General features: G+C 41.2%; 2 protein-coding genes across 3 annotated transcripts; both read left to right on the forward strand.

Annotated features, from left to right (window-relative positions):
* The first annotated feature begins 9,472 nt into the window (after positions 1 to 9,472).
* On the forward strand, positions 9,473 to 39,391 carry LOC132972037 (carnitine O-acetyltransferase-like). 2 transcript variants are annotated; one of them, XM_061034914.1, is made up of 8 exons: positions 9,473 to 9,621; positions 9,882 to 10,154; positions 11,157 to 11,275; positions 11,619 to 11,672; positions 34,592 to 34,754; positions 34,869 to 35,043; positions 35,152 to 35,330; positions 39,286 to 39,391. In XM_061034914.1, exons 1-8 carry the CDS (start codon positions 9,595 to 9,597, stop codon positions 39,388 to 39,390), a joined length of 1,095 nt encoding a protein of 364 aa, XP_060890897.1. In that variant the 5' UTR covers positions 9,473 to 9,594; the 3' UTR covers position 39,391. The 2 variants fall into 2 exon arrangements, with proteins under 2 accessions (XP_060890897.1, XP_060890898.1); XM_061034915.1 differs by lacking the exon at positions 39,286 to 39,391 and adding an exon at positions 35,413 to 35,550 and having other exon boundaries at positions 35,152 to 35,375.
* An 81-nt stretch (positions 39,392 to 39,472) lies between these two features.
* Positions 39,473 to 46,456, forward strand: LOC132972045 (carnitine O-acetyltransferase-like). The gene is made up of 6 exons (XM_061034928.1): positions 39,473 to 39,612; positions 39,880 to 40,002; positions 43,455 to 43,590; positions 44,976 to 45,038; positions 45,179 to 45,316; positions 46,163 to 46,456. Exons 1-6 carry the CDS (start codon positions 39,605 to 39,607, stop codon positions 46,382 to 46,384), a joined length of 690 nt encoding a protein of 229 aa, XP_060890911.1. The 5' UTR covers positions 39,473 to 39,604; the 3' UTR covers positions 46,385 to 46,456.
* The last annotated feature ends 25,633 nt before the right edge of the window (positions 46,457 to 72,089 follow it).

Genomic DNA, 72,089 nt, shown 5'->3' on the forward strand with positions numbered 1-72,089 from the left:
GAATTTATTTTATATATTTTTTTTATTATCATTTAATTATTTCATCATTTAATACATTGGTCATAAAGTCATAACCTTTTTCTGCTTTCAACATTTCCTGTTAAACTTACACACACTCCTGTGAGGTCAAGATAAGTGAGCTATACATTGAAGCAAAACCACATAGGAGCTCGTAGGCGTATAGCGTTTCTGTGTATCTGCTCGGTTCACGGTCTTCGAGCTGAGAACACACATGAACTTGGTATTACCTATGTCATGAACTTGGCATGACCTGTGGATGCATCACGTTTCTGCAAATGTGCATTGTTGAGGTGTTACAGGATCTTGAAAAAAGAGACACTTTTTGGCTATAAAAACCCTGCAGAAAATCTGATTGAGGTTCTTTTTTGCTTTGCTAAACGAATCCACGTCACTCTGACTTTTGAAATTCCATTTTGGGACTTAAAACCTCAAGTGTCTACAGTCACGGGTTTAGACTTTGGTCTTTGTGTTTTGCTTTTCTTTTCCATTTTTTTATATTTTTCTTTTACTGTTTTGTATTTGCATTTGGAATATCATTTGACATTTTTTAAATACATTTTCGGAAACTTTTTGAAATCATTTTCTGACTGAAATAATTTACACCACAAAGACTGGAAGTTCCCTTTAAGGACCTTGTGTACCTCGGAAGGTAAGTTTTGAGCAGTCACACCATGGCACACTTGTCTTACTGATTTATATTACACACTTCATACACACCTAACATCCTAGCGGGGGGAGTTCACAGTTATTCCCCCTCCGGGGGGGAATCTAGAGTCCTATACCAGGGGTTATCCTTGAATCTAATTATTCTAGAAATGAATGTTAGGCAGATAATCCTGGGGCTGTGATTATAACTTGTTCATCCGTCCTCCAAAGGGTGTTAGAGGAGTAATTTTACATAGCTCCTTCCACTAGGAAAGAGTAGACTAGCAGGTTGGTAGGGAGTGAGCTCTCATTTAGTTCAATAACTAGTTAACTAATGTGTGGTGAGCTTCCGTTAGCTATAGTAAAGTTAGTCACCTCTTTTTGCATGTCCAGGACATGCTACAGGAGACACAGCCAGATCCTAGCGGACCACTTCTGGACAAGCTTTATCAAAGAGTACTTACCCAGCCTTCAAACCCGTCAGAAGTGGCAAAAGGATTCTACCAACCTAACGGTGTCAGAGGTTGTCATGGTTATAGATCCACAGTTGCCTAGAAGTTTCTGGCCCATTGGAAGGGTAACACGTCTCTTTCCTAGTGAGGATGGACGTGTCCGCACAGTGGAAGTTAACATCAAAGGGAAGCTGTACGTCAGACCTGTAGCAAGATTAATACCCCTCCCTTCAATGGACGACCCTCATCCCTTGTAGGCAAGTAATGGTTAATTTTGGTTATGGAAATTTTCAAATGTGTTCCTACATTTGAGGGGCAGCTGTTGCAGATCCCACTTCCCCTTTAAGCCTAGTCTGAACCAATCAGGCCACACCTGAGCAATTAAGAGGCCTGCAGCAGGCCATGCTCAATCCTTTTGTTTGCTTCACACTGCTGAGCTGCATGACAGGCTGCTGACAACTCTATTGTGACTCTGATAGATGCATTATTTGATTAAATCATCTGACTACTATGCTTGTCACAAGTGGAATCAAGTTTGTTGAGAAATAAAGCATGAAGAAACTCTCCTCTGGTCCCTGCACTTTAATTGGTGTACCACTGCAGAAGCTCGATTTTTGAACTGGTTTTCATATACACTTTCTACAGATATATTGGTATAAATTTATACATTATGCTACTGGTGTGCGATATAACTATCTTACATCATGAATGATTTGAACGTGTTGCAATCTGCCAAAGCAGAGAGATCATCAAACAAGGCTATAGTGTTTTCAATCTATCATGCTGCAGTTTATTCAACCACACAGATGTGTCTCCCCCTCCGCTTTTGCTCTACAGCAGAGTGGGATTCATCGGTGAAAATGAAATGGAAACTTAAAATTTTGTCTGTAAAAACAACTCCATCTCAGATATTTAGAACTGTTTGAGATTTTTCCAAACCGCATAGTTTGCACAGTTAAATTTAATTCTCGGTAAGCGACACAACAAACCATTTAATGTTAAGTCTGCTGAGAGTCAGACAGAGCAGGTATATTTTTCCCATATCGCCTTACATTACTTTATACCATTCCAATAGCTGATCTTATAGCCGTTTAGTTTATTTATATATGTATTACTGTATGTATTCACAATTGTATTGTGGCCCAAGTGTAATGTGTATTTCTCTATCAGTAATTTCATTCTTTGCTGAATGTGTCTATATTTGTAATTGTACATTTAAAATGATCTTTTTCCTTACTGGTATTTTCTGGATCCTCAGAGCCATCATTATGTTAGTAGTTCAGTGATCAACTCTTTGGAACATTGTCAAAGGTACATAGGACCATTCTCCAGTCTAAAATGGCTTGGTTTGACATGTATATGCAAGTATCTACCCCCACTCAGATATTTTGTGTGTAGTTATTTTATGCTACAAAAATAAAGGTATTTAAACATGACCTGCTACTTTTATAATTATTTTGTTTTAGTGTGTTCCAGTTCCTGGCACAAAAGCTGCTTTCTCAAGGACTTTCCTTCAGTGGTATGTTTTAATGCAATTATTTGATTATAAAATGGATTTTGACTTGTATGTTTTTGGTTAATATATGATTTATTTTTTCTTCTTTTGCTCTGGAGGTCGTTAAATCCCAGGACCATGTTTCTGACTCTGCACAGAGTACTGATGGATATAGCTCTGGAGAAGAATATGCACCAGTGTCAAGTTCAGATGAATCCAACCCTGAAGATGTACCAAGTAATGACAGTGACGGACTTTCCAGCATCATCAATCAATCAATCAATTTTTATTTGTATAGCATTTATTTGTATAGCGTCATCATAAGTTCTAGACCACCACATCACAAGGATCTCTCAGTGTCTTCTAAGGGGAGGGCAAAGCCAGTGCCAAAACCCAGAAACTATGCTGAACAGGAGGACAGCCTTGACATTGATGATGACTCCAAACCTGACAGTGAACTTTCTTTAAATCATCATCAAAAGCAATACCCAGAGGCTTGCAACAGCATCTTTTTCTGATGAGACTGTGTCAGCCTCGAAAGACTCCTCTTGCACGCAAAAAAACTATTGTTATATCTGTAAGAAACCTCAATCTAAAATCTCTCGTCACTTTAAAAAACACGAGAAAGAAGATCCTGATTGTGCAAGCATTCTTACTTCCAAAGCGCTCCAGAGAGAGAAAATGGTTATTTGAGAAGTTGCGAAACAAGGGTAACTATGAACACAATCAAGAGGTTATGGCAAATATGAGTGGATCACTGAAATTAAAAAGGAGACCAGGACGATCAAACATCTCATTGAATTCCAAAAGTATGTGCATTGTGCACATTGCAAAGGCATGTTTGTCCGTAAAGAACTCTGGCGCCACTCACGAAGATGCCCTTCATAGACGGTCTCAGTAACGGAGGCAACTGGCCGGACCGAAGTGTTAGCTCTGGCTGATATTGCTGACCCAAGTTATTTCACCTGGAGTGTGGAAGATCCTTGGAAATATGAGGGAAGATGAGGTAGCATCCGTTGCTCGAAATGATTTCCTTTCGTTGCAGCTGTGTCAATCATTCAACAACAAGCATGGAAGTGATTCAACAAAATCTGAATATATCAGACGAAAGGTCCGGGAAATGGGCCAACTGTTGCTAACCTTGAGAAAGAAATATTCTATGATTAGTTTTGATGATGTGTTGAAACCGAACAATTTTTACAAAGTAGTCGAAGCTGTCAGAGATGTAGCAAATTATGATGAACACTCTGTGTCTCCTCACCTGTCTGTCTTTCACCTCCTCCACTGTGTCTCCTCACCTGTCTGCTCCTTACCTCCTCTACTCTGTGTCTCCTCACCCGTCTGCTCCTTACCTCCTTCACTCTGTGTCTCCTCACCTGTCTGCTCCTTACTGCCACCACTCTGTGTCTCCTCACCCGTCTGCTCCTTACCTCCTCCACTCTGTGTCTCCTCACCTGTCTGCTCCTTACCTCCTCCACTCTGTGTCTGCTCCTTACCCCCTCTACTCTGTGTCTCCTCACCTGTCTGCTCCTTACCTCCTCCACTCTGTGTCTCCTCACCTCCTCCACTCTGTGTCTGCTCCTTACCCCTTCCACTCTGTGTCTCCTCACCCGTCTGCTCCTTACCTCCTCCACTCTGTGTCTCCTCACCTGTCTGCTCCTCACCCCTTCCACTCTGTGTCTCCTCACCTGTCTGTCTCTCACCTTTGTATGGACATGCTCTGATCAGATGCCCCTCCCTTTTCCAGTGAACACATTTCATGTTTTCAGAAGTGACATAAATCACATAATCAAAGTCTTGTACTCTCAAGTTGAAAACAAGATTAAGCTCCACATTTCTTTTATTTAAGATCATATAGACCTGACGTCTGTGAGAGACCACGTGACTGAGCTGCAGGGCTTTACAGCCCGACTCGGGCAGCGTCTTAATGGGAGAGACATTTTTTTTTTCCCCTTGTCTTGAAGGCACGAAAGTGTCATTTATGACCACGCTGTTTTCCACCACGGCGTTCGCCTTATCAACGTCTAAAAACAGAACCACCACTCCATTCATCCGGGCCACAGATTTAACACTCTGCGGTCACACCACCTCAGCAACAGCCAAAGCACATTCATTCACTGAATAATGGGTTCAGATTATTTCTGTGTTTGTCTTAGTTTAATTTCATCCTTGGTTTAGAATCTCAATGAGTTCATTTAAAATAAGATGTTGAAATATCCAAGGTCTTTACTCCTCACTCTTTGGCTTGAAGAGTAAAACCTCTGATTTTGTAAATAGTAATGATATGACCATCCTATCAGAAACATGGTGTAGAGCTGATGTACCCACCCACTGCCCCCCAAACTACAGAGAGGTTATCACTCCTTCCCAAAAACGATCGACTGTTAGTCAAGGCAAAGACTCAGGAGGAGTCATTATATGGTACAAGTCACAGTTACACAATTCAATACATATTCTCAAAATAGAAAAAAAAATGACATTTGGCTGAAAATCAAAAAAGATCTTATCCCGACACAGAAAGATATACATGTATGTGCAGTCTACATCCCCCCCTCCGAGTCTCCTTACTTCTCTGATGACATATTTCCCTGCCTTGAGTCAGAGATATGTCACTACCAGGGCCAGGGAAATATCATCATCTGTGGGGATTTGAATGCTCGGACAGGTACACTTTCTGAAATCATTAATAGTCAAAGAGACAGTTTTATAATCCAGCAAGCTCCTACTGACCACCTCCACCTGCCTCCTAGAAACAACTTTGACTGGGCTACCAACAGGAACGGGAAGGAGCTGTTACAGCTGTGCAGGAGCCGCGGTCTGTACATTGTCAATGGGCGGATAAGAGGCGACTCTTTGGGAAGGTTCACTTATTGTTCATCTCTTGGCACCAGCACTGTAGATCATATGATCACAGACATGGACCCCCTCTCTTTCAGTGCATTCACAGTCAAGCCCCAGACCCCTCTATCAGACCACAACCAAATCACCCTGTTCCTCAAACAGAACAATATGACACAGACCAAACCCAGCCAACTGTTCAGCATCCCCAGGACGTGTAGCTGGAGCCCCGACAGCACTGAGCAATACCAAGAGGTAAGCAGTAGTGAAGCGATTCAACCATCAGTACAAGACTTTATAGATTACCCCTACCCCCCCACTACTGAAGGCATATGTAAGACTGTCCAAAATATGAGTTTTATCTTTGAAAGAACAGCAAAAAAGCTGAACTGAAAGTATGTACAACCAAAAAGAACCAAGGGTTTGACAAAGAGTGTCAAAATAAGTCAGACAATTATCAAATCTTAAACACTGACTGTCTGTCAGTCTGAAGAGCTGGTCATACAATGTTACAATTCACTTAGCAGACGCTTTTATCCAAAGCGACGTACATCAGAGTCAACAGTAATCCATTCATACACCGCCACCGAAGCAGCAGGAGCAATGCAGGGTCAAGTGTCTTCCCAAGGTTATATAATGGTAGGGGAAACACTGAATTCCAATTGGCTATTCTCAAATTATTCAATTTAATTCTGAGTGTGGGATATTTCCCAGAGAGTTGGAGTCAAGGTCTTATTACACCGATATTTAAAAGTGGTGACAAAAGTGACCCTCAGAACTACAGAGAGATATGTGTCATCAGCTGTTTGGGCAAAGTGCTCTGCAGCATCATAAACTCCCGGATCGTTGACTTCTTAAAAGAACACAACGTCCTGCATAAAAGTCAGATTGGATTCATGCCTCACCATCGCACATCAGATCATAGCTTCACCCTCAGCACTCTCATTAACCACCATGTACACCAAAATAAAAATAAAATGTATGCTTGTTTTGTAGACTTCAGGAAGGCCTTTGACTCTATTTGGCATGAAGGACTCTTTTACCGATTACTAGAAAGTGGCATGGGGGGAAAATCTATGATTTAATTAAAACCATGTATGTAAATAAAAGATGTGCAATTAAAATCAAAAGAAACAAAAGAACAAATTATTTCAGGCAGTACCGTGGGGGGGTTTACAGTAGAGCCTGGACATCCTCCACAAGTTCAGCCAAACATGGGCACTTACTGTCAATATGAACAAGACCAAAATAATGACCTTCCAAAGCAGATCCAACTCTCAGAGAAACACATTCACATTAGGAAACATAGAAATCCAGCACACCAAACAATACACATATTTAGGCTTAGTCATCACTCCCACTGGACATTTTGGCATGGCTGTGAATGAGCTGGAAAAGAGAGGAAGAAGGACTTTTTATGCCATCAAAAGAAAAAATCAGATTGACATTCCAATTAGGACCTGGCTCAAAATTCTCAATTCAATAATAGACCCAATCATTTTATATGGTAGTGAAGTATGGGGCCCATTAACCAACCAAGACTTTCCCAAATGGGGAAAGACAGGTTGACGGTTTCGACGCAGGAATAATTGAATTTAGCTCTGATAGGTCGATTGGAGAAAAACAGTCTAGATTAATATCAGGTCCTGGAACTGTCTCTGCCATATCAGACGTATCCGCACCAGGTAAGGGCAGGAGGTTACCAATTTTGTCTCTGATGTCTAGAACTTTGTTGTTGAAAAAGCTCAGGAAATCATTACTGCTGTTGGCTAAAGGAATACAAGGCTCAATGGAGCCATGACTCTCTGTCAGGCTGGCTACAGTGCTGAAAAGGTATCTAGGATTGCTTTTGTTTTCCTTGATTAGAGAGGAGTAGTAGGCAGCTCGAGCGTGACATAGAGCCTTCATATATTTACTATGACTATCCTGCCAGAATAAACGAGATTCTACCGTTTTGGTCGAGCGCCATATTGTTTAGAGTACAGGTTTCTGAGTTGAACCATGGAGCTAGTCTCTGCCATTTGATAACCTTCTGTTTTAGCGGAGCAATCGAATCAAGAGTAACTCTCAGAGAATCCACTGCACTATCAACAAACTGATCTAGCTGAGAGGGACTAAAGCTATCATAAGAGTTTCCAACTGGGTTGAAACACAGTACTGAATCAAAAGCAGCTGAAATAGCTTCATTAAATCTAGCTACAGCACTATCAGATATATTTCTAGAGAGCACATTTTTATTAAGCAGAGATAATTCTGGTAGGACAAAGTCGAAAGTAATAAGGAAATGGTCTGATAGAAGAGGATTTTCTAGGAAAACTGTAAGGTTTTGGATTTCAATGCCTTAAGCTAAAACAAGATCCAGGGTGTGGTTAAAACGATGAGTAGGTTCGTTTACACCCTGGGTGAAACCAATAGAGTCTAATAATGACATGAAAGCTTTGCTAAGGCTATCATTATCAACATCCACATGGATATTGAAGTCACCTACAACAATTATTCTATCACTGCTAAGGACTACATTTGATAAAAATTCTGCAAATTCAGATAAAAACTCAGAATATGGGCCAGGAGGGCGGTAAACTACAACAACTAAAACTGGCTGAAAGGTTCTTGAGACTGGATGTGGAAGACTAAGAACAAGGCTTTCAAAAGAAGAAAAATTCAGCTTTGGTCGAGGGTTAACTAAAAGACTGGAATTAAAAATAGCTGCTAATCCACCACCTCGTCCGGTGTCTCGAGGTATATGAGTACAAAAATGACTGGGAGGAGTGGATTCATTCAAACTAACATATTCATCTCGACACAGCCAGGTTTCAGTCAAAAAAAGTAAATCAATATGCTGATCTGATATCAGATCATTCACTAAAAGAGACTTGGATGCTAAGGACCTAATGTTCAAAAGTCCGCAGTGAATTTTCTGATTTTTTTGCAAAATCGTATTCGTAGTTTTAATTCTAATGAGATTTTGATGATTTACGCCTTTTTATTCTACGTTTGGATGACTTATAAAAACGGGTCTGAGCCGGGGGACAGACACAGTACCTATAGTATAACTACAGTTAGATTCAGAATTACAGCTATAGTGACTGGGAGACAGATCTAACGGAGGCGCAGAGAAGTGTGTAAGACTGCAGCTCTGCCTCCTGGTCTGAACTCTGTGTTGTACTGTCAAGGTCAGTACACGAGTCAGAGAACACGAGTCAGAGAACACGAGTCAGAAAACACGAGTCAGAGAACACGAGTCAGAAAAACACGAGTCTGAGAACACGAGTCAGAAAACACGAGTCAGAGAACAAAAGTCAAAGAACACGAGTCTGAGAACACGAGTCAAAAAACACGAGTCAGAAAAACACGAGTCTGAGAACATGATTCAGAGAACACGAGTCAGAGAACACAAGTCAGAGAACACAAGTCAGAGAACACGAGTCAGAGAACACGAGTCAGAGAACACAAGTCAGAGAACACGAGTCTGAGAACACAAGTCAAAGAACACGAGTCACAGAACACGAGTCAGAGAACATGATTCAGAGAACACGAGTCAGAGAACACGAGTCAGAGAACACAAGTCAGAGAACACGAGTCAGAGAACACAAGTCAGAGAACACGAGTCTGAGAACACAAGTCAAAGAACACGAGTCACAGAACATGATTCAGAGAACACGAGTCAGAGAACACGAGTCAGAGAACACGAGTCCCTTCTATGACCTAATACGATGTGAAAAACATGTTTTTAGCAGCTCAACTGAAAACAGCCACGTTTTCATCCAAATGTATGCCGTTTGGTGTTGTAATATAATCAAGCATTAACTAATTCCACTGCCATTACTCAACAAGGTTTAGTATAAATGTGAAATAAAAATGAACCTGCAAGTTGCTCTTTAAGTGAAATAAAACATTTCAAACCTTCACCTTCTCTTTCTGTTGCTTCATCTCCATACATTTGTATAAAAGCCTGCAGCTTTCTGTTTTCTGTTTGTTTGTTCAATGTCAGCAAACACAGTTCAGAAAGACAAATTGACTTTAGTAAGAATCATCAGTTTGACAGTTTGTGACATCATCAAGTCAGGTCACTTCACTTACAGACATTCACTTCCAAACCTGCAACACTCGTAGAAAGTAGTGAGAAGTGTTTCTGATTGAAAGATGTTGAGAATCTGCAGCAGAAATCTGGTGAGTAACAAACTTGACTTCATTCTTCTAGTTCAGCAATGTGTTCGAACGTAATGTGACTCAGTCTGGATATCCTGTCACTCATTCACACTTTGATTTTTTCAATAAATAAACTTGAGAAGTTAAAATAGGAGAGCACAACACAAAAGCAGTTTTTATATACTTTTATGTTTTTTGTTTCTTAACTGTTTATTGAGTAAAGACGTTAGAGGATGTCATATGTCACAATTATTAACTAACACATTTGTTGTGTCCCTCAGGTGAAGGTGGGGATGTTGAAGCCCAGTAAGGTGATGAGACCTGCTGCTCTGCTTTCATACAGAAACATGGGTCAAGAGCAGGGTCTGCCCAAAATGCCTGTCCCGCCCCTGAAGCAGACCTGTGAGTTGTACCTGGAACTCCTGGAGCCAGCCGTGGAGCCGGCCGAGCTGCAGAGAACCAAAGAGCTGCTGGAAGAGTTTCAAAAAGCAGGAGGAGTCGGAGAGAGGCTGCAGAAAGGTCTGCAGAGAAAAGCAGAGCGAACGGACAACTGGGTGAGACTGATAAAAACACGTTTACTGAGATTCATCCTGCAGTTTTTAACTCACTAAAACACACACATGTTTCACTGTAATCTCTGCTTTTGAGCTTTCTATGAATTAAGACAGGCTCACTGTATCAGCTCTGTTTACTTATATATTAGGTCTTCATGTGAGAAAGAGATGAACTAAATGAAGAATATAGATTTCATCAGCAGCTGTTCAGGTCACAGCTGGGACTGTACCTGTGTGGTCTGATCACAGTTGAAAACTCAATCATAGGTTTAAAACATCAGCGATGACTTCCAGTTAAACGGCCGCATGGAGTAGAAGCAATGGAGAGTAGCTCCTGTCTGTTTTCACCTTTAACACTTCATTCTAACATTTTACGAGTTGAAATTGTTGTAATTTGTTGGTATCTATTATCGTTTCATGGTCTCACATAAAATTACTTCAAAACATCTTTTAGCCTGCTTGAAGCTAAGTTTGACTAAGTACGGTTTACATTGGAACTAAAGGAGACAGACTCTAGTGGACACTGGAGGAACTGCAGCTGTAAAGTTGGACATTTTAACATGGAGCTCTATGGGGACTGACTCACTGCAGGAGACAGACTCTAGTGGACACTGGAGGAACTGCAGCTGTAAAGTTGGACAATTTACTCCACGAGTAGCTCAAGAGGGTAATAAATTAGTACCCAGAACTATAAAGTAAAATAAAAATGGAATTTTGAAATTTATCAAGACAAACTACCTAAGAAAAAACCTGCCATATGCAGTAACACTCAAAATGATAGAAAGTGGAAAGATTCACCCGTTTGGACAAAAATGTCCTTAGTGATACCGGAGGGTCAAATGTGAAAACAAACAAAATTCAACTTGTGGCTGATTGTTAGAAACGGTCTCTTCTGTCCATTAATGCACTGTGTGTGTGTGTGTGTGTGTGTGTGTGTGTGTGTGTGTGTGTGTGTGTGTGTGTGTGTGTGTGTGTGTGTGTGTGTGTGTGTGTGTCATTTAGCTAACAGATGATTATGTAAAGAACGTCTACATGAAAAAACGGAACCCTTTACCTATTTTTTCTAATATGTCTGCGATGTTACCGATGAAAGACTACACAACTATCAAGGAACAGATCGGGTAACAAACACACACACACACACAAAAACACACACACACACACACACACACACACACACACACACACACACAAAAACACACATACTCTTATTGACAGTTATGTTTTTTAAGGTAAACCAATAAAGAAAAATGTTTCGATGTTAGACAATAAAACAATAAAAAATCCCCATGAAAAGAAAAATATATAATTATAATAATTATAAATGAAGAGAAAGAATTATTGAAATTAAGAAATGTGAAAAACTGGAAAGATGCTTCTGTCTGAAAAAATAAACAAAAAGAGAAAATCAGATAATAAACAGAATCTATAATAATAATAATGATCGTTGTTCACTGTGTTCAGGTATGCTGCTGACATCGTTCTGGGTTTGTTGGACTATAAGGAGAAACATGAAGAGTGGGTTTGTATTCAACATTTTTATTGGTTTTTAATCATGGAGTCACAAAAAAATCTAATTTCCCATATCGTACATAGAATCTTGTACTTAACATACAACGTAAGAGAAACGGACATAGACAAACAAAGCAAAAAACAAAAATTAAATAATAAAATAATAAAATAAACAAAATAAAATAATAGTGCACACACTGTTTCCCCAGGTTAAATACATCTGTCCGATATTAAAATGAATCAAATGACTAAATTGACCTCTTAAGTTACAGACACTGAAAGCCAAGCAGTAAGCATATATTGATCTAGCTTGTCCAACAGAGAATATGTTACTCTCTCATAAGCTGCTAATTGAGCCACAGTTGGGTGTTTCCTCCTCCAGTGTCTCAGAAGTATTCGTTTAGCTATGGTAAAAGCCAAAATAATCCATCGTTTTCAAAAGACGGGTGGAAACTCATCAAGGATGAAAAAGGTGACATGTAGCCAAACCTCCAAGGGGGATTCACGGGCATGCTCCCCCGGGAAGATATTTTTGAAATATCAGCTTTAAAATGTGAATTTACAGACGATTTTAGCATTCAGACCAACTAAAGAAGCAGTGCAAACAATAAGAAAAACACAATTGCTTGTCTATATCTATGTTCTGTTCTATCTTTTTGATAAAGCTTCAGTGAAACATGAAAAACACATGCTCCCAACCTTCAGTCCCTTTTTATAAATGGGATGAATTTGCAGAACAGGGCTTACCATGTTCCACTAAGGGGTGATGTGAAGGGCAGTCACTATGCAAGTAGCTCTCAGAGCAAGAGTCTGAGAGAGCATCATAATACAGTCATCAAGTATGACAATATTTTCTCTTCTATAATTAAATATGTAACATTATCAATATATGAACCTGATGTTTTGCTCCTGCTGATTTTCATTAAGTTTATATTCCCTCTCTTATTACATGTGTTGACCAGCTGTCACTTTAATGTTGCCTGAGATAATAATGAACCAGAAAGCTGTATTTCTCTCATCATCTTCACCTATGGCTACCAAACGGTAAATATGATCAGACAGCATGTTGAACAGAAAGGCTGGCTTGCTAGCCAGACTTTGAATCTTCCCACAGTGTTTTCACAGAAAAATAACGTTATGTAAATTAGCCATGTGCTGCACATTGCGACTCACTGAATCAGGTTTCATGCTTCTTGAGGTCAGTGAGAATGGTCCGCGGAGGATCTGAGCGCCCAGCCGTGCACCTCCAAGATTTTGTAACAACGCGGACGAGTTCGTGCCGACCCGGAAGTACTTTATTCGGGCCGTGTTGAGCAATCAGACCACTCTGACCGCAATCAGTATGAAACGACTCGACGTTTGCAGGGACTGTGCTCGCCGGCCGCAAGAAGCATGACAGCTCGCATCATAGACCCCCCCCCCAAATATTTTTATTGAAGATCTAAATGAATCACACAAATGACCTATTTGGGATCCAAAACGGCGAATTTCGCCGAAAGGTGACAAGTTTGCACCCCTGTGTGTAGTGAATGATAAATCTTCAAGGCAGTGTATCTGCATTATGCGTTATCAAGATGCCCAGATACTTAATACCGGTCATAGACCAACAAAATTTCCACTGATTAAAGAGAGTACTGGGGCAGTAGCCTGACATTGCCATAGCTTCAGATTTATCCCAGTTAATACGGTATCCAGATAAAACCGTAAATTCCTCAATACAGCTTAATATAGTGGGTATTGATTTTTCTGGTTGAGTTATTAATAATAACATTTCATCCCTGTACATTAAAAGCTTGTGTTGAGTATCACCTACTGTAATACCATGAAAATTTGCATTATACCGTAGTTTCTGTGCTAAAGGTTCTAGAGCTATCTAATGACAAAGCAATTGTTGGATTAATGGAATCGTGTGTAAAATATTGTAGGTTAACGAGGCGTCTAATATTATCAGAACTATAATGATTAGGTATAAATCCGGTTTGGTCCATGTGTATTATACTTCCAATGACTTTTGACAAACGGTTTGCAAGGACCTTTGCTAAGATCTTCTGGTCACAGTTAAGGAGAGAGATAGGTCGATAACTGCTGGGGTCTAGGGCATCTTTCCCTTTTTTATGAATAAAGGATATAACAGCAGAATGCATAGATTGGGGAAGTGAACCGGATTTGAAGGCCTCGTTATAGACATTGAGCAATAAAGGACCCATAATATCCTCAAATGTTCTGTAAAAATCAATGGGGAGACCATCTAATCCAGGAGATTTATTGAGAGGCATTTGAGAGGCAGCTTTTAATAGCTTGAGATATCTCCTCTACCCTTACCCCCAATTCACACATACTCCGTGCGCGCCGCGCATTACGTTGTACTTAGCTGCCACTCTAGTCAATCATTGTGTTCACACAGGGCGCGCTGCGGTCCGTCTCCTGCACGTGCCACTAATGGCACTATGCTCTGCTCCGTTTCAAATACGCAGCGAGTCTATTTTCACCGGAGTACGCTGCAGGCACGCGTCAAGCTGGACAGAATATGACAGCCCGGACAGGAAGTCAGACGAGGAAACTCACAGAGCATCCGGTCAATTTCAAAATAAAAGACAATATACGGACTCGCGATCGTATTTTTCATCACTTTATCAACATTACATCAAAACAGGTACCAAATTAACAAAATTCGGTACCTGGATCTTGTAGTTCTCCTGTAATGTGTCATGGGTGCGCTCCACTGCGCTGACGTCCCAGAAACGGATCCAGTGTGAATACGCGCAAGCCGTCCGATGGAACAAAACCGTGACGCTGACGGACCGCGACGCGCACGGAGTATGTGTGAATTGGGGGTTAGTGGGGCCTCCAGAAAGTCCTTGTCATTATCAGAGAGTTGCGGAAGATTGAGTCCATCAAGAAAATCATCAAGCTTTTGTTTCTCTAAATCGCCCTGTAATTTGTAGAGTGTATCATAAAACGATCTAAAACTATTATTTATTTGTTTAGTGGAGGTGGAGATTTTCCCATCCGGCTGTCTTATACCTGCAATATGATTCATGCTATTCTGCTGTTTAAGGCAGTAGGCAAGCAGTCTGCCCGGCTGCTTGCCCATCTCCCAGGATGTCTGCTTAATTCGAAAAAGGGCATATTTTGCTTTCTTATGATATATTTTGTTTAATTGATACTTAGTGGCTAATATTTTGTTAAGAGTGGACCTGTCTTTTAGTGATGTGTCGTTTGTGAATGATTCGTTCAAAAAGAACGAATCATCTGGGTGAACGAACTGAACTGAATCACTTACTGAAAAGAGTCGTTCATTTCTCAACTTCAGTTGCGCTCTCCTCTCTCCCGTCTCGTGTCTCTCTCTCTAGACCGTAAGAGTCGCTCAAAGCCCGCCCTCCCTCTCCCTTTCATGTCAGTGATACGTACTGACTGAACCAACAGGACGGAGTCGGTCAGGAGCTCTGTGTCGCTCAAGCCCGCCCCTACTTCTCCCTCTCATGTCTCCAAAATTGAGGAAGTAGCAAATATATTATTTAACATTTAGGCGTCGCGAAAATGTATGTGCTTTTTATAGCTGCTGTCAGTTTGCAAACAACTTTTATATCCAACTTAATTAAACTCAGCTGACTGTTTTAACATCCACTAACGATCGTGTTTCAGTCAGTACAGTGTGTGTGTGACTGAGGCTGGTGACTCGCAGTCTCGCGCGTTCACGTTCAGTCAGTGATTCGTTCACTGAATGTGCTGAAGCTCCAGTACGAATCACTCACTGACTGACTGAGAGGGAGAGAGAGACTCAGAGCTACCTTTCAGTACGTTTCGTGAACGAATCACTCACTGACTGGAAGGCACTGTCTTTTAATAAAGATGTGTTTAATCGCCACCTACGGCTTCTGGGGGTCTCTATACATTTTATTAGGCAGAGGAAAACTGGTGCATGATCTGAGATGACTATGTTACCTATATTGGAACTAATACAGTGATCCACTAGTGGCTGAGAAATAAAAAAATAGTCAATCCTAGTATAAACATTATGTGGTGGAGAAAAAAAGGAGTACTCTCTTTCATCTGGATGCATCAATCAATTCAATTCAATTCAATCAATTTTTATTTGTATAGCGTCAACTCATAACAAGTGTTATCTTGAGACACTTTACAAGAAGCAGGTAAAATACCTTACTCTTTGTCTGTTAACATTACAAAAAGCAGGTAAAAGACCTTACTTATTGCTATGTTACAAAGATCCGGCCTATCCATCATGAGCACTTTAGCAAAGCAGCAAAAGTTACAGTGGTAAGAAAAAACTGCCTAATTAAAAGGCAGAAATCTTCGGCCGGATCCCCGGCTCATGACGAAACAGCATTCACAGGCCTAGACTGCGCCGGGCTTGGAAAGGGATAGGGGGAGAGATGGGATAAGATGCAGGAAGAGGGATAGAGAGCAAGGGGGTGGGGGGAGGCAAACCGTCCATCAGCAATCTGGTGGGGAGGGGGTGTGTGTGTGTGTGTGGGGGGGGGGGGTTGTTCTGGCAGGCCGCCAACCCCCGATCCGGTGGGGAGGGGGTAGGGGTGGGGTGGGGTGGGGGTTGTTTTGGCAGGCCGTCAACCGACGATCTTGAGGAGCCTAAGAGAGCTCAAGAGCTCCCAGGAAAGTCGGTGGTTAGTGACTGAGATTTATAGATAGATACATGCAGTAATATGATGTACTGTATATGCACAGAGAGAGAGAGAGAGAGAGAGAGAGAGGAGCTCAGGGTGCCAGTTCCCCCGGTAGTCTAAGCCTATAGCAGCATAACTAAGAGCTGGTCTACACCAGCACCAGCCCTAATTATAAGATTTATCAAAAAGGAAAGTTTTAAGTCTATTCTTAAAAATACAGACTGTGTCTGCCTCCCGGACCCCGGCTGGAAGGCGGTTCCAGAGGAGAGGAGCCCGATAACTGAAGGCTTTACCCCCCATAGTACACTTAGAGACTGTAGGTACCACTAGCAGGCCTGCATTCTGGGACCGTAATGTTCTCGAGGGACAGTACGGCACTAGTAGCTCCTGAAGATAAGATGGTGCCTGGCCATTTAGAGCTTTGTAAGTGAGAAGAAGGATCTTGAATTCTATTCTAGACTGTATAGGGAGCCAGTGCAGAGAAGCCAGGACAGGAGTAATGTGGTCCCTCTTCCTATTTCTGGTCAGTACACGAGCTGCATCATTCTGGACTAGTTGAAGAGTCTTTAGAGACTTGCCAGAGCACCCTGACAAAAGAGAGTTACAATAATCCAATCTGGAGGTAACAAATGCATGAACTAGTTTTTCTGCATCATTTTGCGACAGGATATTCCTGATCTTGGATATATTACGAAGGTGAAAATAGGCTGTTCTTGAAATTTGCCTGATGTGAGAGCTAAAGGACATATCTTGATCAAATAGAACTCCTAGATTCCTAACAGTGGTGCTAGATGCCAGGCTGATGTCACTAAGGACAGTCAAATCACTAGAAAAAGTCTCTCTGAGGTTCTTCGGGCCTAGCACAATAACTTCAGTCTTGTCTGAGTTAAGTAGCAAAAAAATTCTGGTCATCCAGGTCCTAACGTCCTTAAGGCACGTTTCTAGCTGACATAACTGACTGGTGCCATCGGGCTTCATTGATACATAAAGCTGAGTATCATCTGCATAACAATTAAACTGTATGGAGTGTTTCCTCATAATATTTCCCAGAGGAAGCATATATAATGTAAAAACAATTGGTCCAAGCACTGAACCTTGTGGGACTCCATGGCAAACTTTAGTGTGCATAGAGGACTCATCATTAACATGTACAAACTGAGATCGGTGTCAAAAGCAGCACTAAGATCCAACAAGACGAGCACAGAGAGAAGTCCCCTGTCTGAAGCAAGCAGTAGGTCGTTTGAAACTTTAACTAATGCAGTCTCAGTGCTATGTTGGACTCTAAATCCTGACTGAAACTCCTCAAATAAACTGTTGTCATGGAGAAAGTCACACAGCTGATTAGCTACCACCTTCTCCAGGATCTTCGAGATAAAAGGAAGGTTGGATATAGGCCTGTAGTTAGCTAGAGTTCCTGAATCTAGAGTAGGCTTTTTAAGTAGAGGTTTGATTACCGCTACTTTAAATGCCTGTGGTGACGAATTGATCATATCTAATATAGAGTTGCTAACTAAGGGAAAGACTTCCTTAAACAGCTTGGTTGGGATTGGGTCCAAAAGACAGGTTGACGGTTTCGACGCAGAAAAAATGGAATATAGCTCTGAAAGGTCGATTGGAGAAAAACAGTCGAGACTAATATCTGGTCCTGGAACTGTCTCTGCCATATCAGATGTATCTGAACCAGGTAAGGACAGGAGGTTACCAATTTTGTCTCTGATGTCTAGAATTTTGTTGTTGAAAAAGCTCATGAAGTCATTACTGCTAAGGGCTAAAGGAATACAAGGCTCAATGGAGCTATGACTCTCTGTCAGCCTGGCTACAGTGCTGAAAAGGTATCTAGGATTGCCTTTGTCTTCCTCAATTAGAGAGGAGTAGTAGGCAGCTCAAGTGTGACGTAGAGCATTCATGTATCTTCTATGGCTATCCTGCCAGAATAAACGAGATTCTGCCGTTTTGGTCGAGCGCCATATTCTTTCAAAATTCTGCGACGATTGTTTCAGAGTACGGGTTTCCGAGTTGAACCATGGAGCCACTCTCCGCCGCTTGACAACCTTCTGTTTCAGGGGAGCAATCGAATCCAGAGTAACTCTCAGCGAATCCACTGCACTATCAACAAACTGATCTAGCTGAGAGGGACTAAAGCTATCATAAGAGTTTCCAACTGGTTTGAAACACGGTACTGAATCAAAAGCAGCTGAGATAGCTTCCTTAAATCTAGCCACAGCACTATCAGACAAACTTCTAGAGAGCACACCTCTTCCAAGCGGAGATAATTCTGGCAGGACAAAGTCGAATGTAATAAGGAAATGGTCTGATAGAAGAGGATTTTCTAGGAAAACTATAAGGTTATGGATTTCAATTCCATAAGCTAAAACAAGATCCAGGGTGTGGTTGAAACGATGAGTAGGTTCGTTTACACCCTGGTTGAAACCAATAGAGTCTAATAGTGACATGAAAGCTGTGCTAAGGTTATCATTATCAACATCCACATGGATATTGAAGTCACCTACAACAATTATTCTATCACTGCTAAGGACTAAATCTGATAAAAATTCTGCAAATTCAGATAGAAACTCAGAATATGGGCCAGGAGGGCGGTAAACTACAACAACTAGAACTGGCTGAAAGGTTCTTGAGACTGGATGTGGAAGACTAAGAACAAGGCTTTCAAAAGAAGAAAAATTCAGCTTTGGTCGAGGGTTAACTAAAAGACTGGAATTAAAAATAGCTGCTACTCCACCACCTCGTCCGGTGTCTCGAGGTATATGAGTACAAAAATGACTGGGAGGAGTGGATTCATTCAAACTAACATATTCATCTCGACACAGCCAGGTTTCAGTCAAAAAAAGTAAATCAATGTGCTGATCTGATATCAGATCATTCACTAAAAGAGATTTGGATGCTAAGGACCTAATGTTCAAAAGTCTGCAAAATCGTATTCGTAGTTTTAATTCTAATGAGATTTTGACGATTTACGCCGTTTGGATGACTTATAAAAACGGGTCTGGGCCGGGGGACATCAGTCTCCATATGTCTTCCAAACCAAGATCAGAAGTTAACTGTCTGATAGCAGCTGATGATCTGCTCTCTGTGCTACGTCTTGGCAAGGATCTGTCTAAGTCTTGGTCAAGAATTTGATTGAAGTCGCCGCCTAATATTATTTTATCACTCCTCAGGTGTGAGTGCAATAGGTGTTTCAAAGAGTTGCCCAAGTACTATTACATACCTGCCATCTGAATCGGATATTACTTTTGTTTCATTAAAATGTACTGTCTTGTGGATTAAAATAGAAAAAACTTTCCCTACCCAGGAGCATTTAAGTTTTAAAGATTCATTTTTGTTTAAATGAGTTACCTGTACAAAGGCTATGTCGACTTTGGAAGATTTCAGATATGTCAAAATGTTCTTTTTTTTAATAACATGGTTAAGCCCCTTAAGATTCCAGCTGGCTAATTTTAAATCAGCTATATTGGTCATAACATAACTAAGAGGTCATTTATCCTGCATGGACTATATCTTTGTATTATTAGGGAAGTGGTCCAGTGTGACAGAAATGTCCTAAAACATTAAGAGATCTGGGTAACAACGAGCAAACTATGTACAAACCCAGCAAGAACAAATGAGCTGGGATGACAAAACTTAGAGCAAAACATAAACATAGTAAACTGGAAGACCTGAGAGAATCACCCGCACTCAACTCTCCACCAACCCGACACCTTTAACTATAAGGCACCCTCCTGATTAATTCAGTGGGAATCTAAAGCATTAGACTGTGGCCTACGTCGCCCCCTGCTGGGGGGCAGCTATCGTTACATGTACGATCTGCCACTCATTCTAAAGTTCAAACATAAACATAAATTAGACAGGAGGCCATTAGATAAACAAAATCCCCATCTATTACATGTTGGCTCACTTGCGGACACTGAAGTTAGTCAGTTGTCTTTGGCGAATCTCCTCTTGATGAATTCCGACACTTCCTCGGGCGAGTTAAAACGATGGCGTGCTCCGTTGTGTTTTATCTCCAGGGTAGCAGGGAAGCGGAGCGTGAACTCCACGCCCTTCATCTTAAAATCAGCTTTAACTTGTTTAAAGGAGAACCTCCGGTCCATCACTTGCTTGGAGTAATCCGGGACCATTTATTTCTTAAACCATTATTTTGGCTTCTTGCCAAACGATTTGCCCCTTCTCCCTCACTGCGCGGAGTATCTCCTCTTTTACCTGGTATCGAAGCATGTTAACCATGACTGGTCGCGGTCTATCTGCTTCTCTCCGGTCACGTCTCAGCGGGCCAGTGGGCACGCTGAATCTCCAGTGGGGACGCAAAATCATGCTCAAGCATGACTGGTATTTCGCGTTGCAGAAACTGAATCATATCCTCTTTCTTTCGACTCTGGGATACCCAAGATTTTAATGTTGCAGCGTCTTCCCCTATTATCCAAGTCATCGATGTGGTCTTGCAATTTTGGCATTTCTGCTTGGAAAACCTCAATTTCTTGTTTGGAAGTGTCTGCAGTGCTCTCCAACGCGAAAAAAATATGTAAAATGGGATCATCTAAAGATGATCAATTACATACACACCCATTCAACAAAGCCTGTTTTTACAGCAGAGATTAACATGTTTACAGCCTGGTTCAAAAAAACAAATGGGGGGGACTTCCGGTGATGCGGACCGAGTGACAGCGCCTGGCGAGAGCTCTCGCATTTTCAGTGCAAATATCCTGATTTTTTACTTCTGTTGCAGCCCAAACTAGCATTAAACATTGTCAGAAGTTTATGGGATGTCCCTGGAGCAGTGCTGGGGAAATTTGCTTGTTAAAATGGCTTCCAAAACAGCTAAGAAGACTCAGGAAAAGAAGCACACTTTGGCTAGCAATGCTGACAAAGCACAAGATGGCGTAGCGGAGACAACAGAATCGGAACTGCTGCAGGAGCGCCTTGATGACCAGGAGGACGGAGGCAGACGCAAAAATCTTAGAATTGTTGGCTTGCCAGAATCAACAGAGGGCAGCTCGGCGTTAAATTTCATGGAGTTATGGATCCCCAAAGTCCTGGCACTCACCACCAAGGCCGAGAAAATTAAGCTGGAAAGGGCGCACCGAGGGTCTGGCCGGCGTGGAAAGGAGCCGGGTCTCGGAAGCCTTATCCCTGCATCATGATTGTGAGGTTCCATCATTTCGGCTACCGGGCTCGGGTGCTGGAGGCAGCCAGAAGGGCGAAAAATTAAAATTTGGAGGGAAACAGGATTTTCTTCTTCCAGGACTTCTCCAACGGGAGCCAGAGAAAGCGTCGGGCTTTTGACGAGGCTAGGAAGAGGCTCCAAACACACACAATATCATACCAAAAGCACAATGTTTTCTGTAAACTTTAAAGACAATCCCCATAGACTTTATATTTTTGTAGGAAAGTAGTCTATTTTTTTAAGGACATTAACTTTAGGCTGGCTTTCAGACCATCTAGCTCAAAAAAACATTCATTGAAATACCTCAAATGTCAGTTCTTTGGGTTTGTGAGGTTGAGTTGTATACCAGACCCATCAGCACGGCACAGCTCCGTTCCTTCACTATCTTTACGCTGGCTGGATCAGACATTATGGCTCCTCTGGTAACAACAATCTCCATATCTTTCACTTCAGAATCTTGGCATAAGGAAGTCAGAATATGACATGTTAGTTTTTTAAGTCATCATGGTTTAAAACAAAAGTTACACAAGTAGTGTTTCAAATTTAAGTATTAAACGAACATTTCAAAATATTTAACACAAAAATAACTTTACCATTCTGCCTTGAACATGGCATCATCTAAACATCAAAAATATCCTAACCTTCATTTGTCACAGGTTAAACTACACATGAATGACAAACGTAAGCTAATGCAGACTTTAAATAATAAGTAAATAAAACACTGTTCCACTTACCTTTTCAGTGTCTAAACAAACAGCTGCATGCTGAGTAACAGCATTCTCTGTGAAACACAACCAAAAGAAAGATTGAAAACACTGAAAGCTAGGTCACTGAAGTTCTAGCAACATGTCAATGCTACAGTAACGTTAGCTTAGCACAAACATCACATTTATTTAAGTTTAGAGCTGTGTTAAAAAGATCTTTGAACTGTGTGCAGGTACAGTCATGAAAAATAGTGAAAATAGCGTTTTGAAAAGTTCTACTCGATATTCTGTTATTTATAGGAGTTCAGTACTGAATCAACAGAAAGCAGCTGTAGGTCTACATTAACAGATATTCTGTTATTTATAGGAGTTCAGTACTGAAACAACAGAAAGCAGCTGTACATTAACATTTTTAAAACGGAGCCAGGAGATGCTTCCGTTGTGATGCATTTACAAGAGTGTACGAACAGTCGCTCCCCCTCTTTCTCTTGCTCTGAAGCTGATGTGATTCTGCTCTATTTTGCTGTCTTAACTATGCGCAGGAGTCAAGGAGGATTTTTTTAAAGGGAGTTTTGTTATGTTGAACACAGAGACTTTTAATACAGAGGCTCTGGTTGCACGGAGCCTGCACTCTCTCACGCGCTCACACACTCTCTCTCCTCTGTCTTTCTCTCTCGCGCTCACGCAGCAATTTTATGAATAAATGAAAAATTAAACAAGAACAGATCGTAAATATACTTGGGTCCAGGTATCATCTTTGTGTGGGAAACACTGCAGACTAAATATTTTCAAACAGGTTGTTGGTATAAAGTTTTCATTTTTATTGTTCTGCACTTTTTTTTGATTTTGTCAAATGTCAGTGTTGTGTGGAGTTTAAGTACTAGTGATGGGAAAAGCAGTTCTTTTCAGTGTACTGAATCAGTAGAATCAGTTCAGTAAAGTGATTCGTTCAAAAGATTCGTTCACCGAATCGTTCAGTACTTCTCCGCAGCTCTGTCTGTGAATCAGAATTTAATAAGCTGAAACACGGCCGACCGTTTAGTTCTGCTCGCGATCGTACTGAGAACAGCCGGTGGTGAATAATAAACCAATGAGCTGAGAATTTAGTTGGATAAAGTTACAGTTTGCAAACTGAAAGCTGCTAAAACAATCACATTTATTTTCCCCGACCGTTCTGTTCAGTACACGAATCACTCACTGACTGACTGAGAGGAAGAGAGTTCAGTGAACGAACTGAACGGGAGCTCCGCCTCCGAGTCACTCTCTTCCTCTCAGTTCGTTCAGTGATTCACGTCTGAGCGGAGCTCATAAGCAACTCTTACGGTCTAAAGAGAGAGACACGAGACGGGAGAGCGCAACTGAAGTTGAGAAATGAACGACTCTTTTCAGTAAGTGATTCAGTTCAGTTCGTTCACCCAGATGATTCGTTCGTTTTGAACGAATCGTTCATGACCGACACATCACTATTAAGTACCAGTTCTAGCGCTAGCCCTTAGTAGGCCTACAGTGTGGCTGCCAACAGTCAATAATAAATAATATTCTTTTTATGAATATATTTGCCTCCCGCGTAAAATGTGTGTAGAAATAGGCCTACTGTATTTTAACATCTACCATAATGGTGGTACTTGGAGAGCCAAATATTTTCGGAGGTGGTACGCAGTCTAAAAAGTTTGAGAACCACTGCTTTAACACAAAGTTTTCATGACGTCATGGAGGGGTGGGACGAAGGAAGGAAAGATGGGTAGGTGGGGGTTGGGGGGTCAAAGGTCACCATCAATCAAATTTTATGAGCTATACTTACCTTTTTGACAGAAGGTGGTGTATTAACTCTCTGACAACTTCTTTTTTCATCCTTTACCTCTAACAGTAGAGGAGTTTGTATCCTTATTAACAAAAGACTTTCATTAACACTAGAATATTTTACCAAAGACAATGCGGGAGATATGTTTTAATAAAGGGACGTCTGTTCAATGAAAATATCTCAATTTTAAATATCTAATTTCCGCCGGGACATGCTCCTGATCTTGTCACAAAGGCTTTCTCAGAGCTGGCAGAACTGGATTGTGCACAGTCAGTTGTTGGCGGGGACCTTATATGTATACTTGACCCTCAAATACATAAACTGCCTGGAGAAAAAACGAACCCCTCCAAACGGGCAAGAACAACGGCTGATACATGTAAGGAGTTGGGTTATCTAGACGTCTGGCGAACACTAAATCCTGGCAACAAAGAATTTACATTCTTCTCCGGGGCTCACAAAAGCAGCTCCAGAATCGACTACATGTTTGTCCCTAAGACAATGTTGTATTCTGTTTAGTCTTGTGATATTGGTAGCAACATAATATCAGATTATGCGCCTGTCTATTTAAAAATTTCACATGGAGAAGCCCGAAGTATTTGATTCTATAAACAATACACCAGATGTATCTCTTTATGGGAGACATGTAAGGCATATTCCCGGGGCTTAATTATATCATATGGAAAAAACGGAAAACAGAAGAATCTAGAAGAACAAAGGAAACTAGAATTGCATTTATCTGAATGTGACTGAGTGCATATAATCAGGACCCAACTGAAGCTAGCCTACAAGCGACTCTAGCAACAAGGGCAACACTTAACTCATTACTAACTTGTATTGCTGAGTACAATATAAGAATGTCAAAGCAAAAATTATATGAATTTGGTAATAAACCCAGCAAGTATTTGGCAAATTTAGTAAAGAGAAGGACTGAATCTCAAAACATCTCCACCAGGTTACACTGACATAAATAAGGTTTTTGGAGACTATTATGAAAGACTGTACACCAGCGAACAGCCAGCAGGGGTTTCGAAATTGATGGAGAGTTTTTTCTCCAAGTTAACCATTCCTAAGCCCAACAACAGACAAAAGACAGAACTGAACCGCTCTATGACACTAGAGGAAATATCTGAAGCTGTAGGCATGTTGCAATCAGGGCCCTGATAACTTCAGTGTTGAATTCTATAAAAGATTTTGACCTTTGTTTGTAAAGCCACTCCTGAACATGTTTAATCACTCTTTGAAGACAGGCTCTCTTCCAAGAACACTCACAGAAGCAAACATCTGCCTGATTCTGAAGAAGGGTAGACCAGGGGAGGAATGTTCTTTCTTTTGACCGATCAGCCTGTTAAATGTAGATGTCAAGCTTTTATCTAAAATACTGGCTGTAAGGCTGGAGAAAATCCTCACACAAATTATAAACAATGATCAAACGGGATTCATTGCTGGGAGGAACCCCTGTAATAATGTTTATAAGGCTGCTCAACATTAGTCAGTTGTGTCAGAATAACAATCTTAAGTGTCTCGTGGTCTCGTTGGACCGCATAGAATGGAATTCTTTGTTTTTCACACTTAAAGAATTCGGTTTAGGCAAACATTTTATTGACTGGATACAACTGCTATACCACGAACCATTAGGGGCTGTTATTACAAATAATAAATGCTCTCCATATTTTTCTCTGGGAAGAGGCACAAGGCAATGCTGCCGTCTCTCGCCTTTGCTGTTTGCGATTGCGATAGAGCATAGGATCTCATTGTATGCAGACGATGTTTTGTTATTTATTACCCAGCCGGAAATATCTATCACTTCAACCTTGATTATCATTAAACAATTTAGTGAATTTTCTGGATATAAAATACATTTCAGTAAGTCAGAGGCAATGCCATTGGGGCAAGTGCATTACACTCTCTTTCCTGGAGTATCCCCGTTCCGATGGGCGACACAAGGTTTTGTTTATCTTGGTATATTTATCACTCCGATACTTCGAAAAGTGTATAAAGCCAATTTTCAACTTAGAAAGATAGGTATCTATTCCACTGTCAATGCTGGGAAGGGTAGCTCTGATCAAGATGAATATCTTGCCCAGGCTGCTCTACCAATTTCAAATGATTCCGATCCTGCTAAACAGTAACACTACTCAGACAATAAATAGTTGGTTTAGGACTTTCATTTGGAACCGTAAGAAACCACGACTTAAGTTTTCAAAGCTCCAATTACCGGTAGATCGTGGAGGGATGGCAGTCCCGAACATCAAGCTATATGAACTAGCTTCTCAATTTCGCTATCTGGTCGATTGGATACGAAACGATTCAGAATCTGTTTGGCTAGATATTGAAGCTTTTATTATGGGCAAACCATTAACACTAGCCAGTCTTGGGCGATGTTTCTTTAGTTTTATTTGCTCACAAGTTGCCAGAATTGTCAGTCAGAGTCACAGGACTTAACCACAGGCACACAGCTGCACTGCGTACGCATCATGACGGTCTTCAGCACTGTCCACACTTCTTACCAGTTTCTTCTGTCTTGACTGATGTAAAACACAAATTTTACTAATGATAACAAAGCTTCCTATGGAGTGAGCCATAAAGAGCAGCTCGTGCAAATAAAAAACAATCCTCTCCATCATGTGTAACGGCCCAGACCGTCTCCACACATCCAGACTAAGTGTAGGTTGTGGACACCGGCGTTGAGCCTGATGATAGACTTATTTTACCTCTGGTTATTGTAAAAACAGTAAATTAAAATGAATATTAACTGATTTTAATTACAGATGGTTCATTTTTAGGTCACCCAGATTTGAACGTGTTGTGTTGATCACCTAAAAGTTTCAGTGCGAAATCACTTCTAAATGCAGTAGCCTGCTGTTGCACCTTTATCACCAGCTTTCATCAGACTGTAAAAATATAACTATTACTGAACATTTCATACAAATACGATATCACGCACAGATCTGTCCAATCATACAGAGGTCCGCTGGTTTAACCGAGGAGCAGCACTAAAATGCTTCCTCGAATTGCACACAGAGATGACACAAATTCATAGCGCATAAAAAGTCAGTGACGGAGTTAGATTACGATATTGCGGACATGTAGAAGAACGGACTGCCAGACTCATATCAGAAGTCGTTTAACTGAGTTTACTTAGTTGAAGAAGTTGAACTCCACACAGAGCTGATCAGACTGCAGTGCGCAACGCTGAAGGATCAATTCAAGTCTGTTGGTTTGGAAACATTTGATCATTTTATAATGCCTACTACTAAAATACCTGAAGATGACTTCGGTCTTGCATCAAAGACACTCTGTGTGTTTGTGATAACTTATTCATGTGAGCAGGTTTTATCTGTAATGAACCTTAACGAGTGCAAACTGTGCTGTGGCCTGACACACACAGATCTAAAGTCTCTCTCTCTCTCTCTCTCTCTCTCTCTCCCTCTCTCTCTCTCTCTCTCTCCCTCTCTCTCTCTCTCTCTCTCCCTGTCTCTCTCTCTAGTAATGCACTGATCCCAAGGCAGGTAGAATAACCTGTGACAAAGTTTCTATAACCTTGAGCAGCAATATTAAAACATAATATAATAATCTCAAACAAAACAGAATTATTGATGTTTTCTTCTGTAATGTGGTACATTTAAAATTTCCATGTGCCAACATGCAGTTTGCAATGACAGTTAACCCCTCTGCTTAATGTACTTTTACATTTTATGCATTAACATGCAGTTTTCTATACAATCTTACATTAGCCTATATATCTATGTGTTGAGTTATAGTGATGTCGGCAAAATTAGTCCAGCCCACTGGAGGTGTCATTTGAACAAATCCGGCCCCTGACCCAATAGGACTTTGACACCCCTGCTCTAAAAGAACATTTCTGGACCCCTAGTGACTAAAATGTACATTTGAAAAGGTACATAATTGGCACCTATTGATGTACAGCTGGAGCGACAGGCTATTTTTTACCTTTATGTGGCAAAAACATACCATTAAATTAATACGAGACATTTTCAGTTAGTCATCAAAATGTATTAAAATAATTAGTTAACATCTTAGAAAAATCCATCTTTTACATGTTAACCAATCCCCTTACAGTGATTTCAATTCATGTGTTGTTCTGATAGAAATTATATAAAGTTCCAGCACACCACAAAAAACAGTTATTTTCAACATTAAATTTAAGCTACGGTCTAAGCAGCCATTCACTAATCACCGTGTGCCACAAATACTCCATTAAATGACTTTGCTGAGTAAAACCTAACCTCAAAAAATACAAATGTATAACTCAAATCCAAGGTAAGATACAATTCTCTCAGTTACCAGTCTTTGAGCCACTTGTTAAACTGTTTTAAATGCTAAACCAGTGTATACTTCACACGTTTAAACAATAAGCATGACAAATTGTGGGTATACAGTAAAAAACATTGAAAAAAATGCAACTTCATAACCTATATACCAGATATGAATCCTGTATAGATATTTAATAATATATTAACAGGTGGAATGCACTTTAATTCCTTTAGAACTTAAACACCAAACCTAATGTTAAAACATAGTGAAGGCTGTTATGAAGGCGTCATCAAGATGTGTGTACCAACACATGCCTACTCCGTCTTCTTTGACCACATGGAACCCTCTTGTTGTCCCTCATGTCCATCAGCTGTAGGATTGGATAGGGTGTAGCCGGTTCACCCTTCATAAAAGAAAAACATGGAAAAATAAGAACATACAACTTGTAACCAATCACTAAATTACTTTGTCAAATCTAAATTTACTTGCACTAAAATGCTAATTTTATGTTACAGCTGCTAATGTTCATGCAATTGCTAGTGATTAGTCCTGAAGTTGGATTTTTTTTATGTACAGCACCAAAGTATGTATTTTCATATTCGTATGATTTATTGAAATATATATATATTTCTTGAAATATATATATTTTTCTGTGCATGTATTTATTTGAGGTCTATCAGTCAGTACTATAAAACAATCTGGATGCCAACCTCTTGCATAATGATGTGGTGTTCAATTGTTTCTCTGAAGAGGGATGACAAGAGGAAAAACCCGGCCCAAAAGTATTCCTGCAATAGAGAAAATAAAACAAGAATATATTCATGAAGATAGCTTATACAATGCTTTTAAACCTCAATACAGTTGCCTGTAAAGATTATATAACCTCAAATTTAAGAAATGGTTATTTTGCTCGCTTTTATTGACAGAACTTGAGGCGCCGTGTATTTCATTAAAATCATAGATTTGATAACACTCCCCTGTAGTAACATTCATATGTTTCAATGATACTCACTCTATCATGTGTCCTTAAGAATGGGGATTTGTTGAGCACATTCTTTAACTTTGTGACATCAGGCCTCATCTGGACAAAATGGGAAAGGATGAAATGACAGTCACAACACAAGTTGACACACCAGTGTAATGCAACAAGATTAAATCAGTGTTTCATGTAATGGGTTGTTAAAGGATACTTCACCCAATTGCATTAAGCTTTGTATCATTAGAAACCTGGTAGCATTTTTGAATGGTCGTGCATCCCGCCCTCATTTCCCCCTGAGACGGGAAAGCTCTGTATTTCTTGTCTGAAAAGGAGCCTCTGATGATGCAAAAATTGTCATTTAGCATCAATGGAGGCTGCTCTGGTTAGAGGGGGTGAAACTACATCTAATAATAATAATTCATTTAGAATTTGCCAACAATTTTTTTTTTTTTTGCCCTGCTTATTTAATTTAAAATATAACTGTTCTGGCATAGGATATATTTGTTGCCATGCATATTTTCTGCTGACATGTAGCCTATATTAAGTTAAATTAATTGTCATTCACAATTACATTTGCAAACTGAAAGCTGCTTTAACAGGCACATACATTTTCGCGACACTCAGCCTAATTGTTATTAAAATATTTAGTGCCATACTTCCTCGACTTCGAGAGAATTGAGACCATTGTACTAGTCAATGTTCAGTGTACGAATCATTGACTGACTGATGTTCAGTGAGTGATTCGTTCACTGAACGGGAGCTCTGAGTCTCTCTCTCTCTCTCAGTCAGTCAGTCAGTCGTTCTTCTCAGTGCACAAATGCTTCATGCAAACACTCCCGAGCGCAAAGCCAGCACTTTCCTGCCTTTTCTTGGTCAAGAAGGCACCAACTTCAAAATGTATTTCACATTTCTACTACATATATGACCCAATTTCAATACAGATTCATGTTTCAACCGGTGAAGTATCCCTTTGAACAGCGGGCAGCATCAATATAAACTTATATGCGAACAATAAACTTGGAAAACTGATGTTTAGCACTTTTAATGCCTCAAAATGATGCACTTGCCTTGGATCAGTGTAAAGTAGTTTGACACAAGTGTCTTGGAAGGTGATAGGAAGGCAAACTCAGCAGATGACAGGCTGAAACTGAAGATCCCATGGTCTCACCCTCCATGTATTGGTAAACTGTATTTCATTGGCTTTTAGAAGAATCTCAAACAAGTTTCCGACCATGGCTTCAGTGAGTCCTGTTTTTCAGTCCACTTCATTTTCTGAGATACAAAATTACAATACAAATACAGGTCAATAAATGCATCACACATACTTGCTTGTGGCCAAAATGAGGGGGCAAAGACGACAGCCGTTGGACATTGCCAAGTGTACCTTACCTGTAACTCTATCTAGCTAGCTAAACCATGATCAGTGTCTGCCATGATACTATAATCCCCAAGCGATGCCAAAACACACCGCATTTGTCTGCTCACATGTCAACAAGTCACGGACCTTTCATCGAAAATCAGCATTACATAACATGTCTGAACATAAAGACGGAGCCAAAATGAAATTTTAAACAGACAGAAATGGCGGTAACCTGCTGCTAACGGAGAGCAGACTCTGTCGACTCCGTCCATAACTCATCAGACTACAAAGCATAAATAAGTAACGAATTAACCGCTAAAGTAATATAAATGCTTGAACGTCTTTAATTGAGTTAATAATGTTTTCAAAGCGACTTGACTAAAACACAACTTACCACGAGGACGTTTCACAGCGGAGTCAGGCTGTGCTGTGGAGGAAGAAAAAAAGGGTCGCCCCTTGGGAGTCCGCAGGGGCTCCGCGAGTGCATAAAAAAAGCTGTCAGGAAAAAAGGACCTCGAAGAAGAAAGAGGGCAGTTAGAAAAAAATCTATGAATCAGTAAAATAAATCACATAAAATAGAGACTAACGGTGAAAACTGTGGACATATTCTATTCTGCTAACAGTTGCTTGACTTGTATGTTTACAAAAAATAACGGCTCTGTGGGAGGAAGAGTATTGCACATGTTTAAAAAAGTCCCACAGCGGGTCAATCATAATTATTTTTCTTTTTGTAAAAACGCCCTTTGTAATATAAAGTACCATGTAAAAAAAGGTATTTGACTAAAAGACCAACATCAGTCTAAAATAGCTATTCTAGCAACAAGCCATAATGTGCTTGATGGATTTAGTTCAAGTTAATTCATTTAAAATAGCCTGAGTTAGCCTTGTCAAAGACATCAAGCTAACTAATGTTAACAGTAAAATTTTAAAAAGTTAAAGGTCCAGTTACTTACCCCTGAAGTTTCTTGCCTCTTCTTCATTCATTTTTAATCCAGCTTCAATTATTTTTTGAACGAGGTATTTGTAGACAAGCTTGACAAAGCAGGAAAATGAATCGCCGCTTGTAGTGTACAAAATGTAGGCTACATCAAATGTTACTGTTGAGTAAAGACCGGGAAACCTACGGGGAACCAAGGCTGGAACAGTGCCCCTGCTGGTCTTTTGAAGTAATGATATGAGAGTGAAACCTTTGGGTTTTTCTGTACCATAAGCTTGTTAGGAAGTACAATTATGTACCCTTTGCTGTCAGCAATGACTTTGTACCTTTAAAACGAAACAATGGCCCACAATTATCACTTTAAAGACCATTTATGTACCTTACAGGGTACTTTTCTGAAAAATGTACCTGTAGGTACAAAAGTGAGACCCTTATTTCTTTGTGTGTAGGTTTGTAACAGGACGTTGCTACAAGGCCCTTTATAAGTCCAGTAAAGTAAATGATGCACTTCTGCAAACATGGGCTCAGGATCTTGGGGTGGAAATTGATGAGGCCACTGGGATAGGTATATGGGAGCATGCTAATAACATATCACCCATAATCATGTAGCGTAATTAAATTATTAAGATGTTATATCTTTATTTAACCTCGGATTTAAGAAGGGGCACCACTTCCTGTTAAAGGAAGAAAATAACTTTAATGATATAAGTTAATTAATTAATCAGTCAGTTTCATATCTTGAAAGAAGTAAGTTCTGGAAATGTTAAACAAGAAAACACACAAAGTCCTGAATTTTATGTGTAAAATTTAATATAAAAAGGGTAAACAATAATGTATAGATGAAACAGATAAAGAATATGATTATTATGATTAAGATAATGCAATTATAATGTATGGTGACATTATATATTTAGTAATGAGATAAGACACGGTATTGTTTGAATGACTTAATCAGAAAATGGTCGAAAAGAAAAAGTTGATAAAGAAATTTTGGGATTCTATTTGGATTTAAAGGAGGAATCTGAATAGACACGACTCAAGACTCAATCTTCCAACACCCCTTGCCACCAGCAGTCTTACTGTGAGATGTGTTCAATTGAACTCCGCCGGCTGGTCCCGCGTTTCAGTTTCTGGCAAGCGGTTCTTTTCAGGCCCAGAGAGGCCCACGGGCCAGATTAGATGCCTTAACAACTTGGTCGGAGTGTGCAGCTGGGATGGAGATTGTACGTCGGTTCAGCCGTTGTCTCAGAAGCTCCAAGAGGATCCAACAGGAAAAAATATTAAAGAGTCTTTTGATACGTCGATTTCCAATTCAGATTAACCGGATGGCCACCTCGATGAATCCAAACTAAATTGAAGAGCAAAGACTTCGGAGAAGAAAGTTCAAAAACCTTGCTTGAGCCAGAAAGAATTGATGTTCCAAAAATTGTGCGTGAAAGAGAAAGTTCGGCAGAGACTCGTCTCTACGGCACAAACTTAAAAGAAGGGATTCGGACCGAAGTCCGAAGAGAAGAGAGCAAGAGCTGAAGCTCTAAACTTCAAGAAACCAAAACTAAAAAGAACCCAAAGATCTGAGCTCAGTGTGAGCTCTTATCAGCTGGATGAGAAGAGGGGGGTCTGCAGGCAAAGAGGGGTGACTCCCATTCTGACCGGAGGACAATTGTTTAAACTAAACCGAGTTTACTCAATAAGATTAAGAATAAGAATCTAAACATATATACGTCACCATACATTCATTTCAATATTATTTCTATCAGATCCACGTTGATGTAGGTTCACATCATATATTTAGACAAACATTTCTATCAGATTCATGTTGAGATGAAAATCACACCATCTGGGAACATCCTCAGTTAATCCCATCCTGTAGGTGAACAAAACCATGGTATACAGTCAACATTCTTAATAAGACATATTAATAAAGTAGGAAAAGAAGTTGGTGTCTTTAAATAACACCTTCTATATCTAATATCAAAGAGTATGCTTTATAACACGTCTAAATGTATAATTATGAAGGTTACGTATTCATTGGTTGTAAACGTGACTGCTGATAACGGCTAGAATCAAAAACTGCTGAATGTGTTAACCTATGCTGCACGGAAACGTTTATTACTTAAATGGATTTCACAAAAGCCACCAATCCTCTCAGACTGGCACAAGGTTATATTTGATCTGCTTCCCATGGAATATTTGACATATTGGTCCAGAGGGAAAATTGGAATTTTTCATCATATATGGACTCCGTGTCTTGATTATGTGGGGCCAAGAATATGTAATGTATTCTGGAGGGTGCTTCCTAGACCAAGGAGTCATCGTTGAAAGATAAGGAGGGGCTCTGTTGTCTGTATCGATTTACTCACTGTGTGTATCTGTTTACTGTGTGTTTGATTTGCCATGTTGATAACTCATCTAGTCAGTGATTTAAGACTGTGCTGTGCCTTGTATACAAGTCTGGAGGAATGTGTTGATGGGGTGGGAGGTTGTTAGAGGGCGAATGTGTTTATTTTGTGTGTGGGGGAAAATTTAAAATCTATGTAATATGTGATTAAGATGAAGATGTGATGCTTTATTATTAATAAAAATATTCAAAAAAATCAAACAAAAAAACTCAAATAGGTGTGATTAGCTCATGTCTCGATCGGCACACACTGTACGGGGGGGTGAATGTTTTGATGACTCATCAGTTTTGATTTGATGAAGTATAAGAGTTATTCACAATAAGGCGTGTAGCTGACCTGATTGACAGGTGGGCGTGGTGTAACGGTTTGTCAGGAGGTTTAAAACCCGCCTCAGCTCCAGCTCTCAGTCTGTCGTTAGGTTGACTGAAAGTTAGACTGAGACAGCATTTCCAGTATCGACTCTAGAGAGGAGGGAGAAGGGGCAGACAGCGCCCTCCAATGTTTTGAATTTGAACTTAAGTAGCACTTTTAATCACTAGGTGTCAGAGTGACATATTGGTCCATTAAGTGATTTTCATTATCAGAGTTAATTAATTTATTGTTTTTGATCAACAGCACAGGATATTAATCGATTGAATGTTTTTGCAGTGGTAGACTTAATGCGTCTATACAAGGGTTCCCGCTGTGTATGTCCCAACATGACGGCATGCTCGGATCCAGTAGGATCCCACATCCGGAGGTCGATTCTCTACTGTTCTTCTTGAAAAACCCCAACCCCCCTATACATATGAGCGTGGTTCACAATGGTCAGGTGAGCAACACCTGTCTTTTTTTTTTATGAAACCTTTTAAATGCAAGCTCCAGATTATCATCACACTGATACAGTTAGAGGAATTTGTGATGCAGTTTGTATGTGTGGTTCCAGTTCTTCAAGATGGACGTGTACCACAGTGACAGGTCTAAGCTGAGTAAGGACGAGCTCTGTGTTCAGATGGAGAGAATCTGTAACTCAGCAGTACAGCCCAACCAGGAACCTGTTGGCATCCTAACCTCTCAACGCAGAGACATCTGGGGGAGAGTTTATAAGGACCTCATCAAAGGTGACAAATAACAACCCCAACACCTAACAAACATCTACATTGATAGCTACACAAGACAACACAACAGCATCATCTGAAGATACAACTTGTGTGTTCTCATGTGTGTAGATGAAACCAACAAACAGTCATTGTACGCCATCCAGAGCAGCCTCTGCACCATCTGTCTGGATGGACCGACACCCCCTGTGGCCAACAACAGTCAATGCAGCAAAGGGATGACGCAGATGTTGCACGGAGAAGGAAGTAGCTGGAACAGCGCCAACCGCTGGTTTGACAAGGGTGCACAGGTCAGATGGTACACACACACACACACACACACACACACACACACAGTGTGACTTTTTCGGGGTCTTTTTGTGACTTTATTAGACAAACAGGACAGTGAATAGAGTTTGAAATTGGGGCAAGTAAAGAGTGGAAAATGACATGCAGGAAGGTAGCCACGGATCGGATTCGAACCAGGGCTGCCTACTTTGAGGACTTAAGTCTGTGTATGGTGGCGTGCGAAATAACCATGCAGTCACCAGCGCCCCATGTGTGTGACTCAGTGGTGTAGATCATTTTGGGTAGGCCTGGCTATGCCTAGGCAGCATCATCTCATGAGTTTAGATGAAACCAACAAACAATTAAATTCAATTAAAAAAACTTTATTTGTCCCCGGGGGTAATTCAAAGGCACACAGAGCAGTAAATTAACAACAGTGCAGGTAGACGAAACATTTTAACCTAAATATAAAGTGTCAATTTAAATACAACTTAAAGCTTAAACTTAACTTAAAATACAAAATATAAAAGGAGTAGATATAAGTGGACAGTGATCGGACGAACAGATGTAAACAGATGTAACCATAACTATGTGCAGTAAACGAGAAATAAATATATATATATACAGAGCTATGTGCAAGTAGGCAAAACTAAATGATAAGTTATAAGGTGCATGGCGAATAGTGGAACAACATAACTAACATATACAATATAACTATAAACGTAAATATGAGATAAATAAAGTGACCGTAGTGCAATGATGGATAAGAAACAACAGGAATAAAGTAACCAGAACTGTATGAATACTGATATAAAATGGATAGAATAAAGTGATGTAGTGCAGAGGCTGTTAAGGTGCATGGCAAATAGAAAAGGAGGTAGATACAGAAAAGTTCACAGCTTAGAGGTAGTACTTATTCTTTGCAGTAGGGGGCGCTATGGTTAAACTATATTATTGTTTTGTGATGGTAATCAGAAGCCAACCCTGATTAGAACTGTGAAAATTGGAGAAGATCAGACAAAGTATCTGAGGTGTAGTACCGGCTCTTTCCAGCAGGGGGCGCTATATTAATGGCATAATTGTATAAGGTTAGATGTGATCAGGGCAGTACTGATTGTTTATGTGAAATTTTAAGGTAATCTGACATTTTACATTGGAGGTAGTACTTAGTCCTTGCTGTAGGGGGCGCTATGGTCACAGTTGAATATTGTGATGGTAATGTGTTTAGAGAGCATAGCTGTAAAATATATGTATGTATATGTATATTAGCCATGTTAGCTTCTATATCACTCGGGGGACTCGGCGAAGTAGTTTTCGTGCCCGTCTTTAACATATCAAGACCGTGGTTCTTTTTTAAATGTTAAATGTTTTCATCGGGTCTTTTTTAAGTAAATTGTGCACGGTTTCGGAGTCTCCTCACTAAACTGCCATCTTGGTCCTGGTCACGTGACCCCTCGGATACATATTATTACTATTATTATTATTATATTATATATTATATACTTGGGCGACTTCTATTCCGGATATTATGGTAAAACAATAACAGCTGCTGTATTTTTTTGTACAACACACATTTTCTTATCATGCCCTTTGTGGCATCTGCTTTCACGTGAAAACAGCCTAAAGTTGCGATGCTTTACATCACATTGCTGTTGGGTTGCCCTGACTATAGCCTATTCACTGTAAAGGTATATAGTGTGCTGTTGGGCTGCATGAAAATTGTGCCTACCTATATTTTCTGAGGCCTGCCCAGTAATGAATTTATGCCTATACCACTGGTGTGATTTATTCATGAAAGATCAGACAGGCTGTGAAAAAGGGAATTCCTGAAGATGTGATTTCATGTGTAAAAATAATAAAAGTTAAAGGACGTTAACCTGATGAGTAAATGAACAAGGGGCCTGGAAACTTAACAGGGGTACAATGCCCTCAAGTATCTAATGGGTGTGCCAAGGTGCTGTGCTAGTCAGTCTGCTGGTGTGGTAGGATTTTAAGGGCAGGTGTTCCTGGAGCAGACGGGCAGGAGGGGGCAGTTAGAAAGGGCCCTCTTTTTTCCACCCCCTTGTTCATGGGGACATTGACCGAGAGGCAAATGTTTGTGAATGATTGGAGGTGCTGCATGAAGCAGACATGTGTTAGCGAGATGGAGGAGTACTGACTGTGCATGCTGTGGCAGTGTGGGGGCTCTGCATTACTCACAGGAGAGGGAGGTACTAGGTAGGATGGAGCTGGACCAGAGCTGGTTTGCATTTCTGTAGGCTGAGACGGAAAGGGACGATAAATGGATGAGGCTGACTGGATATGTGATGTAGCTGTGGCTTTAGTGTAATTATTGACAGGAGAAAAAAATACACTTGGGTGATGGGGAAGAGGGGGGGCGGGGATGGGAAGGGGGGTTTGAAGGAAAGATCAGAAGGAATATGAGAAGAAGAAGAAGAATTTGTACTTTATTGATCCTGTGAGGGGAAATTCGTTTTTTACACTCTGTCTAGTAAACATGCTACACAAACATGAACTGAAATACACACACAGGATCCTATGGACATGCACTGATGGAGGGGTCTGGGGGTGAGGGGGCTGCCCACGGCGGGCGCTCCTGGGCTTGTGGGTGGGGGGGGGGGTTGGGTGCCTTGCTCGGGGGCGCCTCGGCGGTGCTCAGGAGGTGGCCTGGCACCTCTCCAGCTGCCAGGCCAACTTCTGGGCTTGGTCCATGCCGGGACTTGAGCCGGTGACTTTCCGATTCCCAACCCAAGTCCCTACAGACTGAGCTACTGCCGCCCACAGTAGGAGGAGGATGAGTATGAGGATAACTGACCTGACAGTGTTGGGGCTCCTTAAGGAGCTGGCCAAGAGGGCAGAAGGAGCAGGTGCCATGTTTGTGTGAAAGAGTCAAGGAAGAGGGCAGGAAGGTATGATGGGATATAAGAATGTATGTGCACAGGGATGAAAAGAAAGCTGAGATAGCTTGAGAGAGATCAGACACAGAGGGAGCAGGCACAGTGGGCTATACAATCTGTCCCCCACCAGGGGGAGCTTTCTCTGGAGGTAGTGGCTGTATAAGTGACTGAGGCCCGGCGACGTAACCCCTGACGTCTATGTTGGAGGTTGGTTCTAGTGGGGAAACAGGAAGCCTCCGGAAGAATCCGTGGTTGCTGCTGGTGTGTTTATGGACTAAGAGTAGAGGTCAAAAGCCGTCTTTATTGTTGTTGCAGTGGAATGGAAGGCCATTCGTTTTCAAGAATTGTCTGAGCCAAACGACGGTCAAGCCTCTAATGCCAAACTTGTTTTGAGAACTAGGCTTCTGCTTGGTGAGAATGGCAAGGAGAGGTTTGGTTCCAGTTGCTGTGGCTATGCCTGTTTGGTTTTTTGGTTTAGGTGTCTTGATGATGGTAGAGATGTGGCCTGGGATCTGCTGTTGAGATTTAACTTTGACTGAACATGGCGGGGCAGCATTATGTTGAGCAGGGACTGCAAACTGCTTGGCATGCTGGACTGATGTCTTACTGCTGCTCCATGGGTGGATGATGAACGGTTTCGAACAGTTTGTCAATCAGGTCTTTGTCAGCGTTGTGCAACTGAAGTTCGGGATCCAAGGATTTTTATTTGTGAAGGTTTTTTTTGAACAATGCAATCAGCTTTTCAGCGCGATGCAGAGTCTGTCAACGTGTCTTGGAAGAACTAAGACAAACAGGAAGGAGTGGGAAGGCTGGGTATAAGTAGGCTTGTTAAGTGATTGAAGGTGTGGTTAAATGTTGTTCGGTTCCTGGGTTACTCTAAGTAAATTGACGTAATTTACAGTGGTTTCATTTATATCTTAAGAGGTACTAATTGATATGTTAATCTTTGATTTCAATTTCATGGCTGCAGCATGGGTGAAGAGCCCAAGACAAATGTCTCACCTTGTGGGATAAATAATGTTAATCTTGAATCCTAAATGATTGAAATAATTTTGATATAAATTCTACTTATTTTGAACAGTTCATTGTCGGAGTGAACGGGACAAGCGGGCTCCATATCATGCATGCAGTGGCTGATGGGATTGTTGGCGTGGAAATTCTTGAATTCATGGTTGATCATATGTAAGTCAACCAAAAACTTAAAAAACAGCCTTTAAAACATTAATTTTCGTCAATGTTTTAAATATGTCAGGTTAGATTCTGAGTTGTTTTCTCTTCTGCGTAGGAAAGAAAAGCCAAGTACAGTCGTTTCTCCTGTCAAAGATTTACCTCATCCCCAAAAACTCAAGTTCAACATCACACCTGAGATCAAGAAGGAGATCGAGGAGGCCAAAAAACACATGGACACGTGAGAGACAGAAATACAAACAAAAAGCTGATGTTATCATTTTTGTTAGCTTGTGATGCTAGGTGAAACTGCTACATGAAGCATACATTCTTAAAGATTTCACTGCAGGTTATGATTGTTTTGTTCATAAATTCATCATCTGTATGATATACTGTATGTGTAAGATAAATATGAACAATTAAAATATAATTCCATGTTTAAGCTCACAAATGAGCACACAGATCTGAATAAGTTTTTGTCTAATATAGAAAAATCTCATGCCGACAGGTTGGCCAGAGGTTTTGATCTGAAGAACAAAGTGTTTGAGCACTTTGGTAAAAACCTTCTTAAGTCTCTGAAGACCAGTCCTGATGGTTTCGTGCAGATGGCGGCACAGCTGGCGTACTTCAGGTGAGTCACTAAGAAGGCACAAAGAGACTGACTGTCTTTTTCAATGTTAGAATTTTATTTATTAAACACCTTTGTCCAAAGAGACGTACATCTGAGAGTAAAAGTAACACAAGCAAGGATCTTCACTGCACTGTAGCCAGGCTGACAGAGTCATAGCTCCATTGAGCCATGCATTCCTTTAGCCCTCAGCAGTAATGATTTCATGAGCTATTTTAACAACAACATTCTAGAAATCAGAGACAAAATTAGTAACTTCCTGCCCTTATCTGGTGCAGATACCTCCTATAACTCTGATATGGCAGAAAGAGTTCCAGGATCAGATATTAACCTCGACTGTTTTTCTCCAATCGACCTTTCAGTACTAAATTCAATTATTTCTACATCCAAAACGTCAACCTGTCTTTTAGACCCAATCCCAACCAAGCTGTTTAAGGAAGTCTTTCCCTTAGTTAGCAACTCTATATTAGATATGATCAATATGTCTTTACTGGCAGGCTATGTACCACAGTCATTTAAAGTAGCCGTAATCAAACCTCTACTTAAAAAGCCTACTCTAGATTCAGGAACTCTAGCTAACTATAGGCCTATATCCAACTTTCCTTTTATCTCAAAGATCCTGGAGAAAGTGGTAGCTAATCAGCTGTGTGACTTTCTCCATGACAACAGTTTATTTGAGGAGTTCCAGTCAGGATTTAGAGTCCACCATAGCACTGAGACTGCACTAGTTAGAGTTACAAATGATCTACTTCTAGTTTCAGAAGGGACTTCTCTCTGTGCTCGTCTTGTTGGATCTTAGTGCTGCTTTTGACATTATTGACCATCAAATACTATTACACAGACTAGAACATTTACTTGGAATTACTGCTTTTTTTTTTTTTTTTAAGATTTTTTTGGGGCTTTTTTTTGTGCCTTTAATGGATAGATAGGACAGTGGATAGAGTCGGAAATCAGGGAGAGAGAGTGGGGAATGACATGTGGGAAGGAGGCCACAGGTGGGAGGTGATCCCGGGCCGCCCGCTTGAGACGACAGCCTCCATACATGGGGCGCACGCTCTAACCACTGCCCCACCAGCGCCCCAGGACTGCTTTAAGTTGGTATAAATCCTATTCATCAGATCAATCTCAGTTTGTGCATGTAAGTCCTCTATGCACACCAAAGTTAGCCATGGAGTGCCATAAGGTTCAGTGCTTGGACCGATTCTCTTTACATTATATATGCTTCCTCTGGGTAATATTATGAGGAAACATTACATAAATTTTCATTGTTATGCAGATGATACTCAGCTTTACATATCAATGAAGCCCGATGGCACCAGTCAGTTATGTAAACTAGAAACGTGCCTTAAGGATGTTAGGACCTGGATGACCAGCATCTTTTTGCTACTTAACACAGACAAGACTGAAGTTATTGTGCTTGGCGCAACCCTGCCGGAGCACGACGCATCCATTTAGCATTGAAAAGAACAAGCGGGATGGGAAGTCAGACACCGATAAAACATTTAAACATTGGGTTTATTTTCAGAATAAAACAGTACATTTTGACGGTTCAGAAATTCGTTTATGTGTTTATAAGGTTTTGATTGAGTTTTATACCATGTACATCGTATTATCTCTATCTTAATGAATCTGTACAATTAGCGCAGGAATTCCTTTGTCTCCGCTCTCCAGTTGGTGGGTGTTGACGGACGAGGGTGCACGGAGCCGTAACAGACCGGAGCGGATACGCAATGCACACATATCGGGTCGTCTACCAGATAGCTTTCTACCGATAACATTGGCTAGAAAAATTGAGAAAGGCGCTTGATGTCCCACAGTGCTTTTCTAAAATGTTTAAACAATTCAACTGAAAAATGTTTCAGGTGCAGTGCTTTTTGAAAAGGCGTCCGCTTTTTAAAAAGGCATCATTCTTTTTATTTTTTCCATAGGGTTGTACGTAAACCCTTGTTCAAGCAGGCCATCCACCAACGATCCTGAGGAGCTCCCAGGAAAATATGTGATTAGTGACTTAGATTTACAGATAGTGACATGCAGTTATATGATGTACTGTATATGCACAGAGAGAGAGAGAGAGAGAGGGGGAGATAAGACCACATTTCTCCTGTATTAGCTACTCTGCACTGGCTCCCTATAAAATCTTAAATAGAATTTAAAATCCTTCTCCTCACTTACAAAGCTCTAAATGGCCAGGTACCATCTTGTCTTAGAGCTAATAGTGCCGTTCTACCCTTTGAGAGCATTACGCTCCCTGAATGCAGGCCTGCTCATGGTACCTATAGTCTCTAAATGTACTATGGGAGGTAGAGCCTTCAGTTATCAGGCCTGCTCGTGGTACTAACAGTCTCTAAATATACTATGGGAGGTAGAGCCTTCAGTTATCAGGTCTGCTCGTGGTACCTACAGTCTTTAAATGTAATATGGGAGGTACAGCCTTCAGTTATCAGGCCTGCTCGTGGTACCTATAGTCTCTAAATGTACTATGGGAGGTAGAGCCTTCAGTTATCAGGCCTGCTCGTGGTACCTACAGTCTTTAAATGTAATATGGGAGGTACAGCCTTCAGTTATCAGGCCTGCTCGTGGTACCTACAGTCTCTAAATGTACTATGGGAGGTAAAGCCTTCAGTTATCAGGCTCCTCTCCTCTGGAATCATCTTCCAGCCGAGTTTTGTCTGGGAGGCAGACACAGTCTGTATTTTTAAGAATAGACTTAAAACTTTCCTTTTTGATAAATCTTATAGTCAGGGCTGGTGCTGGTGTAGACCAGCTCTTAGTTATGCTGCTATAGGCTTAGACTACCGGGGGAACTGGCACCTTGAGCTCCTCTCTCTCTCTCTCTCTCTCTCTCACTGTGCATATACAGTACATGTTATTGCTGCATGTATCTATCTGTAAATCTCAGTCACTAACCACCTACTTTCCTGGGAGCTCTTGAGCTCTCTTAGGTTCCTCGAGATCGTTGGTGGATGACTTGACTTGCTTTTTTTAAGTGTCTCCAGATAACACTTGTTATGAATCGGCGCTATGCAAATAAAGATTGATTGAACAACCAACAGCTTCAAGTACCCTCAGACACTAATCTGCATCATGATGTCAAATTTAAGAGCCGTTAATGTGAATAAAAATAATTTTCTTTTTCAGGTTCATACTGCTGAAGGAATATAGAGTGAAGCAGTTGAAACACTTAAATACTAATGTTCAACTTCAATTCATTCAACTACTCCATGACATATTGAATTAGTCTTGTTTAAAAGTCGTTCCAACACTAACCTCTGGCTCCATCAAAATTACAGAGAAATGCATGTCTGTTCCCAGAACCAGATATGGTCTATCAGATTATGATTGCCTATGGGTTCCAAGGTTGTTATCATCTTAATCAAACTGGAGAGAAACAAAGTTAGGAAACTCAGACTGGTTGACATGTTTTGTTTGTTAAAATATCTGTCTTCTCTCATCAGGATGCACAAACAGATTGGTCTCGCCCTTGAACCTGTTACTCTGCGAATGTACAGACAGGGACGTTTAGGAATCATCAACGCAACTTCAAGTGCTTCCACCACCTTCGTCAAAGCCTTCGATGACTCCAAAATACAGGTCTGACAGAAGGAAACTGAAAATGTATTTTTAAAGTATTCTGTGCTGGGTTTAAGAACCAACAGAGGCAGGTATAGGTTCAGATGAAGAATTTAAAACAATACAATTGTCATGGTCAAGTTGAAAAACAAAAGAGGTGGACCCAAGTGCAGAATTAAACAAAAGGCAAACAAAAAGTTACTTAAATTCAAATCCAAAACGGTCAAAAACTGGTAAGCACAGGTAACGAGACACTGGGAAACAACTGGCATCCAAACACGACAACTACATACAACAACTAAGAATGATCTGACACAGAAGGGAAGAAACACAGAGACTAATGACACAGGTGAAGACAGTGAGGGCAATCACACTGGAGGGAAACACAGAGGCAGGAATGAACACAAGACAAGAAACACTGGAGACAAGAACTACAATCTAAATACTGAACACACAGAACTCAAGAATTGAACCTAGAATCTAATATGTAGAACTAACCCTTCCTAACCCACTAGGGTAACAAACCACAAAATAAATCAGGAAACACCAAACTAGGTTAGGATAGGATAGGATAGGATAGGATAGTACTTTTTTGATCCCCAGAGGGGAAATTCAGGCGTTGTAGCAGCACAGACAAGTAAGGTCAAAATACACATTAAACAGAATAGATTAGATAAGATAAATAAGAAAAGGGGGTATATACAAGTACAAAATGAATGATGAAGTAAACTGCAGGGAATTGAGACATTATGTGCAGAGAATGGCAAGATAAAGTGATTATTAAAGTGAAACTAGGAAACATTCAAAGAAACACCATGGACACAAGCAACACTAGGGAAGAATACAGTAAGAAAAACTACAACAAGAAGATCTAAACAAAATCTAAAACAATACAAAACAAAACCTGACCAAATCATGACAGCACTCTGTGGGAATGGAGCAGAGTAAGGCAGCTGAGTTTGCAGGGGGCGGGCTGGTTAGTTCGAGTCCAGAGATCCAGAGATATGTGCTGATACAGGTGGAATCGAGTAGATGAAGTAGTGGAATGGAGTTGAGCGGAGAATAGCTGCAGGCAAAGGAGTAGAAGTGGGAGTAATTTGTATAAAGTTGGTAAAGAACATTCTGAATGGCTGGAACAAGACTTACCGAGAAAACTGAGTTTACAATCTGGCAGGGCGGAGGAGTAGGAGCTCAGTGTTTGTAGAGTTGATTAGAGTTGGTTTGCAGCTGCAGTCCAACTCCTGCACACCTGATCCCACTACTGCAATCAAGCACATTATTTATTCATTAGCACAGAGTCTAAGTTATTTTAAAATGATTCATGTTTAAAGTTACATTGATTTTATTAATGTTAGGGTGATTAACATACAGTTAGAGATAAACATTGTTTCTCTTCTGTTGAACAGAACTTGGAGAAACTCGATCTGTTGGAGAAAGCTCTAAAAGTTCACAAAAGGAACATTCACCTGGTGAGTTCAATATTCTTCTTTCTACCTTTCTGTCAGCAGAATGTTTCAAGTTCTCTGTGGAGTTCTAAACATCTCATGAACATCACAAGAACTACAGTTCTAAAAGTCTTCATGTGATCTGAGTTGTTTCAATCTTTCAGGGCCACCGTGGACAAGCAGCTGATGGACATCTCCTCGGTCTGCAGATGCAGGCTGAAAATGAAAAAATCTCAACTCCTGAAATCTTCACAGATGTCTCCTATGAAAAAGCTTTCAACTTCCAAATAATAGCTGGTCAGGTAAGGAAGAGTTTAAACCTTGTTTTCTTGAGGTGTGTTCAATTCACTGTGGCCTGAAATAATTTATCTATGTACCTGAATAAAAATGGAGAGTTCATTCAAATAATCTCCAAACTCAGTCATTGATAGTTATTCAAATTCCATTTTAGTTTACGAACTCTAGTTGTTACGTTCCCCAAGATGGCTAGGGGATGAGGGGAGTAACACAAAATTAAAACCCAGGGAAAAGAAATAGGAGCTAAATATAAGTAAAGTTAAAATGGATTTATTAACAAACTAAAACAAAATGTGCAACACAAAACAAGCTTCTTCCAAAAAAACACCAAACAAAAGAGAAGCCAATCTATCTTAAATACAATTCAAAACTAACAATCAAGATATAAACAATAAGGCCTTAATCAGAACACAATCCTTCCACAGACGGCTCAGACTAAATTTCTTGACGTCAAAGACACATGCAGTCCACTGGCAACTGGCAGCCGCCTCCTCTCTCCTGCTCTTTATAGTTTTCTCCTGATTAGTAATTAGCCACAGGTATGGCTGGGCACTCTGAGGCTGAGTAGCAACACCTGGGGAGCACACACACAGGAGCGTGAAAACACACACAAAACTACGGCACGTAACACTAGTGGCATGGATGTAATGGACAATATTGTATGGACAACACATATTACAGAATACAAAAGTTCAAAAACAAAAGTAATTGTTTTAAATCACAAAAGACCCACACACAGAATCACAGGGCAGAGGGCTGGAGTAAGGCAAAAAGTAACCCTAACCCTATCTCGAGCATGTATCAGAGATCTCTGTGTTACAAACATAACTTGCTTTCTTCTTATTCTAAAGGTTACGGCATTCAGGAATGGCATTGTTCCATGTTCTAGTCCTGAAGACCTGGGACTGTACGACATAAACTACGCTATTAAAAACAATCACATGGAGTTTTTAGTGTCCTGCTTTGAATATGCTGAGACAGGCAGAGAAAAGAATTCAGCAGAGATGATCAAAGCTGTGGAAGATGCCATGTTGGACATGAGGACCCTGTTGGAAGAAAGAGCAAAACTATAAATATAATTCAGTCATATTTGTTTTTGAAAAAACAAAATCCCTCTTGTTGGGCCTGAGGGTCAGGGTGAGGTTTCAAACCAATGAGTTCTGAAACAGTGAATAATAGTCATACATTATTATATAAATGTGTTATTTTACAATATACTGTTTTTATCAATAACTGTGTTTGAAGCCAGCTTCTAACTTCAGCTGTTTATTTTAAATTGAAATGTTTAAAAACATTGTTTTGTGTTCATGTTTATTGACGTGTGTTAAATACATAATTTTTGTTCAAGTTGAAGCTCTGCTGTGACTGAACTGAACTAATGATTCAATGCTACATGTAAGAAACACAAGTGATGTAATGGGTTGTATGATTCATGTAGGGGAACTGAGCCCGTCTCATGGAAGGGACAGGAGGTGCACAGCCCAACCCCCGGTTGAACTCGTTGGCGTTTTCTGCCGTAACAGACCTCCGTCCAACCCTCATCAAAGTACACCATGTTTGTGGCTTTTTTTATTTTTTTTTTATTTGTGTGACGTCGCCTTTGTTATGTATTGATAATGTTTTGTTGTGTTATTTATTAAGTGGATATAAAATACAAATAAAATATTTATTTTTATTTATTTTTATTTTTAATTTCTTTTATATTTTAGCGTGTTATTTATGTGTTTTTAAATCAACTTTTTAAATAAAAAGGACTTACAATGAAATTAAATAAAAGTGTTGTTTTTAAAGAAAAATAAAATTGTTTTTAAACTAAATGTGTGTGCCACAGGCAACGCTTCGACCACTTTTTCGACGTCTTCTTCAGGTCAAGGCACACTGAAAGGTGAGGTAAGAAAGAAGTAGCTGGCTGTGTATGCTGGCTGGAGAGACGTTGTCTCTTCTGGTGATGTGTCGTTTGTGAACGATTTGTTCAAAAAGAAGGAATCATCTGGGTGAAATCGCCCTGTAATTTGTAGAGTGTATCATAAAACGATCTAAAACTATTATTTATTTGTTTAGTGGAGGTGGAGATTTTCCCATCCGGCTGTCTTATACCTGCAATATGATTCATGCTATTCTGCTGTTTAAGGCGGTAGGCAAGCAGTCTGCCCGGCTGCTTGCCCATCTCCCAGGATGTCTGCTTAATTCGAAAAAGGGCATATTTTGCTTTCTTATGATATATTTTGTTTAATTGATACTTAGTGGCTAATATTTTGTTAAGAGTGGACCTGTCTTTTAGTGATGTGTCGTTTGTGAATGATTCGTTCAAAAAGAACGAATCATCTGGGTGAACGACCTGAACTGAATCACTTACTGAAAAGAGTCGTTCATTTCTCAACTTCAGTTGCGCTCTCCTCTCTCCCGTCTCGTGTCTCTCTCTCTAGACCGTAAGAGTCGCTCAAAGCCCGCCCTCCCTCTCCCTTTCATGTCAGTGATACGTACTGACTGAACCAACAGGACGGAGTCGGTCAGGAGCTCTGTGTCACTCAAGCCCGCCCCTACTTCTCCCTCTCATGTCTCCAAAATTGAGGAAGTAGAAAATATGTCGCGAAAATGTATGTGCTTTTTATAGCTGCTGTCAGTTTGCAAACAGCTTTTATATCCAACTTAATGTCACTCAGCTGACTGTTTTAACATCCACTAACGATGGTCTCAATTCCATCGTGTTTCAGTCAGTACAGTGTGTGTGTGACTGAGGCTGGTGACTCGCAGTCTCGCACGTTCACTGAGCTGTAGTACTGCAGGAGTCCTGATTCTCTCTCTCTCTCTCTCTCTCTCTCTCTCTCTCTCTATCTCTCACAGTCAGTCAGTCATTCACTGAACATACTGAACGGGAGCACTGAGTCTCTCTCTCTCTCTCCCTCTCAGTCAGTCAGTCGTTCACTGAACACAAATGATTTACAGATGAGTAAACATGTCTTATATTGTGACCAGACATGTATTGTGACATGAAGAACCTTGAATCTAAATAACTTACATAGAACCCTCTCTCACTCGATGACATGCAAACACATATTCTGCTGATATCTCTACAGCTCTCATCTCCCAGAGTGATTCTCATCTGTTCCTCTTTAGGGAGGGAAAGAAAGCCGGGGATTCGATCATTAAATCTGGGAAAGAAGGTGTCTCTAATGTCTTTATATTTGGGGCAGCTAGTGAGGAAATTAAGTTCAGTTTCCACCTGTCCTGTTCCACAGTGCACACACACTCTTTGAGATCTCTAACCAGTTTCTACAGCCAGTGTGTGATCACTGAGCCTGTATTTAGTCATTGTTTGTCTTTTAAGAGGTTCTTTTATTTCTCTTAAATATTGGGCTACTTTGAATTCCCTGTCCAGTAAACTATAGCATTCTAATCTATGTATTGTTTGGGTTTCTAATTTCCACTGATTCATATATTTATGTTTATTATCTTTGTCTGTTTGTTGAATTTGTGAGTTGCTTTGATATATGGATCTATGTGTGGTGTTTCTATCAGTGATCAGAGAGTGTGTGTGTTCTAAATAAGCTCTGTGTTGCTGTGACTCTGACTCGGACACGATCAGGTGGTTCATGAACTTTTTTTTAATGTGGATCAGTAGAGGGAACTGGCCCAGCTCGGCTCTGCAGCCGTGGTTTGGACAGTTTCTGTGGACTCGTAATATGTTTTTACAAAACTCCAGATGGACTCTTTCCACTGGGTTTGAGTCCCAGAGCTGCTCTTTGATTAATGGGCCCCAGACTTCACTTCCGTATAACAGAATTGGTTCAATCACACTTTTGAAAATTTTGATCCAAATTCTTATTGGGGGGTTGAGTTTGAACAAGTTTGTTCTTATGCTGTAATAAGCCCTACAAGCTTTATCAGCCAATGTACTCACAGCCTTACCAAAATGTCCTGATGCAGTGACCACTAGGCCCAGGTATGTGTACTCCATTGTGTGGTTTAATAATGTATCTCCCAATTTAAACAGATATTTTTGGCTTTGTGATCTTGCTTTCTTTTGAAATATCATGACTTTAGTTTTTTCTAGATTCACACTGATGTTCCAGTTTTCACAGTACTGATGGAGGATGTTTAGAAGCTCTTGTCGACCTTGTTCTGTTTGTGATAACAGTAACAAATCATCTGCATAGAAAAGACACTTCACGTCTTGTCCCTGTAAGTCCAGTCCTGAGGCAGGACAGTCGTCCAGTAGTTTGGCTAAATGGTCGATATAAATGTTGAAAAGTGTCTGTGACAGATTACAGCCCTAATGGACCCCACGACATTGTTTAAAAAATTCAGTTATTTTTTGTCCAATTTTTACAGCACATTGATTTTCAGAGTATTTACATTTAATCAGATCATAAACTTTTCCTCCTACACCGTTTTGGAGCAGCTGATAGAAAAGGTCGTTGTGCCAAATGGAATCAAAAGCTTTCCTGAAATCTACAAAGCAAGCAAAATTTTCCCTTTCTTCTTCTGCTGTACATGTTTGTGGATGAGAGTCTGGAGAGTGAAGATGTGGTCTGTTGTTCTGTGTTTGGGGAGAAAGCCAATTTGGGATTTACTTAGAATGTCACCTTCAGTCAGGTAGGACAGGATTCTTGAATTTAATATACTACAGAACAGTTTCCCCAGATTGGAACTGACACAGACTCCTCTATAATTATTGGGATTCAGTTTATCTCCATTTTTTAAAATAGGAGTAATCAGACCCTTGTTCCAAATATCAGGATATACACCACTTTTTAAAACTAAATTAAATAATTGAAGCACAGCTGCTTGAAGTTTCCTGCTGCCGTGTTTTAACATCTCCGCTCTGACACCATCGATACCACACACCTTTCCATTCTTCAGGTTAGACATTTTGTCCTGTAGCTCTTCCATTGTAATCGGACTGTCCAAAGTATTTTGATGATCTTTTATTACATTTTCTAATGATTTTAATTTGTCTATTTCTCTTTGGACTTCTTGGAGGTATTCTTCCGAATAATATGGGGAGCTTGAAGGGGGTAAATAAATAGCTCATAAATAAACATCTTTGTAGTTTTCAATGAGTCCTTTTTTAATTTTGACCCAAATATGATTTTTCCCTTTTCGACGGGTGAGATATGATTGAAATGTTTTTGTTTATACCAAATAAGGATTCCTCCTGACTGTCTGCCGTTTCTTATATGGGAATGTTTAACTGATGGTACACTCAGTTCAGTGTAGCCACTTGGGCAGTTTGAGGGGGTTTTCTCATGTTGCCATGTTTCCTGTAAGATTACAATATCAATGTTTCCTATACTATTTACAAAATCATAGTTTGAAGTTTTCATTCCAAACGTAGAGGACTTCAGTCCCTGAATATTCCAACTACTAACAGAAAAGGATGCAATTCTCTCAATTAAAAGTGTAGTGCTTCATAACAAAGTTTCCAAGATACCATAAATTCATTACAATCAAATATGTGCAGTATAAATTCAACATATGAATCAAATAGTTAATTCACTAATTAACTTTGTGATAAAAGGATAAATATTGTCTCTTATCTGGTGTTGCAGAGGAACCTTTCTTCTGGCAGTGACATCAGCGTAGGTGTCTCTCTCTGTTGGGATTTCTTTTAGTAGGGTGTACTGTCTAGAAGATGTTCATTTGGTTGTTATTTCTGGGGGTAATGTTCCTGCCATTGATGAAGAGACAGCTGTGATGGGGGGAGCTGCTGCTGCTGCAGCTGCTGCTGAGAGGCTCGGCGTCGCTGCCCAGGGTGGGGGTGAGGGTATATCTGCTCAGGGTGGGGGTGAGGGTATATCTGCTCAGGGTGGGGGTGAGGGTATATCTGCCCAGGGTGGGGTTGAGGGTATATCTGCTCAGGGTGGGGGTGAGGGTATATCTGCTCAGGGTGGGGTTGAGGGTATATCTGCTCAGGGTGGGGGTGAGGGTATATCTGCTCAGGGTGGGGGTGAGGGTATATCTGCTCAGGGTGGGGTTGAGGGTATATCTGCTCAGGGTGGGGGTGAGGGTATATCTGCCCAGGGTGGGGGTGAGGGTATATCTGCTCAGGGTGGGGGTGAGGGTATATCTGCCCAGGGTGGGGGTGAGGGTATATCTGCCCAGGGTTGGGGTGAGGGTACATCTGCCCAGGGTGGGGGTGAGGGTATATCTGCTCAGGGTGGGGGTGAGGGTACATCTGCCCAGGGTGGGGGTGAGGGTATATCTGCTCAGGGTGGGGGTGAGGGTATATCTGCTCAGGGTGGGGGTGAGGGTATATCTGCCCAGGGTTGGGGTGAGGGTACATCTGCCCAGGGTGGGGGTGAGGGTATATCTGCTCAGGGTGGGGGTGAGGGTATATCTGCTCAGGGTGGGGGTGAGGGTATATCTGCCCAGGGTTGGGGTGAGGGTACATCTGCCCAGGGTGGGGGTGAGGGTATATCTGCTCAGGGTGGGGGTGAGGGTATGGTCGCTGCATCTGATGGGGGTTACCCTGGTGCTCTGGGAGAGGCTGGTTTCCTCCCTGGTGTTCCTGGGGAGGGCGTTGGTCTCTCTGACTGAGAGGTTGGGGATAACTTTGTTGGTTGTGAAGGTGGTTGTCTCCCTGATGCACGTCAGGAGGGTAGAAGTATCTCTGCTGCTTCACTCTCACTCTCTCCCTCTCTCTCTCTCTCTCACACACTTGCTCTCTCTCTCTCTTTCTCTCACTCTCTCACACTCGTGCTCTCTCTCTCTCTTTCTCTCACTCTCTCCCTCTCTCTCTCTCTCACACTCGCGTGCTCTCTCTCTCTCTCTCTCTTTCTCTCACTCTCTCCCTCTCTCTCTCTCACACACTCACGCTCTCTCTCACTCTCTTTCTCTCACTCTCTCCCTCTCTCTGTCTCTCTCTCTCTCTCTCTCTCTCTCTCTCTCTCTCTCTGAGTGGATGTGCTGAGAGTTGGTGTGTGAGAGTGTGCGGAGCTCTTGAGTGAGTGTTAATTTTCCAAACTTTTCGAGTTGTGTGTTAGTTGTTGTTTTGGGTACTTGTTTATTGTTACTGGGTGTATAGAGATCGATTTAACTTTTAGTTGCGGGGTGTGTGTGTGTGTGTTTTGCCCACCAGCGTTAGCTGAGAGGTGTGTTTGTTTGCACGTGTGGAGGTAATGGGTGTCGAGTTCACTGGATTAACGAGAAGACACGGCGTAAAGATCGCCGGTGCCTCTCGTTACTCGGTGAATGAATGTGCTTTGGCTGTTGTTGAGGTGGTGGGACCGCAGCGTGTTAAATCTGTGGCCCGGATGAATGGAGCGGTGGTTCTGTTTTTAGACAGCGTTGATAAGGCGAACGCCGTGGTGGAAAACGGAATGGTCATAAATGACACTTCCATGAGCACCAGCACCCGAGCAGAGCAGCGAGCAGCACCTGAGCAGAGCAGCGTACTACGGTGAGCGTATTGCATAATTTCTTGTTCTGTTCTCCTCTGTACTGTGTTACTGTGTACCTACTCTTAGCTTAGCTTAGCAGTTAGCTTTACAATGGCTTCTTTTTCTGTCTCTCCCTCTCCTGCTCTCTCCTGCTCTACGTGTCAGATGTTAAGTTACTCCTTGTCCTCCTTTAGTGATAATGATACTTGTAAGAAATGTAGTTTATTTTTAGCTTTGGAGGCGAGGGTGTCTGAGTTAGAGAGACGGCTCCGCACCATTGAGTCAGAGTCATCATATGCAGCAGTAGTTAGCCAGCCACCTATAGCCGGTGCGGGCCGACATAGCTTGGCTTCCCCTCTGGTAGCTCCCGAGCAGCCGGGAGGCAGTGGCTGGGTTACTGTCCGAGGGAAGCATAGTCGAAAATCGAAGCACACGGTTCCCCACCAACCACTTCACGTTTCAAACAAATTTTCCCCACTCAGCGACACACCTGCTGAGAATAAAACTCTGATTATTGGAGACTCCATAGTCCGAAACGTGAAGCTAGTGAAGTCAGTGGGCATAGTTAGGTGTATACCCGGGGCCAGAGCGGGCGACATCGCATCTCATTTAAAGTTGCTGACAAAGACTAAAGGTAGATTTGATACAATCGTAATTCATGTCGGCACAAATGACTCCCGACTACGCCAGTCGGAAGTCACTAAGGTTAATGTGCAGTCGGTGTGTACTTTTGCTAAGACGATGTCGGACTCCGTAGTGTTCTCTGGACCCCTCCTAAATCAGACCAGTGATGACATGTATAGCCGCATGTCATCACTCAACCACTGGCTGTCGAGGTGGTGTCCAGCAAACGATGTGGGCTTCATAGATAACTGGCAGTCTTTTTGGGGAAAACCTGGTCTGCTAGCTAGAGACGTCATCCATCCCACTTTGGACGGTGCAGCTCTATTATCTAGAAACATAGCAGAGGTTATCAGTCCAAAACCCTGACAACAACACAGAGTTCAGACCAGGAGGCAGAGCTGCAGTCTTACACACTTCTCTGCGCTTCCCTTAGATCTGTCTCCCAGTCACTATAGCTGTAATTCTGAATCGAACTGTAGTTATACTATAGGTACTGTGTCTGTCCCCCGGCCCAGACCCGTTTTTATAAGTCATCCAAACGGCGTGGATCGTCAAAATCTCATTAGAATCAAAACTACGAATACGGTTTTGTTACAAAATCAGAAAATTCACTGCAGACTTTTGAACATTAGGTCCTTAGCATCCAAGTCTCTTTTAGTGAATGATCTGATATCAGATCAGCATATTGATTTACTTTTTTTGACTGAAACCTGGCTGTGTCGAGATGAATATGTTAGTTTGAATGAATCCACTCCTCCCAGTCATTTTTGTACTCATATACCTCGAGACACCGGACGAGGTGGTGGAGTAGCAGCTATTTTTAATTCCAGTCTTTTAGTTAACCCTCGACCAAAGCTGAATTTTTCTTCTTTTGAAAGCCTTGTTCTTAGTCTTCCACATCCAGTCTCAAGAACCTTTCAGCCAGTTCTAGTTGCTGTAGTTTACCGCCCTCCTGGCCCATATTCTGAGTTTTTATCTGAATTTGCAGAATTTTTATCAAATGTAGTCCATCATGTCTTTGAGCCACCGGGAGATAGACGGATATTTAACAGACTTCCAATGCAACAATAAGGAACGTCTTGCTAGTAAGGATGTGAAAGCTATAATGTCCTTTTGTGTAGAGGTAAGTGCAAGTAAGGGGTCAGTAGTAAAATAACCCGCCCAGAAACCTTTCAGATCAGGACAAAGAAAAAACATGTGGCTAAGGTGACAAGGAGAGCCATGGCATTTATCACATTTGTCTTCCACTTCCAGATACAGTTTAGATAGTCTAGACTTAGAGAAATGCACCCTGTATGAGACCTTAAATTGGATAAGTCCAAGACGAGCACAACAGGTGGTAGATCGTATCCTCTCTATGGCCTGTTCCCAGGACTCCTCCTGTATTCACATTCCCAGCTCCTCTTCCCATGTACACTTAAGTTTAGCATTTGAGTGATTGCTAAAAGCCAAGGAAGATGATTCCTCTGTGATGAGGAGCAAATTATAGCGTGGTTTACCATCGCTGTTCTGGAGGTAAAGAGGGGAAATTAGGGAAACACTTACTAACAAAATTGCGAGTCTGAAAATAGCGAAACAGATGAGTAACAGGGAGGCCGTAGCAAGATGACAAATTGGAAAAACTATCAAAGACACCATCTACATACAAATATTTGAATTGTGTAATACCCTTGTCATACCACACTGAAAATGTCGAATCCGAAAGTGATGGAGGAAATAAATGGTTGTTATTTAAAGGACCCAAGGACGATGCAGCAACAAATTTAATATGCCGTCTAAATTGATACCAGATCTTGAGTGTGTTAAGAACCACTTGATTATCAGTATATAGAGAGGGTTTTGTAGGTAAAGAGGAATAAAGTAGAGCAGGAATAGAAGATCCCCTACAGGATGATAGTTCCAATTTACACCAAGAGGATTCAGGAGATTTTAACCAGTAGCAAAGTTTATGGATGTGAGCAGCCCAGTAGTAAGTTAGAAAATTAGGTAATGCAAGTCCTCCACTAAGTCTGCATCTCTGCAGTAAAGTTTGACGAACCCTAGGTGATTTCCCACCCCAAATAAAAGAACAAATTATCTTATCCAGTGAATCAAAGAAATATTTTGGCAGAAAAAGAGGAATTGACTGGAATAAAAATATAAATTTTGGTAAAATATTCATTTTAACCACATTGATCTTGCCAATTAATGAAAGGGGGAGGTTACCCCATCTTTGAATATCGGATGTAATCTTTGAGATAAGGGGAGTGAAATTAGCAGATGCAAGGCTAGATAAAGAACGAGTCACATTTATACCTAAGTATTTAAACTCCAATGGACTAAATTGAAAAGGTAAATCTGACTGTTGAAGATGACATGCTGCAGTATTTATGGGAAAACACTCACTTTTTCCCAAATTTAATTTATAACCTGAAAAGGTGCTGAAGTTCTCCAGAATACTTAAAATAGCAGGGATAGAAACTGTAGGATTGGTTACATAGAATAACAAATCATCCGCATACAGCGATAATTTATATTCAATTCCATTACGGGTGATTCCTTTGAATAAGGGGGACGATCTTAATGTAATAGACAGAGGCTCGATAGCAATAGCAAAGAGCAAAGGTGACAAAGGACAACCTTGGCGACTTCCACGTCCAAGCGCAAAATAATCGGAATAAACATCATTAGTATGGACACTGGCTTTAGGGGACAAATAGAGGAGGCGAATCCAAGAAATAAATTTATCACCAAATCCGAATTTCTTTAAAACTGCAAACAAGTACTCCCACTCTACCCTATTGAATGCCTTTTCAGCATCTAAAGAAATCACAAGTTCAGGAAGTTCAGCCGAATGTTTTGAGTAAATTATATTAAAAAGTGTACGGGTATTAAAAAACAATTGACGTCCCTTTATAAAACTATTTTGCTCTTCGGATATAATATGAGGAAGCACATTCTCTAGACGGGATGCAATTACTTTAGCCAACACCTTTACATCAGCATTAAGCAGAGATAATGGTCTGTATGAACAACAGGAGGTTGGATCTTTGTCCCTTTTGAGAAGGAGAGCAATAGTGGCTTGTGTCAAAGTTGGTGGTAATGCACCACATTCTATGGATTCATTAAATACAGATAAAAGTAGCGGTGGCAATTTACCAATAAATGTTTTGAGAAATTCAATCGGAAACCCGTCAGGGCCTGGAGCTTTGTTAGATTGCATAGCTTTAATTGCATTTGATACTTCTTCAAGGGAGAGTGGTAAGTCCAGTTGCCTGGCAGTATTAGTATCAATGACAGGATTAGAAGGGTTCTGAAGAAATTTGTTCATTTTAGTGTTGTCTGTAGGAAATTCAGATTTATATAATGAAGAGTAAAATTATTTAAAAGTAGCATTCATTTCCAAGGGATCTGTAGTAATAGTGTCATAAGTGTTTTTAATACTAGGTATCAAACGGGAAGTGGCCTGTCGTCGTAACTGATGTGCCAGTAAACGACCCGCCTTGTCGCCATGTTCATAATATGAGCCACGCCTACGTAGTAACAAGCGCTCCGCCTCTTTAGTTGAAATGAGATCGAATTCTGCTTGCAAATCCAAACGCTGCTTAAGTAGTTCCGGAGAAGGATTCAGTGCATATCTTTGATCAAGGTTACTAGGCGCCCTCATACTGATCAGCGGGGACTTTAATCATGTCTCTCTCTCCCCTGTCCTGACGAACTTTAAACAGTATGTGCACTGTGCTACAAGAGGGAATAAAACCCTGGACCTCCTGTATGCCAATGTGAAGGGAGCATACAGCTCTTCTTCCCTCCCCCCTCTTGGGGAATCAGACCACAACCTCATCCATCTTGAGACCACCTACAGGCCCCTGGTGAAGCAGCAGGGGGCCAACACAAGGACTTTGAAGGTTTGGTCTAAGGATACAGAGGAGGCCCTGCAGGAGTGCTTCAATGTCACAGACTGGGAAATGTTTAAAGAGGAATATGGTGATGACATTGAAGGCCTCTCTCATTGTATTACAGATTACATCCGTTTCTGTGAGGACACCATAGTCCCTACCAAAAAGGTCTGCTGCTTCTCAAATAACAAACCATGGATCAATAAATACATTAAAGCTCTCCTCAACTCAGAACAGAACAACTCAAAGGAGGTGTGGAATGGCATGAAGCAGATGACGGGCTGCAGCAGGCCGGAACCCAGGATTAAAGGAGACCCAGTATTTGCTGCTGAGTTGAACCTATTTTTCAATAGGTTTGACACATCCCCCGACCCAGTGAGCTCAAATAATGGGTGTAGGTCTCCCCCCACCACCTCAGCCCCCATTCACACCTCTGCTGGAGACTCTGCTCTTCCTCCCATCAAGGTCCTGACCACCTCCCCCCCTTTCTCAGCTCCTCATCAGCAGCTTCAAAGGACAGCCCCCCCTCACCCCCCAGCTCCCTCCCTTCAGGTACCTGCATGACAATAGACAGTACTCCACACCCCTCCCCTGCTCACTGTCCCACTCTCACACTTACTACCAGCCAGGTACAAAGAGAACTCTCCAGACTCCACATCAGAAAAGCCAGTGGACCAGACAACATCAGTCCCAGGATCCTCAAGGTGTGTGCTGGGCAGCTTGCAGGAGTCTTTTAGCACCTCTTCAACCTCTCCCTGAGGCTGATGAAGGTGCCTGACCTGTGGAAGACCTCCTGCATCGTCCCCATTCCAAAGAAAGGTCGTCCCAGCACTCTCAATGACTACAGACCTGTGGCATTCACGTCACATGTCATGAAGACATTTGAGAGGCTGGTTCTCCAGCACCTGAGGACCCTGCTCACTGCTTTCCAGGATCCGTTGCAGTTTGCATATCAGAGGCACATTGGTGTGGAGGATGCTATCATCTTCCTGACACACAAAGCCCTGTCACACTTGGAGACGAAGGGAAGCACTGTGAGAGTTATGTTCTTTGACTTCTCCAGTGCTTTCAGTACCATCCAGCCCTGCCTCCTGAGGGACAAACTGCTGGATATGCAGCTGCACCCTGACACCACAGCTTGGATTTTTAACTACCTCACGGGCCGGCCACAGTATGTCAGAGTCGATGGCTGTGTCTCTGATGTAGTGGCGGGCAACACAGGAGTACCTCAAGGAACTGTTCTGGCGCCTTTCCTCTTCACTCTCTTCACATCAGACTTCAGGTTTAACTCTGGTTCCTGCCACCTCCAAAAGTTCTCCGACAACTCCTCCATTGTTGGGTGCATCACTGATGACGACGAGAAGGAGTACAGAGGACTGTTAGAGAGCTTTGTCACATGGTGTGAAAGCAACCACCTGAAGCTCAACATCAGCAAAACAAAGGAGGTGGTAGTGAACTACCGGAAGAAGAAGAGGCCCCCTGCCCCAGTCATCATCCAGGGGGAGGAAGTGGAGAGGGTGGACTCATACAAGTACCTTGGGGTCTACATCAACAATAAACTGGACTGGACTCACAACTCTGACACCCTCTTCAGGAAGGGACAGAGCAGGATGTTCGTTCAGTGTCTGCAACAGACTCCTGAAGACCTTCTACCAGTCTGTGGTGGCCAGCGCCCTCTTCTTTGCTGTGGCGTGCTGGTGGGGTGGCATCAAGACTGGTGAGGCAAACAGGCTGAACAAGCTGGTGAGGAAGGCCTGTAGTGGGTCTTGATCTGGACAGTTTAGAGACAGTGGGTGAGAGGAGGATGAAGGACAAAATCTTATCCATCCTGGATAACTCCTCTCACCCTCTACATGGTGAGCTGTGGCAGATGGGCAGCTCCTTCAGCCAACACCTCATCCCCCCCAGGTGCAAAACAGAGCGCTTCAGGCGCTCCTTTGTGCCCACTGCCATAAGACTGTACAACAGCAGCCTATGACAACAATAACAGTCCGTCCTTGACACTAAACTTCACCCCCATAAAACACTACCCCCATGACCTGCTTCATTATTATCATTGTATTATTATTATTATTACTTAGCATCCATATATATATACATATATACTGTACATTCTATATATTTTATTATATTATTATACTAGTCTGTATTATATAACACTTCATTATATTACACTATATTGTTCATATTGCACTATATTATATTATATTATACTACATTATATTATATAACTACACTCTGCATTACTGTGGTACAACACTGCCTCTCTTCTCTGCTGTTTACATTACTTGCTGCTATTTATCATACAGAGTCACTTTAATCACTTGTCACTTTACCTTGTCATTCTCTGCAAATACTGTCTCAATTCTCAATTCCCCCTTGCTAACTTCATCATTCATTTTGTACTGTATATACCCCTTGTTTTTTATTTTTATTTTCATTTATTCTGTTTAATGTGTATTTTGTATTTTCGAGCTTTCTTGTCTGTGCTGTTGTAACGCCCGAATTTCCCCTCTGGGGATCAGTAAAGTACTATCCTATCCTATCCTATCCTAATCGCAGACGTAAGTTCATTAAGCCTAGCATTAATCTTTTTATTAGAGAGAGCAGAGTAACAGATAATTTGACCTCTCAGGTAACATTTAAGTGTCTCCCATAGCAATGAATATGAAGAGGAGTCATTTTGATTGAAAGACAAGAACTCATCAATAGAATTTGAAATGAGTTCGCAAAATTCTTTGTCTGCCAAAAGAAGAGAGTTAAATTTCCAAAGTGGTGGGCTACATTTATAGGTAGAAAGTTGAATATCTAATAATAAAGGTGAATGGTCAGATATTACAATACCTAAATAGTCAGAAGAATTTACACATGAATAAAGAGTACTGTCAATAAAAAAATATAGAATATGAATGGTGCACCTGGGAGAAGAAAGACATTTTTTTAATAGAGGGGTTGCAAGATCTCCACGGATCAATGAGACCATTCTGTTTCATAAAATCAGAGAATGTTTTAGACATAGCAGATTGAGTCAGATTACGAGGATTAGACCGATCCAAGATTGGAACAAAAACACAATTTAGATCCCCTCCGAGGATCAGGAGGTGAGTATTCAAGAAGGGGATGTTACTCAGCAATCTGTTAGCAAATTCAACATCATCGAAGTTCGGGGCATATACATTTACCAACAAAACCTTTTTCTGCATTAGGGTACCAGCAACTATGAGGTATCTGCCATTCCTATCAGCGATAACATCAGTGGATGAGAACTGGACTTTTTTGTTAAATAAGATGGTGACTCCTCTAGCTTTTGAATTAAAGTTTGAGTGGAAGACTTGACTTACCCAAGGGCAATGTAACCTATGGTGATCCTTAATACGAAGGTGAGTCTCCTGTAAAAATACTATACCAGAGTTTAAACGTTTCAAGTGTGTAAAAACCTTAGATCTCTTAACAGGATTACCTATACCTCTGATATTCCAACTAATAAATCTGAGAGTTGTGCCCGACCCAGCAATGCTGGGATCTATATTGCCATTAACCATTTAAATAAAAAACAAAAATGCAATTGGACATTGAGCGCCGAGGTGGGACACCCTCCCCCCAACATACCCCTAAACACAAATACACCCAAAGTCCCCATATAACCCCAGAACAATGGAGACAGCAGTATTTCCGACAATACCCAAAAGTTGTCCACAATGGTGTTTGAACAACCCAGAGACTACGCAGAACAAACTAAAGTAAGAGAGAAAAAGAGAAAGAAGAAAAACTCCAGCCGATCTCAACACTATTTAACAGAATGCACGCAATGATAAACACGTTATATTGAAAAAAAAACTCATATTACAAAATATTGTTGTTTTTGTACATAGATGTTTCCACATAGATCTGATGGATACAGTAAAGCATGTGAAAATGCAAATTAACAAATAACAGTAGGCCCTAAGTCCTGTACAAATAGATGCAGAGAGCATAAAATGAGGTAGTGCTGATCTTATCTGAAGTACAAAAATACAAAATATGGTATAGCCTTGTTATATAACAGTATCCAGTAAAATTGAAGGAAAAAGCGCCTGCTATAAACAAACAATAGTGACACTAACCTAGTTAGTGCAACAAACCAGAAAACCACCTAATACTGCACAGGCAGAGAATTGAGGCTGGTGAGTCCACAAACTCTAAGCGATAATAGAACACAGATCTGAAAAGCTATTGGAGCTCACCCAGAAATCAAGATTTTGACATAGACGCTGGCTTCTTCCGCTGAAACAAAGTCCTTCTCAACACCGTTGTATGTGATGCGAAGTCGCGCTGGATGAATCAGACCATACCGAGCACCGTCAATGCCACGAAGTTGGCGCCTGACATCGTTGAATGCAGCCCGAGCCCGAGCTATCTTGGCAGTGTGGTCAGGGAAGACTGAGATGGTCAGGCCATTGACTTTAATCTGTCGGAGCTCTCTAGCACGGCGTAAAATGTCAACACAGTCACTGTGATAATGAAATCTGCAGCAGCGGTGGTACAGGTGTCAGGACCCTCCGGTACTCCCACTATCCTAATGTTGTTACGCCGTGATCTAGACTCCAAGTCTTCACATTTATTTTCCAGCTTGGCTACATTATCTGTGAGGCACTTGATAGTAGTTTTCATCTGGGCGATGTCATCGCTGCACTCGGTGAGTGCGTGGTCCATCTCTCCGACCGTACCTTTTAGCTTGGACATGGTAGCATCGGTAGCAGCTTTATCATTCGCTAGCTGTGTCTTCACCGCTTGCAGGTCAAGCTTGATAGTAGACAAAACATCCCCGAGAGTATCCTGGAGCTCCTTTTTAAAAATATCAGCAATATCTTTGCTCAGCGAGGCCAGCAACTCGAGCTTGAGAGCAGCGGTGTCAGGGTGCATCGAGGCGGCCTCTGCACTCGAGGATGTGGCCGCGGTTTGTGGACCAGGCCTCAGTTGTGTCTGAATAGTATTGCGAGTTTTAGAGTTCTTTCCAGCCATGTTACGCAGTCCAGAGATAAACTACCCAACAAAAAGTACTGCGGAGTGAGACAGGACTAAATATGTGACCAAAAAGCGCAGATGAATTACAATTTTAATCTAAATCGGCAGGAGCTTCCAAACTCACGTCCTACTCCATTAAAGCTCAGCAGCGCCCACCCCCACAATGACACTTTTAATGAAGTGGACTGGATGAGAGAATGGGGGGGTCAGGTTATCCTGAGCCACAGTAGCAGCAGTAGTGGGGGGGTGGCTGTTCTGTTCTCACAGAAGTGTGCACCTGTCTCGTACACTGTGACAGAGGTAATACAGGGGAGGCTGCTGGTGGTCAGAGCTGTTTATGAACAGTGTGAGCTCTTTTTAATTAATATTTACAGTCCAGCTACAGGAGCAGAGAGAATACCTTTTTTAAATGAAATGAACATTATTTTAAACAGTGTCACTCCAGATGTCTTTGTGCTTTTAGGGGGGGATTTTAACTGCACTGAAGACGACTCTGTTGATAGAAATCACACTGAACCTCCTCCTGCTTCTAAACGGCTTTTAAAACAACTAATCGAAACTCATGACCTGTCTGATGTATGGAGGTCATTTTACAAAGACAACAAACAGTACACGTGGTCTCACACCAGAGATGGTTTTATTTCACTAGCTAGGTTAGATCGGTTTTATTGTTTTAAACACCAGATGAACATTTAAAAATGTTTTATCGTGCCTGCTGGTTTTACTGATCACTCATTAGTATTGTGTCACGTTTCTATTAGTCATTTTAAACATCAGAGTGCTTTTTGGCATTTTAACACTTCCTTGCTCCTTGATAAAATCTTTTTAGAGGGTTTTAGGTTTTTATGGAGGAATTTTAGAACGACATGTCCTGATGTTTAAGTGTTTAAGACAGTGGTGGGATTGTGGGAAGGCTGAAATCAGGGTTTTCTGTCAGCAGTACACTCTCAATGTCACACGGGACATTACCAGATCTGTAAAAGCTCTAGAGATTGATATTGTGGAACTTCAAATCCTTGATTGATTCCACAGGAAATCGAGGACATATTGAAGTTCTCAAAGCTAAAAAGAAAGCCCCGACAGACCTGCTGGGCACCAGAGCCCAGGGAGCCCTCGTCAGATCGAGATTCCAAAGTGTGGCTCAGATGGACGCCCCGTTTTTCTTTGGAATGGAAAAAAAGAATGGACAAAATGAATGTATGCATGGTCTTCGAACAGCAGCAGGACAGGAGCTGAAAGAAGCTGGAGACATCCGAAAACATGTGTGGACTTTTATTCTGGGCTCTACAACAGTGAGTACACTGACAATGAACAGCTGTTTGACTCTTTTTGTGATGATTTACCCCGTGTCCATTGAAGGGTTAATTTTAGCTCACTGTTCAAAACATTTTATTGTGTCAGCCTATGCAGATGATGTTATTGTCATGATAAAAAATCAAAAAGAAGTGTTTTTAATAGAAAACAAAGATTTTGGTATAGTATCATCTGCAAAAGTGAACTGGGGGAAGAGTGAAGGGTTAGCAGTTGGTTTTAAATCACATTCGCTGCCCAACCTACCAGTAGGACTAACATGGGGAAGAAATGGTTTTAAGTATCTTGGTGTGTTTTTAGGGGATGAGCTCACTGTACAGAAGAACTGGGAGGAGGTGGTGGAGAAACTTGGTCTCCTGTGGACTCTAGCACAAGATGGCATCTATAGAGCCCCCTGCTGGACTCCTTAAAGAACTGCAATCGGTGATGTTGGACTTTTTCTGGGACAAGCTGCATTGGGTTCCACAGGCCGTGCTGTTTTTACCTAAAGAGGAAGGAGGGCAGGGTCTGGTCCACCTGGCCAGCAGAGTAGCTGCCTTCAGAATGCAGTTCCTCACTGGCCAAGCTGATGTGGTCTGGAGACCAGTGGCCAGCAGCATTTTTAAAAAAGTGAACGGACTAGGACTGGACTCCTCACTGTTTTTAATGAATACTGACTGTTTTAATCTGTGCAACCTGTCTGCTTTTTATCAGAGCCTTTTTAAAACCTGGACTAGATTAAGACTAGAGCCCTCACTGTCCCTACACTGGCTGCTGGAGGAGCCTCTGATCTCTGGGGCCCGACTGGATGTTCAGGACACATCTTTAATGGGCCTCACGCATGCTCTCATCTCCACTGACAACACCACACTGAGACAGATCTTGGACATAGCTGGACCTGAACTGAACAATACAGTAGCAGTGACCTCTGCTCTTGGTCTCCGGTCTGCACGTTTTGTGGACAGAGTGCTCAGACTGTTGCGTCTCAGACTGACGGGGGAAGAGAAGGAGATGCTGCAGGATTACTGTAGCAGGAAGGAAGTACCTATTGACCGTGATCCTTTTCCTGAAATAGGCCTCACAATGAATTCTTGTGTTTCAAGTGAAAGACATTCAAAAGGGACTGATGATAAATGTTTGGACTTTTATAACGTTAGAGGTAAGGAACTGTTTTGTGTGTGTGTTAAAGTATTAAATGAGAGTATTGAAAAACAGAGTGGACACCAAGTGGAGACAATGGTTGAAAGTGGCTGACCACATCAAGCCAGTGTGGAGAGTTTTTTATAAAAGCCCTCTGAACAAGAGATCTGGTGATCTGTAATGGAGGATTTTAAATGGAGCAATAGCTGTAAACTCTTTTGTCTCTCGTTTTAATCACTCTGTGTCTAATCAATGTTTTTTTGTCTGAGTGTGTCAGACTCAGCGATCTGTTTAGGGTTTTAAAGAAGGTTTTTATGGGTTTTAATGTGACTTGGTCAAAAACAGTTTTTATCTTTGGAGCAGGGTACAAAAAAATTAACACGGTTAAATGGCCATCTATCTTAGCAGGAAGAAAGAGTTGGAGAACAGGCAGGGAAAGGAAGTGACTGACCTCTTCCTTTCTCTTGTAAGAGCCAGAGTCTGAGTGAAATTTAATTTCTTTACAGCGATGACCAATATTAATGATTTTATTGAAACATGGTGCTGTGGAGGGATAATCTGTTCTGTCAAAGACAAAAAACTCATCTTCAACCTTGTTTTTAGCATCTAAAGAGTCTATTGAGTGATATTAAGTGTTTGGTTTTCTTTTTTCCGTATAAAAGTATGTTGTTAATTGTTGTTATTTATTGTAAATAAAGTTGTTTTGTAAAATCAAATCTCTCTCTCTCTCTTTCTCTCACTCTCTCTCTCACTCTTTCTCTCACTCTCTCCCTCTCTGTCTCTCTCTCTCTCTCACACTCGCGCTCTCTCTCTCTCTCTCGCACACTCTCTCTCTCTTTCTTGTATTATTCTATTATTGTATTTTTTCTCCCTTTATTTAACTGATGTAAATATGTTTGATTTTTAACTTTTTGTTATTTTTAATAATTATATTCCTGTTTCCTGTTTTCTTGAGCTGTTGTAACACAACTTATCTTTCGGATAAGAAGGAACGGTTCAGTTATGATGGCATATTTAGAGTCTGATTAAAGCTGGTGATCTTCAACAGCAGGCTACTGTATTTAGAAGTGACTGTTTTTACCATAATCGGGGTAAAATAAGTCAGGAAATGCCGGAGCTCAATGCCGGTGTCCGCAGCATACACCGTCTGGATGTGTGGAGACAGTCTGGGCTGTTATGCATGACGGGAAGTGTTTTTGTTTCCGGACAAGCTGCTCTTTGGGGCTCACTCAACAAAGGAAGTGATGTTGTTATCAGCTAAATGTTTGTTTTACATTAGTCAAGCCAGAAGAAGCTGCTGAGAAGTGTGGACAGAACTGAAGAGTGTCAGGATGAGCGCGCAGTGCAGCGCCTCCTGTGGTTAAGTCCCGTAGCTCTGATACATTTTTGGCAACTAGTGAGCAAATAAAACAAAAAAATGTTGCTCCTTCGATCTCTCTTGTTAACCATTCTGTGTCACCTCTCTCTTTTTGTTCTGTTTGCTGATTTATGAAAAGCAGGAGCTCTCCCGATTGATAACCCTACACATTACCGCCACGCTGAACTTTGACCTAAAACGTCCTGTTGTTATAGATAACACAGTCTGAAGTGCTGGGGTTTTATCAAGTCAAATTTGGTTATATTCTTTAATAATTATATTTAATTATTATTAAGATGAATAACAATATCATCAAACTATGTTTAATTGACTCGGGGGCACCACCCTGAAATCAGGGAAAAATAACCAAAATATCACTCAAATCAGTCTCAAATCAGTTACTTAATTACTAATATTATTAATAATTAATAACTATATTTAATAAATTGAAGGTGTGAAATCCGTACACAAAGCCCTCGCACCCAGCTTATATCACAATGTAAATACACCAGTAATCACAAACAACTGCTCTCTTAAATTATAACAGAATTTATTTAAACAAAGCAACATCAATCCAAAATCAATGAACTTAATCAAACATATAACTATTATGAACTAATCTAATCAAACAAGATATCTACAAACAAACAGCGTGGCATGTGTGTGTGTGTGTGTGTGTGTGTGTGTGTGTGTGTGTGTGTGTGTGTGTGGTCATGAGTGCTGCTGTGTGTGTGTATGTGTGTGTGTGTGTGGATGAGAGAGAGAGAGAGGGGGGAGATAGAGGGCACCATGAGAGCACCATGTGGAGCTACGTCACGTAGGTACAAAATGGTGGACAAAGACAAAGGGCAAGGCAAGTTTATTTATGAAGCACATTTCAACAACAAGGCAATTCAAAGTGCTTCACACAAGACATCAAAAGCATCATGACAGAGGAAAGAAAAGAAACATTAAAATAGAACATTTAAAAATCACTGAAATTATAAAATCTGAACATATGTTCAAATAAAAATAATTCAAATGAAATTAATTGAAATAAATAAAGTAAAAATATAAAAAGAGCTAAAAGTTACAGTGCAGAGTTAAAGTTTAAAATCTTATTAAAGCTGTTTAATGAAAGGCAGCTGTAAACAGGTGTGTCTTCAACCTGGATTTAAAAGAGCTGAGAGTTTCAGCAGACCTGCAGTTTTCTGGGAGTTTGTTCCAGATATAAGGAGCATAGAAACTGAACGCTGCTTCTCCATGTTTGGTTCTGACTCTGGGGACAGAGAGCAGACCTGTCCCAGACGACCTGAGCGGTCTGGATGGTTCGTAATTAATCAGGAGGTCACTAATGTATTTTGGCCATAAACTTTTAAGCGCTTTATAAACTAGCAACAGGATTTTAAAGTCTATTCTCTGACAGACTGGGAGCCAGTGTAAGGGCCTCAGAACTGGACTGATCTGATCCATTTTCTTGGTCTTGGTGAGGACTCTAGCAGCAGCGTTCTGGATGAGCTGAAGTTGTCTGACTCATTTTTTAGGCAGACCTGTAAAGACACTGTTACAGTAATCAAGACGACTGAAGATAAAAGCATGGACAAGTTTTTTCAAGTCCTGCTGGGACATAAGTCCTCTAATTCTTGATATGTTCTTCAGGTGATAGTAGGCTGATTTTGTAATTGTCTTAATGTGGCTTTTAAAATTGAGGTCTGAGTCCATCACTACGCACAGATTTCTTGCCTGGTCTGTGGTTTTAAGTCTTACTGACTGAAGTTGATTGCTGACTCTGAGTTGCTCCTCCTTTGCTCCAAAAACAACAACCTCAGTTTTGTCTTTGTTTAGCTGGAGAAATTTTTTGCACATCCACTCATTGATTTGCTCTATGCATTTACCCAGTGCTTTTATGGGACCATGGTTGCCTGGCGACATTGTAATATATATTTGTGTGTCGTCTGCGTAGTTATGATAACTTATTTTATTGTTTTTTATAATCTGAGCTAGTGGGAGCATGTAGACGTTAAACAGAAGAGGCCCCAGGATGGAACCTTGGGGAACTCCACAAGTAATTTTTGTTTGCTCAGATTTGAAGTTACCTATAGACACGAAGAAGTCCCTGTCCTTTAAGTAGGATTCAAACCAGTTTAGTACTGTGCCAGAAACTCCCACCAAGTTTTCCAGTCGGCCGAGTAATATATTGTGGTCAACTGTGTCAAACGCAGCACTGAGATCAAGTAAAACTAAGACTGAGGTTCTGCCACTGTCTGTGTTTAAAGGGATGTCATTAAACACCTTAACCAGAGCTGTCTCAGTGCTGTGATTTTGTCTAAAACCTGACTGGAAGACATCGAAACAGTCGCTCAATGTCAAGAAGTTATTTAACTGTTGAAAAACAGATTTCTCGATTATTTTACTTAAAAAAAGGAAGATTTGATATCGGCCTGTAATTGTTCATTATTGACTTGTCTAGATTGTTCTTTTTTAATAGTGGCTTGATGACTGCTGTTTTCAGGGCCTGTGGGAAGACACCTGAGAGAAGAGACATGTTTACAATTTGTAACAGATTTGGAGCCATGACTTGGGAGACTTTTTTGAAAAAACCTGTTTGCAGAATATCAAGACAGCAGGAGGAGGAATTTAATAGTTGTATAATGTCCTCCAGGTTTTTAAGGTTGATTTGATTAAATTGTGTCATGGTGCTTAAGTTGGTTTTAAATGGACACAGCACATATCCTGGTCCTGATGATGAGTTACTGACAGTTTGTCTAATTTTCTGGATTTTCAGTAAAGAAGGTGGAAAATGTATTACAGGCCCTGGTAGAATGAAATTCAGATGCTATTGACACAGGAGGGTTTGTTAGCCTGTCGACAGTAGCAAACAGGACACAAGCATTATTATTGTTTGTGGTGATGATGTCAGAGAAGAAAGATTGCCTTGCATTCCTCAGTTGTGAATTATAAATTTGAAGTCTCTCTTTGTAGATGTCATAATGAATCTGGAGATTAGTTTTACGCCACCTGCGTTCAGCTTTTCGACAATCTCTTTTTCCGTTTCTTACCAGTGTCAAATTTCTCCATGGAGATTCTTTCTTACCAGAGACAACCTTCACCTTAATGGGAGAAATGGAATCAATAACATTTGTGATTTTAGAATTGAAGTTATCTACCAACTCACTGACTGAGCCCCAGGACAGGGCAGCTGTGGAAGAGAAAACCTGGTTAAAGATTTCACTGGTGTTTTCAGTGATACACCGTTTTGTGATAACTTTTGTTTGAATACTTTTGTACACTGACATAGTACTCTCAAATAAAACACAGGAGTGATCAGAGAGGGCAACATCTGAAACAACAACCTTGGAGATGTCCAAGCCCTTGGAGATGATTAAGTCCAGAGTGTGGGTTAGGGTTATGTGTGGGCTCTGTCACGTGCTGAGTCAGCCCAAAGCTATCAAGAGTGTGAAACAGTTCTTTAGTCCCTCTGTCCTGGGGGTTATCAACATGGATGTTAAAATCACCAACAATAATAAGTCATAACACAGTCAAAGTCAATACAGATCACAGACAGCAGTTCAGTGAAATTATCGAAAAAGTTTGCACAGTATTTAGGTGGCCTGTAAATATTTAGGAACATGGCTCTGGGGGTGGACTGAAGGGCCACATATTCAAAAGAAGCAACATTTCCAAAAGATAATTGCTTACATTGGAAGGAATCATTAAACAAAACTGCAACTCCTCCTCCTCTTTTATGCACTCTAGCCTCGCTTACAAAACTGAGGGGGGGGGGGGGGGGGGGGTGAGAGCCGTGTCGGAATGGGCGATGGTGGGCGCCGTCGGGTGCTTATGGAAGAGAAAAAGGGAGAAGGGTGGGGGGTACTTTTTAATCCGGCATTGACCAGCTCCTTCATCTGGTCAGTGAACTCCAGGTGGAGATAGGGTGATTAGGGAGGAAGATGATGATCTGATCGGGGTTCAAGGGGGCAAGGGCGGTGAGACTTCACAGGTGTTGGTGAGGGGGTCGAAGGTGGATGGAGACCCCTCCTCTTGGTTCCGATGTCTCTCCTCTTTAGGTCTCTCCTCAGATACTGGCAGACGTGATTCTTGACGAAGGTTGTCATCCTGCTGTGTTTTGTCTTTCTTGAAAGCTGTTTTCTTTTGTCTCTTGTCCTTGGCAGAGAGAACTGATGGTTGAGGGAGGGAGTAAAATAGGTTAGAGGTGAACAGTTTCACGCCTGACATGTTCAGGCAAAATCCATCTGCCTTAAAAAGATGTCTGCGTTCCCAGAACATTTTAAAATTGTTAATAAAATTCACTGAATGGGCATTACATGCAGTTGTAAGCCAGTTATTCAGTGCCAACAACCTGCTGAATCTCTCCTCTGCTCTTCTGACTGGTGGTATGGGGCCGCTGATAAACACATCCACATCCAAGAGGCTGACCATCTTCAGCAGACCAGTGAAGTCCTGCTTCAAGACTTCAGATTGTTGTTTTGTGACATCATTTGACCCAATGTGTAGTATGACATTCTTCACAGTCGGGTGTTCAGCCACAATATGCAGGATCCTTTCTGCTAAATCAGAGACCATATCTCTGGGAAAACAGTACTTCTGTGTTTTTACTGCACATCCTTTGTACATCTTTAACAGCAAAGTCACCCACAATCAGAGTTTCAAGCCCAGGCTTTAGCTTTCCCTGTAGCCTTTTACTTTTTGATATGTTTTCAGTCCTTACCCTGGTGTCTGAGGATGGAGAACCAGATGAAGATCCAGGGCTCTGCAACAGAGGGGAATATCTGTTCTGTAGTTCCACATTCATTTGTGGGGGAGGTTTGTTCCTAACCTTCCCTTTCGCAGCTGTCCACGGCTGTGTCACTCTAGATACAGGGGTTGAAGAGGCACTTTGCAGGGGAGGTAGTGCAGACCTGTTATCCGTCCTCCCATTTCCCAGAGAAATGATTTCTTCTTTGGCTTAGCACCAAGACAGTTCCAAGGAGGACTACCATTTGTAGACTTATTAGATAAAACAGAGCCCACCTTTGTCTTTGTAGAGATCTCTGTGTGTTAGCTTGCTCTTGTCTGTGTGTTAGCTTGCTCTTGTCCACTATTCTGAGTTAGTGGTAATGTGGTGTCATTCCCGTACAGTCCGTTCACTTCCACATTCACTTCTAGGCGATTCATCTTTGTCTCCAGCACTGCAATTTTCTGAAGAAGTTTGTGGTAATCGTCCTTGGAGAAGGGAGGCATCTTGTTGCTGATTAGCTTTAGCTGTGTACAGCGTTTCAAATTACTGCAGCACAGGCTTGTGCTCTTGTCAGGCCACAGTCACAGTGTAGCGATGCAGAGGTCAAAAAAAAAATTTAAATATGGCTAAAGACCTCCTGTATCTATCAAAAAATGCAGTCCTGGGGATTTGGAAATGTCCAGGACCGGCTGTCGATTAAATTAGGTTTAGAAAAAAGAAGATATCAGCAAAAGAATGTAAGCAAAGCAGAGAGCAAGAAGAAAAGCGTCTGCACTGTAAGAAAGCAGGAAGCAGCCACGCTGACAAAGAGCGATGCTCTGTTGTCTTTCTGTTTGCAGGAGGAGATTTTCCTTGGTGTATTCTTCTTCAGGTAACAGTGGCTGTCTGTAGCACTCCTGTCCAGTTGCGTTCACCGACGTTGACGAGAATAATAGGAAAGACTCTCTCTGTGCTCGAACCAGATAGTTACTGATTGAGTCAAAACTCCTAAAACAGACCTTGGAGGTAGACCAGGTTGAAATGTGTGTCTCTCCTGAAGCTGGAAGGTTGTGAAGAGATGTATCCTCTGGTGTAGAAAGACCACACGTGAAGAGATGTATCCTCTGGTGTAGAAAGACCACACATGAAGAGATCGAACAATGAGAGGCGGCTGCTGTTATCGACCCTACACTTAACACCTATGTGTTAGATCAGTGGTTCCCAAACTTTTTTTGCCAGGCCCCCCCTTGAACATAAAAATGGCTTTGGGCCCCCCCACACGTTACCGAATACATTTTGTGTGTATATATATGTGTGTGTGTGTATACAAAAAATACTGACAATAACATCCTTTATAGTCATATATCTGTATTTTTAGAATTTATCTGAGATTTGCCAAAACAGAAA

The sequence above is a fragment of the Labrus mixtus genome, chromosome 3 (genome assembly GCF_963584025.1).
Source record: "Labrus mixtus chromosome 3, fLabMix1.1, whole genome shotgun sequence".
Taxonomy (NCBI): Eukaryota; Metazoa; Chordata; class Actinopteri; order Labriformes; family Labridae; genus Labrus; species Labrus mixtus.

Coding starts and splice junctions, on each gene's coding strand:
- LOC132972045 (XM_061034928.1), top strand. Junction 43,591..44,975: donor TCGATGACTCCAAAATACAG/GTCTGACAGAAG, acceptor TCTGTTGAACAG/AACTTGGAGAAACTCGATCT. Junction 45,317..46,162: donor TCCAAATAATAGCTGGTCAG/GTAAGGAAGAGT, acceptor CTTATTCTAAAG/GTTACGGCATTCAGGAATGG.
- LOC132972037 (XM_061034914.1), top strand. CDS start 9,595: ATGTTGAGAATCTGCAGCAGAAATCTG. Junction 10,155..11,156: donor CAGAGCGAACGGACAACTGG/GTGAGACTGATA, acceptor TGTGTCATTTAG/CTAACAGATGATTATGTAAA. Junction 11,276..11,618: donor ACTATCAAGGAACAGATCGG/GTAACAAACACA, acceptor CACTGTGTTCAG/GTATGCTGCTGACATCGTTC.